General features: G+C 41.5%; 1 protein-coding gene across 2 annotated transcripts; it reads right to left on the minus strand.

Moving 5' to 3' along the window:
* Positions 1 to 25,649: 25,649 nt before the first annotated feature.
* Positions 25,650 to 54,378, minus strand: atp1a3a (ATPase Na+/K+ transporting subunit alpha 3a). 2 transcript variants are annotated; one of them, XM_040121383.1, is made up of 24 exons: positions 54,279 to 54,378; positions 54,001 to 54,109; positions 41,408 to 41,521; positions 40,653 to 40,712; positions 40,139 to 40,342; positions 38,455 to 38,568; positions 37,915 to 38,049; positions 36,954 to 37,071; positions 36,204 to 36,292; positions 35,611 to 35,790; positions 33,782 to 33,980; positions 32,955 to 33,199; positions 32,579 to 32,771; positions 32,230 to 32,405; positions 31,819 to 31,955; positions 31,478 to 31,628; positions 31,191 to 31,359; positions 30,358 to 30,512; positions 28,991 to 29,114; positions 28,321 to 28,466; positions 27,789 to 27,919; positions 26,741 to 26,842; positions 26,229 to 26,320; positions 25,650 to 25,796 (listed from the first exon to the last, which is right to left on the minus strand). In XM_040121383.1, the coding sequence occupies exons 2-24, from the start codon at positions 54,004 to 54,006 to the stop codon at positions 25,768 to 25,770; spliced, it is 3,069 nt and encodes a 1,022-aa protein (XP_039977317.1). In that variant the 5' UTR covers positions 54,007 to 54,109; positions 54,279 to 54,378; the 3' UTR covers positions 25,650 to 25,767. The 2 variants fall into 2 exon arrangements, with proteins under 2 accessions (XP_039977317.1, XP_039977318.1); XM_040121384.1 differs by having other exon boundaries at positions 54,001 to 54,325.
* Positions 54,379 to 72,089: the final 17,711 nt, after the last annotated feature.

The following is a 72,089-nucleotide window of genomic DNA, read 5'->3' on the forward strand; positions in this document are numbered from 1 at the left end:
ACCTATCTGCTGATCCAAGAGCTCTCTTGGATAACCACGCTCAAAAAGGAATCCTCTTCAGCTTGTCCGCTTCCTTTGCTCCTGCTGTCCAACAGCAGATTTTTGGGTTGCTGCCGTGATAGGCACTGACAGTCTTCTGGCCACAATTTCAAGCACACAGCTGGTCATCTTTAGTATTCCCACACTCACTAATCCGGTGTCTTTTCACCTGGGCAACTCTGAAAAAGGATAGTCCAGCTGCTACCCAGAACAGTAGGTGGGGAGTCCAACTATAAGTAGCTGTTAGTGCTACAAATTCTTCCTGAATGGTTACATTGCACATCCCAAAGCCAGTTTTCATCATTACGGATCAATCCCCAAAGCCCCTGCCTTTCATTGCCACCTAATGCAACACACTAGACTGCTGGACCTAGCCTTCTAGGTGGGGGTCCCATATGGTATGGGCACCATGTAGCCTCTCGGGGCTGAGTCTGATCAGACCCCTGGTGTAAAGGTTCTGCTATCAAGTGCTTGCCTGTGAGCTCCCCTGTGAGACTCTACCAGGAGCACAACTCTCACGCCCACAAGGGCACAGTGAGTCCGTCACACATATTTTACCTAAAATAAAGTGTACGGAGTTTATCTTTAAGTGATTCTATACAGCCAAATTCTATCTTTTGACTATTAAATCATAACCTCAGTACAGCTGAACGTTTGCTGAAAAAGGTGTGTGGTTTTCGTCTTCACAAACAACAGCTTGTATTCTAATAACATACATTAAAATCAAATAGCGACAAGATTTGATTTTCTCCTCTATGAAGCACGACACCGTCTGAATCCACTGTAACTAACGATTTAAAATAACCGCAGCTGCTTTCTATGTGAGGAATGAGTACACGTTTCGCAGCAGCCTTCAAGTCTACAGAGGGTGAAGTTTTTTGATGCTCAACAGTTTTTGGTGGACTATCACTTTAATGAACTGATAGAGATGAAAGGATATAAAAGTACTGGCACCGGGGCATAGACAGTGAAGAGGGACAGAGAGCGAGAGAAGCAGTCCTGTTAGATGCCTCCTGCAACTCAGGAGGCATCTCTCTAAAAAATGACTGATGGAGATGACACTACAACATGACACAAATATACCCAATGGCACACAGGGAAAGAGAGAAAGTGGATAGGTAGCAAGAGGAGAGCCATACAAACACAGAAAGAAACTATCTAAAGGTATGGTCAGGCTGCATGCCGTAGGGCTGGGTCTGGTGTGTGTGTGTCTGTGTGTGTGTGTGTGTGTGTGTTATGGGGAGGTGGTGGTGGGGTTGATCTGGGGCCAATCAATAGCAGCAGGCTCTCTTACGACCCCTGAGTTCCTCCTGGCTTGGCTGGCAGGATGGAAATCAATGGGCCGGGCCAATAACTCAAGATGGTGTGTGGATTAGTGAACTGTCAACTAATCAGAGAGTTACTGAATCTGACACCACAGCTATTAACCTATCGATATGACACTTGGCACTGACACACACTCACACACATGGATACGTATTGATGAACACACGTGCACACGGAAACACATATTTGAATGCCCGAAGGCGGTTCGCACCTCTCCACACATGTGGACTGACATACAGAATAGTTGTGGATAACACACTCATGTGGAGACCTGGACAGTATGTGTACTCACATAGACATACACGAGTGTATCATTGCATCGTATGAAGCATAAAAATGTCCAGTATGTTCTCACAGATTAATACTGCTTCATCGTACACATTAACACAGACAGACACACTGGTGGAAAAACAAGTGGAGCCTGGTGTATGAAGAGATAATGAATGATGTACTATATATCATTAAACAATGCCAAACATGGGGGCTTAAAGTGAAGTGTTATCACAAAAGATACTATGGCATGGCATAGAAACTGATGTTGCTTCAGTACACACATAAACACGGAAACACTCAGCTCCAATAAAAGATTTGGAATAAAGGAGTGTAGATTAGAACAAAATCCATCAATAAATACAAAAATTTAGCTGATTATTTCTGACTAGTAATTCATTAATTTGTACTACACATAGAAAAAATACACACAATAGGATCAAGATGTGAAATATGTAAATAACTGAGTTTTAAATAAATATTTATTTGGATTATTCTACCATTCTTAAATCTCTGTTACTTCTATATGATATTAACTGAGAAAAAAGTATTTTACCTAATTGAAAAAATACCTATCAGTAATTGAAAGAATAATCAATAGACACTATTTTAAAGAAGATAACATGAAGAATACAGTATGTTGACACATGGGAAAAAGCCCGAAACCAACAGCTAAGATCAATTATACAGTTTAACTTTTAGTTTTCGTAATTCTGGAAAAAAATAGAAAAAATAATCAAAATTTGTCCTGCTTCTAAAACACTATCATGTATTGATCCCTGTTCATTAGTCACAGTTCATTATAGGATAATTTGAAACAGCCATCAGTCAGTTTTATTACATGTCTTATGTTCTGCTTTGACCCTTGACCTCCACGCTGTTAATGGCTTTGAATGTTGGTGAACCAGGTATTTCCGTGTATTCCACTGCTGTAGGCACTGTATGTCTCCATATCTCAGTTGTGCTGTAAGGGTTAACGATGGGCAAGCCCTGTTTCCTGCATACTAAATTTATACTAGTACTTATATTAGTACTAAAATCAATTTGTTTAAGCTTTAAAGTGACCAACCACTGATACTACACAAAAGCTGTAATTTCATAAAATGTAACTGTACCTTGTGTGGTTACCTTTAAAAGACCTTTTCTATCTAACAATTCGATGCACCATAAATTTAAGTCCTGACCATTTCTGTCAGCTTAAAAAGGTGAGTAATCTCTGTATAAAAAGCAGGGTAAAATGAGTTTAGGTGGCTTTACCCTGCACTACATCCCTGCTTTTATCCACAGTTCATATCCAGATTCCTTGGTCCTTCTTTTTATATGTAGACTCTCTGATCTTTTCATATTCTCATGTTATTCTAGTGTGGAACTACAGGCTTATACTGTGTCAAGGGCACTGGTTCATTTTACATTATTCAGCTCTATTCTTCTGTCCTTTTTCTACTTTTTTTGGGAGCAAAAGGAGATTATTTTGGGGGGTAATTCCATTGAAACCGCTCTGAAATAACTTGACTTGGCATGTGCCTATACAAGGCTCCACAAAAGGCTCCAGGAATACTATTCAGTAATGGGGTAAAGCAAGGGAAGAAGCAGGACAAAAAGTCTGTGTGTGTGTGTGGGTGGGTGTGTGTGTGTGTGTGTGTGTGTGTGCGCGCGCATGCGTGCGTTACAAGAGCAACTGAAATGAGGGAGAAGAGAGAGAACAAAATCACCTGAGAGAAAATAAGACAGCTAGGGGCAGGAAAAAAAGGATGAATGAGCAGCAAAGAAACTAGAGGAAAATAATCAAGTGTTGAGAAGAGGAGGCACGCTAGTTTGATATCTTACAAAAATAAGACTTTTTAAATTGAAATCAGTGGGTGAAGAAGAAATGGCGTGTGTGTGTGTGTGTGTGGGGGGGGGGGCTGAGGGCGGGTCCACACTGCTGTCTAACGATAAGAGCTGCAGAAAGAAAGACAGAGAGAGTGTCTAGTGCTAAAAGAAAGAGGAATGGAGGAAGGTTACAGCATTATACTCATCAAGAGAAAGGCAATGGTGGGTGGAGTGGAGTGGGGGTCTTGGGGTGTGGTGGTGGCGGGGGGGGGGGGGGGGTTCATTGGCCTCCCACACACACTCTGGATTAGGAAACATATGCAGTGGAGCAGCGAGGGATTAGGGGGTGAATGAGAGCTGGAAGAAGGAAAAGAATGTTTTTTGGGGAGGAGATGAGGGGTGACGAGGAGGGATGGTAACACAAGTGCTTGGCCAGGCGTATTTCCACCCTGCTTTCATCCTCCATCCCCTCCTCTGCCTTCCTCCTCCTCCACCCACCTACTCACCTTCATCTTTGAACCTCTGTGGTTGACAAGATTGGTGTGCAAGGACTCAGAGAGACATGAGAGGAGGCCGATCTCTGGCACTAACCTTTGATTGTAGTTATTTGCTGCAAACACAAAACCCGGTTAGCAAAAATTTTTGAAATAAGTAAAAACCTTGAACCTAATTCCTTTTAGTTTCCATACAGCATGACCCGTGACTTTGTTTTGATCTGCGTGCAAAAAGTTTTCACTCAAGATTTAACAGCCAGACTGAATACTACTCCACTACTCAGCAGTTTGCTCTTCAGTGAGCAATAAGATGAAATTTCACACACTTGTGATTCATTGTCATTTTGCATAATAACTGACAGTTGTAGAGTCACAGGACTGTAATGTCTGCATCTATAAAATGCAAAGAATAACACTGTGGGATTGTTAGCAGAGGGTGGTACAGAGAACATGCCATGGACACGACCTTTTTCATTCCATTGTGGGCATTTGAGGGTATTAAACAGAATTCAGACACTCAAAATGGTGGACAGTAGCTGTAGTGTTCTATAGAACAGCCTCTCTTAGCTTAAAAAAGGTGGTTAAATGTGCAACAGCACCACCCATGGAAAGGATGATATCAAAATAGGTATAAATATGCCCAAAATAACGGTGCATATACACGTACTTTAAGAATTTAATTATATTCAGTTAGATTATATTCAAAGTAAAGCCGTTTTCTGATTACTGCAACTGTCTGGGAAACAACTTCACCAGGTTATCCGACTTAATATAAGATAAAATTCTACGTCAACATAATTTGATTAAGAGACCTGGATTAATTCTCAGTCTTTTAAATACTGTTTTGACACCTACACAAAATTACTCTGGACACACACACTCACCATGTGGTTATTCTTCATGTGCCCATCCGCCAATACAGCAAAGCAATTTCCCTACGGGGATAATAAAGTTAAAACTCGAACAACGTGCATTTAAGTGTAAATTCATCGAAGAGAAAAACAAATAAAAACCAAACCGTTCCCTTTTTCCTTATTTTTGTGGCGGTTTCCTGTAGGCTGCCGAACCACTTACCAGACTCAAATTTAAATATTGAAGAACGCTTGCAAACTTATTTGGGTTATTCAGCTTTAATCAAACTATTACTTTACTCTGATTATTCACAATAGTTGAGTTATGGCATGTACTTAAATATAGTGACTGAACTTTGACCATACCAATATCTGGAGAAATATATTGTTAAAAATTATAGTGGACATACAACTTCTTTAAGTGAGACAAATAATTTTGAAAATTAACTTCAAGTGATCCCACCATAAAATTGAATTTTAAAACTCTCTCTTTTCCTCAATCAGTATCAAAATCCACATAACTCCTATAAGAAGTCAATGTATTCTGAAAGTCGAAGAACTTTTTGGTTTAGCAACCGGCTAAACCAACATGTGTGTGAGGAAGTCCACTTGAATGTAGGCTGCCTCGCACAGTTACAGTCCGCAAGCCTGCATGTGTGTGAGCTGATGCTTTTGTATGTGTTTTAATGCCTGAATGTGTATTTCTATGTGCGCATGTGTGTGTTTGGGCTGTTACAGGGGGTCACGAGTCAAGGTCAGGTGATAATTCGCTTGAAAGCCGCAGAGAGATGAGGGGACGCCGGGACGGTGGAGCAGAAGGAGAGAGAAGAAAAAGTAAGAGAGGAATGAAATGATGGCAAAGTGATACCAAGAAAGAATAGGTCAATCACTGAGGAAGAGTAAGACCTGAAACTGCAACTATCCACCAATCCGTCATTGTTCTCCAGTTTCCATCAGCTTGTCTTTTGTTTGGTCTTTGCAATTTTTCTCGCTTTCTCATTTCACCCACTTTTGGCCTTTTTCAAGTGTCTCGCTTTCAGTGGTTTGGAGAAAAAAAAAAAAAAACACATGAAAGTTTTACTGGGACAGTGTTTGATAATAAGACCACATTTGGTATAAAAATGTGAATTCACACACTAAAGTAACAGTTTTTCTTCAATTAAAATCATCATTAACTTAAAATTCTCCCACCTACCATCCTTTATCTTTCGCTACTGCCACACACACCAATTTCTATATTAAACAACTGACATATTTCACTTGTGCTTTTCACCTCATCATCCACCATATTTCTCCCTCCCTCTCTTCCACCATAACCATACCTCCCTCTTTCTACCCTCAAACACACACACACACACACACACACACACACACAAACAGACACTCCTGGCCCAGAGAGGTCAACCTTTGGTGGATGAGGTCAGGCGTCTGGGATGAAGTTGACCTTTGACCTGCAGGGCACGCTTGCCCGCTTGCATCCTAACCAGCTGGACAATGAGCCAGCCATCCAACCATCACTCTGTCTGTTTGTGTGTGCGTGTGTCTGTGTGTGTCTATTTTTTGTATCTTACTTTTTAGTAGTTTGTGTGTGTTTTGTTGATTTGTGTGCTATAATGTCAGTAAATGCATGTTCTAATGTATGTGGTTGACCGTGTGTGTGTGTGTGTGTATCTACACTGAGAAATTGGATTTATTTCCTCAGTTTCAGAGGGACGGGGGTCACGGTGCTTGTTACCGCCGTCGAGTAACAAAACAATATTGATCAGGCCGAGGTCATTCATCGACGGTTCCTGTCTTTAGTCTTTACCGCAAAAGCTCATCACTTCCTGTCTTCTACCTTATTCGGGGTTAATATCTCATTACCTGCTATTATCGCCACACCAGTTACCACGGCAACAGCCATCGGGACATGAGCCGACAATTCCCCGTAGCCTGCATCCTGTGGATCAGACAGCCAATGACCAGATTATTGGAAATCAATCTGGGGGAGTTACTGTTTCCCTGACCTCGCAAACTTCATTTCCACTATTTATTGAGGAACGCTGGTCAAATGTCGACTATTGTGAGGTTTACACAGATGTCAATTCATGCAATGATGAGTGTCGATATACAATGGGAATTATGATTGTGCTTAATCATTTTGAGGTTCATAAATCAGACGTTAGCTGGAAGCCATTTGATGTCAGAAAAAAGGAGGTAGTCGCATGGATTGTAAGGGATTTTAGATTTACTATTAGATTTACTGCTGGGGTTATTGCTTTTTTTTTTTTTGGTGATTGCAACATTTTAAAAACATTTTCACGTCAAGCAGAAATTAAAAATATACTCACAGATGTTATCAGTTAATTTGGAATTAATTCATTTGAGACTTCTGAGAATCACAGAGATGACAGTAAAGCGTGGGGCTATGAGCAGGTCTATACTGTATATGAGGGGCTTTTCTTCCTTATCAGTCTCTAGACAGTCCTGATCCTTATTTTCCACGGAGCAATGGAGGAAATATTATTTAACAGCCTACAGTTTGAGCTTGGCTACACAACTAACTTCTCTTTTGCAGTATTTTGGATGACATGTAGCTCACATGCCATGTAAGCTACCTAATATGTATACCTAAAATATAGAAATGTAATCATCAAAGAAGCGGATCAGACAGACCTTAGAGCAGCGGGCGAAATCAGACAATAACATTTGTTTCAGTGCATTAAAAGCAGAGGTTAGCTACATATTTAGAATTCATTCATAATGACTGGGCTTGTTTTTGAATCAGCCTGCTTTCATATTTACATTTTGGTATAGAGTTGACCTGAAGAACCCTACTAGTTTAGCCTCCTGCGTGGCACATTAGGGGAACTAGCAGTTCAGTTAGCTTTGCAGTGACAGTGCAACGTTTTTACATAACTATACAAATTTTTTAAATGTATTTATTTTTTTTAAATCTGGGACTGAAGTAGTTTTATATAGCCTGAAGTTGATTTACTTCAGCCCAACAAAGTACTGGAAAGGATTTGACCGAGGAATTTAACGGCAACTGAGGACAGAGTCACTTATTTACAGTGCTAGCAGGCTAACTGTCACATACGGCTAGGCTAGCATACACAACTTGTTTTGGTTGATGTCATGGCGTCGACGCATCCCTTCCTGTTGCTTAGACCTTTGGGTTTTTGTTTTTTGATTTTTTTTTTTAACATATAGATAACAGAGAAACTAATAAGACAGTTTTGGTCTTGACTTATTTGTTTCTGGGTCGCTTTGCTGTTAAATGTCGCCAGCCGAACCTGGGCCAAACAGCTAGCGCTCCTAAGCTAATCTGAATAACCGTCGTACCTGTGTGCCGCCTAGCCACAGCAGTCACCGTTCTAGAACAGCGCCGCTACAGGCTGAGGGATCATGGCCGGTTACTGCGAACGGAAAGCTACAGCTCACGGTCGAGCTCAACGATTCGCGTTACAACGTCCTACTTCACAGCGTTTTAGATGGGGGGGGTGAGTTATTACTGGGCCTACAGGCTACTTACCCATGATTAAAAACGAGCCGGGGTCCGTGAGTTGCCGTGATGGCGGAGTGGCCGGCCGACCTCCGACCCAGGGGTCAGGGCGGCGGGGTCTGGCGGCTCGCGGGGTCACGGCGACAGACGCTCCCCGCAAAATTGATGAAATAGGCAGTGGAGTCTATAATAAAACCGAAAAGCCGCCGCCGTCGTCAAATTAACACATAGCCTAATGCCCCCGGTGACAATTCTGATGGTTCGTTACACAGGTTTCAAGCACGTAACTGTTTCCTCGAGAAAATAGATTCAGTTATTCCTGTAAATTAGACGATTTGAGGAGGCTGTGTTTATGATTCAAGTGCAGTGGTGTGTTGTTTTTGTTGTTTTTGTTTTGTTTTTGCAGCATGTTCTTCTCCCTCTGTTTTCTTCTTCTTCTCTGAATCTGTGGGCCTCAACTGGCTTTCTTGAATTTCCTCATTTCAGGAATCAGCCCAAGAACCAGGAAGTCAAGGTTTAGATCATAATCGGAATCGCCAGTCACACAACGTGACAGGAAGACGTGCATGGTTCTGGGGATGGGAAGATGCAGGGACTGCGGCGAACGTCCCGGGGGGACACCTGGCCCTCCAGGTATGAAGTCGCGGTTATGATGCATCAGTTCAGGTGAAAATCCAACCGTCGGGTTCTGGTTCGGATAATCGATCGATGACAAATGGACATTTGGCAGCCTTGGTCATTTTCAGGCACAATGAGGAAACACTCTTTTTTTTTCTCCTGAGATCAAGCTTGAACTTTATTTACAAAACAACATTAAAATCCGAACTGTGAGCCCAATGCGTATTATTTAAATACATTTTCATTTATGCAAAAAAAAAAAAAGAATAAACTAAATGTCGTTAAATGCCACCGAGACAGCTCCCCTGTGTCTCTTTTCTACCGCCATCTCGTTTGAATCACTCATTCATACATCTAATTTCGTTTACTTTAACTTTCCCGCTTTTAATGAAATATTTTCCTCGCTGATTTTGATTATTTTTCAGCGACAAATAATCAAACTTGTCCCTGTTCCTCCAACGCATCGGCGACAGGCCATTTACATTCAATGCATAAATCAAAACTTTACTAAAAATGAACGCAAATATGTGCAGACTGAATAGATACTGTAGACAGTATCGTTATTTGGCTTTTATTATAATTCATGATTGCAAGAATTATGTTTTTCCACCGGTTGGCTTATTTGCATATAAGCAAATATATTTAAATTCGTAAAATACACACGAAGCTTCTTGCAATTTTTAAAAATTTGACAAAAGTATGTTGCATTTTAATAACTAAAACGAAAAATAACAGCTCATTTAAATTAACATTTTTAACACACCGTAAAGAATTTAAAGCGAGAAAAACAGATTTGGAGAAAAAACAACCAGCACCAGTTGTTCTCTTTGATTTAGCTAAAGACTTCAGAAGGCAGATATATGTTCACTAAACCGCAATTTAAAAAAAAATGTCCCGTTTCCGATTTCCGATCGGAATTTTCTGAGTTTTCCGAGACATTAAAAATGAGAGAGTCAAGAAAACCTGCTGCTGTTTTTTTCTGCGTCGATTCCACTGGTTCCAACTCGATCAGGTCACGGTAAAAAAAAAAAAAAAAACGCAGTCATGTGCCGGTTCGACCGCTTTGCTCGTGCAGTCAAAGTATATTAGAGCAATTCAGGTTAGGTAAGTTTTCATTTTCACTTTCACTGGTGAAAAAAAGGCGATCACCGCGGCTTGTCCCCGAGAACAGCAGAAGGCCGGAAGTCAATTCTAACGTTAAAAAAAACCAAAAAAACCTGAATAACATCTCGGCGGTAATTTAATTCTCCTCCTGACCTTTTGAAATGATTTAAGCTAAATTAAAATTTGAGGCTGGATTCGAAGCGAATTAAGGGTCTGAGGCAAATACCTGCTGGCTGCGGGAAGCGTGTGCAGACGTGCGAACGTGCATGGCAATGAACTGATTACCGCCCGGGCAATTCATTTATCGGGAATTATGGACGTATTAGAGGGATCAATGGCTCATATAACGCCCGTGTCCCTCCCCGCGTGGGGTTCAGATGGGCAGCGGGTTTTGGACCGAGTGTGTTTACCCTGCGACTCAAGATCAGGCTGGAAATCCCATTGACCTGCATGTGCCTCGTGTGTGTGTGTGTGTGTGTGTGTGTGTGTGTGTGTGTGTGTGTGTGTGTGCTCACATCCCTGACCGATAGGATTTCCATTAATTTACCTGCAGCCTCTGAGTTTTCGGGGGGGGGGAGAAACCAAACATATGTCACGGATGGATCCTTGTCTGCGGGCTGTGCCTCAGAAAACAGTAAAGATGGAGAGAAAGGGCTTTTGTTTGATGTCAATTGCTGTCAAGTGTGTGTGTGTGTGTGTGTGTGTGTGTGTGTGTGCGTGTGCGAGCCCGCGTGCGTGCGCGTGCGTGCGCGTGAGTGGGTGTGTTTTAAAGAGATAGAGAAAGAAAAATCTGGATCGTAAAAGAAACCGATAGGGAGGCTCGTGCAGAAAAGGAACGAACCAACACAAACTGTTTCCTCTCGTTTTAGCGCCAGAAGCCGAGGAGACGGAGGGCACCACCTTCCCTGACCCTGCGGCCGGCAGGACCTTCCTCTCAGGGCACCCGCTCTTCCTCCTTTTAATTGATTTCTCATAATTAACTCAGTGTGCTCATCGATTTCCGACCGCCCGACGACGCCTCGAGATCGGCAACCTCATTATTTCCACCTTAACCCGCATAATCCCGGATAAATACGGAGCACATTCGATAACAATTAGACTCAGACGGCGCTAAATAGTTGCCGTTTCTTTGGGGCGACCCGGGCTCGAGGGCAGGGTTGCGCCGAAATCAAGGGGGATGGGGGGGGGCAACTGTTGGCGTCGAGCCCGAAGTTGGTAAAAGCACGAGAAGTGCTCCGGCCCTGAAATCTGATAAATGCAGCATCTTAAACACGGAGGGGAAAAAAGCGTTGAAAGAGCCGCCGTATGCAAATATGAGGGAAGCTATTTAAACATATTGTAGATTTAGATACAAAGAAATAATAGAAAATCAGTCTTGACTTCGTCTGGAACTTAGAAAGGCTGCTGTTGTGTTTTCCACCACCGACACCAACGGACCTAATTGAAGCCAGTTAACACACCAGCTCAGCCAATTAAAAGGCCTGCGGGGCACATCAGTGGCCCTGATTGCGGGCAGTGTGTGAAACGTCAAGCTGTAGCATCTCCCTGTCAGGTCCAGTAGCTTTTGTCAGAGAGGAGGAGGAGGAGGTCAAACAAGCCTGCAGGCGGCAGTTCGACCGGCCGCCCGCTCCCGCCTCCCTCCCTCCCTCCTCCGGGTTCTCCCGCTGAAAAATAATCAGCAAATTCTCATCCTTCTTTTTCTTTGGTCCCATGAACATGTTTGCAAACAGGTTTGTACCACTCTCTTCTTATGTAACTTTTTTTTTTTGATCACAGGGAATAGTTCATTATGTATGTAAAGTTTTTTTAAATTTTTTTTTTTTTTACAAAGACTCCTGGTGTGAATGTAAAAGTCAAGTGGCTGAACATGAACACGTCGCTCCAGATTTCTGCTCAGGTTTTTCCCTCTAAAGGTCCTGAAACAAGGGACCTGATAACAAATCTAAAAAAAAAAAATCATCTCTTCTTTTATATTTCTACCACCAAAATCATCAGTTTCATAAGTGTCTAGATTTCTACTTTTGTGTGTATGGATTTCAGAGGTTTTGCGTCAGATTAAAAATTGGGGTGTAAATTAATGTGTGTGGTCCCAGATAAGTAAATGATTAAAGTAGAGTAAAGCTCATTCTTGACCTTGGAAATAGTCGTTGACAAAAAACAGATAAAAATCTCAACATAAGGTCCATTTGTAGCCGTTGTGGAGCTTTCAACGTTATTACACAATCTCAGTGATAAAAATATTTATAATAAAAAATCAGTTTATGAAATAAAAACTCACTAAACTAGAATCACACCAGGGAAAATAAGTGGTGCATGGACAGTTGCTTGTAGTGGACATACAGGAGAGAACAAACAAGTTTTATATATATAAAGCAGTACAACATAATATAGCAGAGAACATAAGAACACAGAGAACTGGAAAGAACAGAGTAGGAAAATGACGAGAAGAAGAACAGAACAGATCAGAAAGATCAGGTAAAAAACCAGAGGCGGCTACATGAACCTGGACAAAAACGGAACAAAGCAGAGCAGAGAAGAGTGTAACTGAAGAGGAGATAATAGAGTAGAGTAGAATAGAGGGGGCCAGGAAGGACAGAAAACCAAAAGAGAGTGAGCGGGGAGGGAGGGAGGCGATGGTGTTGATCACGGGGGGTTAAAAGAAGGAGGCGTCTAAAGCTTGTGAATTAAACGCTGTGAGGCCCCCGTGTCCTCGGCACGTGCACCGGGCCTCAAGAATAAAAGGAGCTCAGGCCCATCTGGTTTTTTTTAGAAGAAAGGGGAGAGAGAGGGAGAGGCCGGGAGACATAGACAGAAAACAGGTGAGAGAGAAAAAGAAAGGGTGGGTGGGGTTGGGGGGGCTGTGTTGCTCAATGGAGAGACCGTGGCATTAACACAGCCAGGTGTTTAGGGGTCAGCTGTAGTAAAAATATAGGCCTCCATTGTAATGTGAGGTGGTTTTTGGTGAATGCGTGCCCTTCAAAGGGTTGAGGTTGGTGTCAGAGCGAGCAGGTGAGGCGAGGCAAGCGCGAAAAGGGAGGGAAGCGGACGTCAGAGAGGTTTAGAGCAAATGCAGGCAAGGCAGAGGGAAGTGAAAGCTTTCTCTTTGTGTGCAAAGAAAAGGAAGAAAAACATTCAGAAATATGTATAATGAAGCATACAGTGTCATAGTGTGTGTGACCAGAGTGTGTGTGTGTGTGTGTGTGAGGGTATTCAGTAAGAGCGTCAATAAAACACACTCACCTTTAGTCTACACATGTCCTTCAGAAGGTTTCTCTATACCTTCACAGCCTGTCTCTCTCTCTCTCTCTCACACACACACACACACACACACACACACACACACACACACCCCTTACCTCTCCTGCACTCGGCATCTAAGCTGTTTCCATGGTGACGGAGTTGCAACCAGAAAGGGGGTGGTGGTGGTGTTAGTGGGGGGGGGGCACATGTTCGTGTGTGTGTGTGTGGACGACAGCAGCAGCAGCAGCGGCGGCGGCGGCGGCAGCGGCAGGAGGTGATGAGGCTCAGCTCATGGCACAGTGCTTCAGCATCTGGGAAAGTGATTTCTCTCCCATCTAATAAAAGTTATATTAAGGTCATAGAAAAAGGAAAAAAAGGAAAAAAAAAAAAAAAAAGAGACAGACACTGTTACCATCATTAAAGGAGAAAACAGAGCTCAGCAAGGAAAAAAAAAGAAAGAAAAGGAACCGTACAAGTAGACGGAGTAAAGAAAAGACAGCATAAGTGAAACAGGACACTTTTCACATCAGAAATGCAGTCGTCACTGAATTCATAAAAAAAAGGCCTGAATCACAGAGTCCACATCGCTGCACTTCACCGCTACGTTTGCCCCATTCTTTTCTGTTTGCCTCAAAACTTTTAACAAACTACATTTGGGACTATTCATTCAAACCTTGCACTGCACCACGTCGGTTACTTGGGTCGTACAGAAGCAGCTCCCGCTCTCTGCGGGTCAAACCTGCCACTGTGACTTATATTTTTTTTATCATCCGTGGGGCATTAGTCGGCCGGCAGCAGAGAGACTGCCGGGAAATGTGCGCGCAGCTCATCACGACCCACAGTCGCGTTTTTCCGTCGGGCGACCCTCCAGCAGCTGTAGTAATCCTGACGGGAGCGGAAGGAGGAAGTCGGGTGACGTGGTCTAGAGAGCGGCAACGCCCGCGTCAGGAGGAGGTCAACAAAACGCGGGACTTTCGCACTGGAGACCGGCGTTTGTTTCCCACGTGGAACCCGGCGGTCAACGTTGTTTCGCTCACCCGTGACCGTTCCACGGCCTTGACCCTATGTTTATGGGACGCTCCTGTGGGTCGTATCTGAGGATGGGGACAAACGACCTGTACGGTTTCGATTGGACGACTTGTCGGCCGTGACGGTGAGTCAGCGTGCACAGTACCAGGACCCTGAGACTGGATCGGCTTAGTGGAAAAGGTGTGAAGGTTGCCCTCTGATTAAAAGTGTCCTGCTCTGTGGATAAACTGACACTTCATTTAAAAGAACAAAAGAGAGAACACAAACAAAATAAAACACTATAGACGAGTGAATAAAAATAATATCCTTGTGCATCGGTATTGTTCACTTAACACCCATGAGTGGTCATATTCATCACCTTCTATAACAACACCATTAACGCTGATAGAGCTGGACAATAGTTCAGTATGACTGTAAACTGACTTTGGATGGACTCATATGGAGACAGTATTACTATACGACGTTATTGTTTTACAAATTTCTGTTTTTTCCAGTTTAACAAATCAGGCACACCGAAACTAAAAATCCGACTCGACGAGGAATCGAGGCTCACGTTTTACACTTTTGAAGAGTTGAGTCTGATGTTAAGCGTAACAGTAGCGCCGCCGTCGTTTGGCGGCTGGTCTCAATCTTCCAGGGGTGTGAGCTCTACTTGTGGCCTCTCTAAAATCACACCTGCGGCCCTGAACACTTTATGTCATTTGACACCAATTTCGCTATTTTACCTGTAACTTTCCACGCATTTGCCATATCGTACTTATCAATATTCCTATTAATGTTGTGATTAAAAAACATTGCCCCAGCCCAGCGACACAGAGATAACAGTAAACATACTGTACCCTCAGATAATTTTGTTCCTGAACAACGTGGCATCAAATTGAAACCTCGCGACACCAGGCTGGGTGAGCGGGTGAGTCGATTAATCGACGCTTCCCCTTATCTCCTCCTGCCGTGCGCCATGTGTGGGCAGAAACATTTCTCCTCGTGCAACGCTCCTGATGTCAATGAGTAAAAATTATCACCAGGGGAAAAAAACCAAACAAAAAAAACCCCAAAACCTTGTGGTGCTTTACCTCGAGCGGAAAATGAACAGAAACGCTCCTTAAAAACAGGCGGAGAGGGAGATCGCTGTAAGGATCCTCAGGTACCTAAACACAACCGTGAGCCAAGCATCTCTAGGCCTGTAATATTCCCAAGATTTTCCTCTGGGGTCTCAGGATGTGTTTATAGCTACTTGGTGAACTTACCTGTATATTAGTGTATTTATCACTGGTTCTCATAAAACACAGGCCATTATAGCTTAATAATAATGAATCGTATCATTTCTTGTGCGATCCCTGAGAATTAAACAGGAGCCAGGGTAATAAAGACTTCGTAATGAGGCCGAGCTGTTTTATTTGACTGTGCTCAAAGCTCCCTGTTGTGTAAGCTGAACGCAGCCGACCGAGCCACACCTCCGCGCCGGGCCCTGCTCAGGCGGTCGCAGCCGAAGGGCTTAGAGCGCCACCGTGTGGCCAGATGGCTAAGCCGCAGCCCAACTTTGTCCCCACAGTGCCCAACCCTTTCCTGAAGGTCGTCTTCCTCATCACCCTCAGTGTCAGTCACTGCTCAGTAATACCAGCCTCACGAGCCGGTATGTAGGTGTGAAGACACACTTGAGAGAACTGCAGTAAATATCAACGCATATATTTTAATTTACATTGTAGAGGAGGCTAATTAATTCATTCAGTTTCAGAAGATTCACATCCATGAAATCGATTCTTCACCCTGAGACAACTCACTAAAGCTGCAACTAACAATTGTTTTCATTGTCAAATAATCTGACATTCATATCGATAAATTGATTGTTTAGTCTATAAAATGCTGGAAAAGAGTGGAAAATACCTGTTAGGATTTTCCAGGGCGCAAGCTGATGTATTCAAATCGATTATTTTCTACATTTCTATTTTATTCGAAAATGACTTTATTTCTAAATTCTCAAAATTGTTACCACTTTACCATTTTTTAGTAAATTGACAACTGTTTCAGATCAACTGCTTACTACGATCTATTGTATTCTGTTTTTACACCATAAATCAATCACTATCAATCCCATTTTATCACGGCCAAGACCAAGATTTTTTCCCCATGTAATAAACTGAGGAAAGTGGATTTACCCTGTGTTATATACCAGCTTATGTATATAAATTCAAGCATGTAATCTTTGTCCTCCTTCTTTTCTCAACAGCATTATATGACAGTACACAATTGACCAAACATGGCGGAATCGGGCAGAAAGGAACTACACCACCAGCAATCTTTGGTGAGGTTCTGTTTTATGCCGTTTAAACCTGGAGTCGTATTTATTTCCTGCCACAAAGTTTATTCTTAAACACACACAGAGCACTGACATGTATCTGGAATCAGTCACACGGATGTAGTCGTCCAAGCTGTACGGGGACTGTTTGATAACCCTGCAGTGGTAATGCAGGATATTGGAAGGGAAGGGGCTGGGGGTCTGCGGTGCTGAGAGATTGGCTTTGCACGGACGCCTTGTGACTTTAAGATCCTATTTGGCCCACTGGCTTAAAATCTAAAAAAAGGAAATCTTGGTACTAAGGTGCTTTTGACCAGATAAGTCAAGCTGGATGTGAATTTATATTCTGTACCACAGCCTGGCAACATTTTTCACTTCTCTAAGCGCTGGAGCTTCCTCTGTTAAATTTAACAGAACTGAGCACAGTCAGGTTGAAAACTGGAGAATACAAGGGGTGTATCAAAATATCATGAACGCCTGTATAATCTGATCCAATCCGATAGTTTTGCCTTTCTGAAGATTTTAGAGTGTATTTTTTGTTCCAACGTGAGAGGTTCTGGTTGACATTCAAATATTTTCTGATGCCATTGTTGGAAGGATTTTCTGGCTGCGATTACATTGTAAGGAGTTTTTGTTTTCTGTGCCACACAAATGGGGTGTGTGGACGAAAAGCACGAGGCAAACCTTACATTACACACCGAACTATGGCCTCAAAATGTCCTCGATCACTTTTGGAAATCAACTTTTGACATATAAGTTGCGGTGTATAAATAAGTTCAAACAGGTGGTGTTTATTGCAGAGCATTTGTGTTTGATTGCATTGGATTTGAATGACCGGATCTGAACTGTGCTGGTGTAAGCGATACGGGATCAGAGAATCTCCCCCGGATTTTTCTTCTTTGTGCGTCCTGTAGCTGCTGTCGTTTTTTGTCGCAGCATTCGTGGAGACGACGACGAACGACACCGGTTCAGCGCCGCCGAGGAAAGGGGAAGTGAAAACAATCTCTGCACGTTTAAACCAAACACGACGTCACTGTAAACGCGACAGGCTGGTTCTGCCGTGAAAACAGGACTGTGAGGTTTTATACGTGTTCTCACAGTAGCTCTACTGGGGTACGACAGATATCAGAGCTCGAAATGGGCTGTGGCTCGGGCCGAAAATTTTGTTAAGATTCGTGGATGGTTTTGCATCACAGTTCCGTCTGCATTGGTCCTACTCCTGTAGAATAGGTGCGTTGTTACCCTACAGAAGTCCCACGAATCATTTAACCCATGATTCATTTCAGATTTTGCGTCAGTAAAAGATTAGAGGGCCTTTTTGTGGCTTTTTAAATCTACTAATGAATGAAATAATACCAAACCATTCTCCTCCAGTGTTTCTGTTAATTTGCTAAAGTCATAAAAAATAAAAAATGGTGTTCATTTACTTCATTTAGAGCAAATACACTTCAATATACTGCAAGTCGCCAAATACAACACAACATTGTTTTGATTGATGCTGCCCATAAAATACTAAAAAGACAGCAGTGTTTTACAAATAGCCTGTTATTTTTTACTAAAAAAGATGTGATGTACAGTAAAAATAGATGTAAAGTGAAATTTAAAAAAAGTTAACATACTTTGTGGGTTTATATTTTGAGATATTTTTTAACAGTGCGGGTTACAGACAGGGAGCTTCAAGAATCACAGCCACATCATTCTCCAAACAGATGTCGTAAAGAAACACGGTGTGTATGAGAAAAAACTTTTCATTTCCTTAAATCTGAGTAATTTTATTTCATTATTAGCTGTTACAGTAGGCCTGTAAAAAAAAAATCAATACAAATTATTAATGTGTGTTTGGTATTTGTCAACAGGAAATATTAATGTGAAATGAAATAAAAGAAAGTTGCTCACATTGTTCTTGTTGTATGTTACAGTGCACTATTCAACATTTTGACTCTTTATCTGCTTTACAAATGTACATTTTCTAAGCTGATTTGTCTCTGAAACATCTCGCTTTAAAAATATCCTTGCGCTCATTTGTTTTCATGGTTTTAATCTAGATTTATATATATTTCAGTAAAGCACTGCTCTGTGACAAAGGTCTTTCCATTAAAGTTTATTTTTAAATAAAAACAAGACTAAACTGGACTTGAACTGAGCTGATAGTCTATTGCTTCATATATTATTGCAAAACACACACACACACACACACACACACACACACACACAGAGGACGAGAGAGACACAGATGGAGGGAGAGAGAAAGAGACGGCGACCACATACAACACCATTCATTATTAAAACACCCAATATAGCTGGACTGGACACTTCTCTCTCCTCCATCCGCTCCCTCCCTTCCTATTAACACACACACACACACACACACACACACACACACACAAACTCACTCACACGCACACAAACACACATACATATACAGGGCAGAGAATGAGAGCCCTCCAGGACCCTCCATCCTGCTGTTGCTGTGGTAACAACCCACACACACACACACACACACACACACACACACACACACACACACACACACACACACAGCCACCCCCCTCCTCCTGCTCCACACCGAGCCGAGGCAAACCGATCGATATTCTATCACACAGAACAGTGGAGCGAGAGAGAGGAGGCCACGGGCCAGCCAGATTACTGGGAGGAGGGGGGAGGGAGGGGGAGGATAGGGGAGAATGGATGGGGGGGGGGGGTTTAGTGGTTGACAAAAAGAGAGTCTGTGAGTGTGTGTGTGTGCCAGAGGAAACGAAAAGGGTTTTAGGGAAGGTAGGAGATGAATGTGTTGGGGTGGTGTGCAAAAGCGGGTTTTAGCGTGCGGGTGTAATCGGGTAGAAGATTGAGAGAAAGGTGTGTGTGTGTGTGTGTGTGATTTGGGAGAAAGAGGTAGCGGGAGGGGGCTGAGAGTGTAAGTGGGTAGAAGATTGAGAGAAGGTGTGTGTGTGTGTGTGTGTGTGTGTGTGTCAAAAGAAAGGTGTTTTAGTGTGGTTGTTATGGTGGATAAGAAAGGGATGTGTGTGTGTGTGTCTGTGTCATAATGAGTCGAGTGGAGATGCATCAGAATGAGGCATCTCCTCTCTTTTTGATTCGAACAGACGTTTGTTGGTGGACTCGTGGCTGTGTGTGCCTGTCTGTATGAACTTATTTTACCTATATAATGTTCATTTGTATCGGGACAAGTATATACTGTAGCTGCACTGAAACAATGCCACATACAACAGCGTTTATAGTCTAAGCTAGTTTGAAAAAGCTTATCCCTAGAAGAGCCTTTAAAATACATAAAACTCAACAATAAAATACATATGGAACAGTAGAAAACACAAAACTCAACAATATATACTGCACATACTGTACATTAAAGCTAAGAACAAGAAGATGCTTGCAAAACAGCCCGACACAATAAAAACGGTTTCAGATTGAGTCTAAAATGATCCCAGTCATGATCCATTTTGAGTTCAGTGGGTAATGAGTTCCCCAAACAGCAAAAGCCGTTTATCAAAATGACTATTCACGAAAGGGCACCCGTCAATTCCCAGGGGAGGAACGTCGTAAAATTGAATACTTCTGTCCGAGAGTCACGCACCCGAGGGTGCCCAGCCCACAAGGGTTTATAAGATCCTACTTGCATCACAAACAGAGGGGAGAGGGGAGAAGACAAAAAGCAAGCTCAATACAACAAATCCATACTGTATGTTGAAAAACATAATTTGTCAGATGTAAACTTAAACATACAGCACTTTGATTTGTTGATGGTGAGCATTTTACTAAAGCCGAGCTAAATCAACATGTGCAAAGATGCACTGCAGTCTACATTCATCTGTCATGTCCCTTTTTCCGAAAAGCTTTACATCTGGTGATTATTTCTGATTGATCCTATTAATTATTATTAATTTAGTAGTGTGTATCCAAAACCCTGATACATATCCTATATCTCTGTGCCGCAGAGCTCCATTGTCGTCCAAAAACGTAAAAACACATCAAAAACACAGCACCTTTGCACTGGCTGACATGCTCCTTCATTCCTACACATCTGGTATCGCCCACACTGTAGTTTATTTTGAGTCAGTCCCATATAGATTCATATTCCAACATAAATACTCAGTAGAGCACCAAATGTGTGTTAATTCTAAAAAATGCAATTGCATACTCCTTTTTGAGTAACGTTTGCTAAAAACTACAGTGTCCAGTTTTATTAAAAAAAGTGAAACGATACATCCGTAAACCGTTTTCAAAGATTATCGTCCTCGGTCGGAACCAACGGGCTTTGAGCTGGGAGCACCCCAGGCAGTGTAGGGAGGTCAGAAAGTGTTGGGTATCGGCTTTTTTATGGGACTTGTTGATCAAAAGAGGAATATACACAAGACCAGGAAAAGCTTAACTCAAAGATCACAATAGAAAGAACAGCAGAGTGTAATTAACATGCCTGCGCTCAGGCCAAGTGCAGGCATGTTAATTATCCTATCAACCTAACTTTACGAAGTTTTTCCATAAAGATGCTTGGATGCCTTCTTTTTGTGTGTATATGTGTTCATAGGTCTGTTTCTACGCGGTATATTCTTGGTATATTCTTTATTTCACAGTAAGGATGTTCGTGACAAGGAGCAGCCTGTAGACAACAGATTAACACTGTTGACCTGGCGGTAATTAAACAGAAAAAAATATTGTGTCTTTGTGTGGGAGACAAGTGCGATGAACAACAGGAAGATGTTGTAATATGTTGAGTGAAACTCCTGAGAGACAGAAACAGAAGGGAGGAAAACAATGAACTGACAAAAGAGGTGACCTATATCCCTGGGTTAGAAACGTTTGTGTGTGTGTGTGTGTGTGTATCAAGTGGGCAGCACTCATTTGCTCTGTGAGCCTTGTAATAGTATTCATGAAACACCCTTGCACTCAGTCACACACCCACACACCCATACACCCACACACACACACACACACACACACACAAAGACTCATCACAAGTAAAAGCATGAAACTATCAAAAAACCAAACTTAGTCACAGGCTGTTTTTACTCTGGGATTTTTGTGAAAGATTTCTATTGCAATTAATATACAATTTGAGCTTTATTTTTTTATTTTTAAAAGGCAAAAGGCGAGGTGCCTAATAAGCTACGTGATGACTCACATGGACAAGACAATTCATTAATAAATATGCAGTAATTTAAATATTAAAAAGAGTGAATCCTGCAGATCTGTCATGTGATCATCTTAAAACCACTGGTTTGAAAGATTTTTAAATTAAAATGATAAAATTCATTCTCTTTGTACATTAATTACAGTTGGGCTGCTGTACTGGGATCATAATCAACTATACATGTTGTGTCATTCATGTCAATTTAGGACTGTCACATTAGTAAAGCTAATCCCGACTATTCTCACAAAGCACTTAATTTAAAACTATGTGGTGTGAAAATGTGGTAGTAGGATAACTTAGCTAAGACGTGAAATCTTGAAATTATTATCAAATCAAGCAAGAAATACTGTATGAAACTATTTCAGTTTTGAGGTCATTTTAGACCCCAATTCCTGCTTTTTTAATATACAACATACAGTTAAGAAAAAAGTGAAGGTGTCAAGAAGAGAATTCATGCTAATGACGGCTTATTAATACTGGTGTGGGTTGACGCAGCAGTAGTAATGTTGACCTTCCTGTCTATAATGTACCATATCAAACGAGCTGTGGTGCTGATTTGTGGGACATCTATGCTTGAAACTGTGCTGATGAATTTTCATTAAGTCTTTTTGACTGCGTGTCAATTGTGGTACTAAAATAATATGACAGCATTTCCTAAAAAAAAAAAAAAGAAAAAAAAAAAAGAAAATCACCTACATTTCAAAATTTCACACATCTAGGAAAAAGTTCAAACTTCTCTTTATCACGGTTGGTAGTTATGTGATCCTTGCGACATGTGGCAGCATTTATAAGGGATCTGCTGTATAATGCAGGGTGGAGCAGCACAATTTCCACGGTGCTTTCCGATGGTTACGGTCTGTGTTACATGAAGATGTTCTCTGTGTGTCTTTATCAGTGTTGTGGTCGCCCAACCTTAAACCAAATGTTTTCCTGGTTCTTCTGTTTGTTAAAGTCAACACGGATCTTCTCGCAGAGGCTGTAGGGTTTACTTCCAACTGGGATGTCACACAAGCCTTGCCTGGACATGGCACAAGCGCGTGGGAGACGCAGCGCTCTCATACCAACAAAACACAGGAACACATTAGCCCTGACCTACTGTACTGTGTGGTAGATGCTTTTGGCAGTAAAGCAGTAAACATCCCATATTAAAATATTAACTGGGGAAAAATGTTGTAGTAACGAGCTTGATTAATATTCAAAAAGACTGAAATGTCTCTGAAACATCTCAGCTACCAGAATATAACCTAGATAGCCAACTAGTGCTTTAACATTCCTGACTTTGAAAACGGAAACTTACGAAACCATCTCACTTTGAAAACGGAAACTTACGAAACCATCTCACTGCAAAGGGTTTTTTGGTCATATTGCATGTTCCTCCTCAGTGGAAGGCGTTACCGAGTTGTCATTGACGTAACTCCCCTTTTTCTGAGCGGTTTCGGGACTTCTTGTCAATTTCAGCTTAAAGTTAATTCTTGAAATAGTAATCGACACCAGGTCAAGATTCCAGTAAAGAACCTTTTATGCCAACATGGATGGGAAGTCCTTAAAGCAGCTGTCATAGATATTTTTTATACTAACAATGTATCAAGAACAGTGTTTGACGGTGTGAAAGGTGTCGCTCGCAGAGATGAACCTACAGTGAATTATCACCTGAATCTGCAGCTCATCCTTGGCTTTACGGAGCTTTATAGTGAGTGCCAGCTCTTTGTTTAGCTGTCCGACACACAATTTTACTGCGCTGGTTCACTCTCACTGCTCTCATAGCGTTGTTTTTGGCCGCAGCAGGCAGCTGTTTTCAGAGAAAAAGCTCAAAAAACCCACTGTCCACTACCTGTTCAGCACCAAACAGCAGACAGACACAGTCAGAGAGCAGCTGGTGAACACAGTGGAGCATTTAGTGGCCAAAGAGCCAGATATTTTTCTCAGGAGTTGGTGGAGACCAAATACAGAGCTAGAAGAGTGAATATTGGGCTTACATTCATCAGGCCAGAAACACAGCTCCAAACGACTGATCATGTTGCTCTGTAAATATTATGTGTTCATAAGCAACTGATTACTAAAGTCACCACACCAACTTAAAAGGTTCTGTTCACAGCTTGCTTGCACTGCCCCCAGGGGCAAAACAAAAAGGTTTAAAGTGCTAGCTACATTGAGGAAGATCAAATGATACAGTCACTAAATGAACCTTGTGGTGAAACAGATTTTTTCTGCTATGCTAAAATGCAAATTTTCCTGAAAACTGTAATTTGATTCCTGTTAGGACAGTGGAAGACCTCAGTGGACTGTGAAATCAAGGAGCCTGTTTTCAGTCATGGGACAAAATATTATATTTAGAACCAGGTTTCTTCAATCCTGCTTTCTTCATCTTCGTCCACTCATTTTACATAAACTTGAGCCACAAAATGTCTACTAGATTATGTTGACTATATGGTATATATAGACATGTGATGTGTTAGTATTTTCACTGACTTGGTGAAACTCTTAAGGTAGAAAACAGATGACTTGACACTAGTGCCGTAAATAAGAGTTGGTCACAGCATTTATTTCCATTTTCTGACAAATCTCCACACAAAAACAAACTCGAGACCAAGCTGAAAAAGAGAGATCCTTCTATTTTATTTCATTTTCTTTTTTTTTGTGCTGCTGTTTCGCAAGTTAAGGTACAGTGCCTTAATCCATATTTCTACTGATTTAAATAATGAAATTGGAGAGAAATCTCTTTTTCCGAGGACACAGAAAGATTGTAATTTTTAACGGGTGAGGTTGGTTGGGGTTGAGGGGGGAAGGTTGCGGGCAGGGCAAGGGAGGGAGAATAAGAAGAGGCGGGCAGTGAAAGTTGGTGGAAGTTTACAAGGACAGAGGGTTTGCACGGTGCTCACAAACAGACATACAAACAGGGACAGAGAGGCAGGGTGAAGGGGGGAAGCAGTTGGAGGCTGTTAAAGGAGGAGTGTGAGAGAGAAAGAAGAGAGGAAGAGAGTGGGGTGGGCTTTGTCATGTCCGAATGAAAACAAGCAGCTCTCAGACCCACTCCTAACTTAGAAAAAAACAGAAAAACATTTAACTTTTACGAACAATTTTGTTTTTTAAAAAACACCCAGTCATCTATTAGAAAACAACAACAACACAAGCAGAAAAAAAAAACACAGCGGGAGGAGGAGGATGGAAGGAGGGAGGGAGAAAGGGAGGGAAGTGACCTTTTTTTTCCACTCCGTTGAAGACGTGAGTGAGTGAGTGCTTCGGTTTTAAGGTGAGATTGAATCTTTATTGATAGGAGAGGAGGAGGAAGAGGAGGCGGAGAGAGAACGGCAGTAGAAGATTGGCAGTGAGTCAATAGAAATAGAGGGAGAGAAAAGGAGGGAAAGAAAGGGAGAGAAGTAAAATAGGCGAATGGCAGGAAATGGCAGTGATTACAGAGCTGGATCTGGGGGGCTTTTCTCTGGCGGGAAAAAAATAAAACCAAAAAAAAAAGAAGACGCCACCCACCCGGTCAAATCACCAGTTGGGAGTCTAGACGGGAGCTGCCGCGTTGTCGTCCTGCCTGGCAAGATCGCAAGTGATCGTCGCAGTGGAACAGTCAGGTTGTTGTCGTTATTCTTTTAGTTATAATCTTTATTCAGTTCCACATAGCGGTGTAGTTTGAGTACACATATGAAGAGTTGCTGCAGCTAACAGTGTAGTAATAAGCATCGGCACAAACAGTGTTACTGGCAGACTAATGCTGTTATAGACTTTGGATAGAAAAAAGGGGACAGAGGGACAGAGAGGACAGGGAAGATTTACAAACCCACCCACTCCCCCATCCTCTCCTCCTCTGTCGTTGGTCCTCTCGTCGTCTTGGCGTTTGTTTTTTTCTTTTTTTAGGAGATGAGGATGGACAGGATGGAGAGGAGGAGAGGGTTGGAGGAGGAGTAAACAGTTTTCTTTTACAGTTTGAGTATGTTGAGAGGAAAGGAGGGATGGATGGATGGAGGGAAGGAGAAAAGAGACAGAGAGGGAGATAGAGAAGGAGAGATGAGTTCAGGGGGGATGGGGTGAAAAGTAAATGATGCTTTGATAATTTAATAGTATGTCTCTTTTTCCACCCAGCCTGCAGAGACAAAGAGGAGAGAAAAAGAGGGAAACAAGAAAAAAGAGAAAGAAAGAACAGTTACCTATCAACGGATTTTGTTTGATTAACACTGGTGCAAAAACAATTATTTATATCTATCAAGTCCCAGATGATATTATCCTGCACAAAATAGCCTAAGTATTCTACACAATTGTGCAGTGGTACAGTCAATATCTTTGATCATTTCTTCTTCTGTTCATCCTTTAAAAATCCATTCTGTCAATGAGTGTAATATTACTCACAATGATATACTACACATGTTTCTATACTGAAGTTTTATGCCGGCTAAATGAGGGGACTAAAACTTGATTTTGTGAGTATTTAAACATGAACCTAAAAAAAATGAAAAAAGCTTCACTCATAAGTTGCTCAGTGCAGTACATGCACGTATACATTTGTGAGTGATCATACCTCCCGGGTTTCGGCGAAGGATGAGTTTTCGGATCTCATCGTAAACAAAGATGAGGAAACTGTACGGGAACGCACAGAACCACCAACTGGGCCTGAGAGAGAACGGAAGGGATGATGGACAGAGTGAGAGCAGTGCTGGGATCAAAACTCGATAGAGGTATTGAAACACAAAGCAGTTCCTACAGTACTGATTAAAGACAAAAAAAAAAAATCTGTATTTTGTTTCGGACTAATTAATAAAGACTGTGATCTTTGCTGTTTTGCATAGGCTTAGCCCCCTGACACATCTTATGTGACAATGGGTTACACTAGTAAACGTGACATGACTTCAACCCCGGTAAAGTATAAAGGGGACTGTAATCTAGTAACTTCGTTGTGGTTTTAGGAGAAAACATGTTCATTACGCCTGAAAATAAATATGAAATATGAATATGACTGAATATCATGGTATCGTGTTGAGGTGCTGATTTGCTCTTTGCTCACTCTTTTGACGAATGTGTGACGTTACTTACTTGAGTGGGTACATCCGTAGTGCCACGTCCATGCCAGGGCAGTAGGACAGGAAGGCAGCCAGAGCTGTTTCCTCAAACAGGCCAAAGATCAAAATCTTATTCCTGCAAGAAAATAAATGCAGAAAGAAGAAAGTTAGATAGTGATGGGAGGAATCCACGGCAAAGGGATCAATATCCACTGTGACTGAAAAGACCTGGAGGGTTATCTAGGATTTCAGGTTTTGTAGTACTCCTATATAAATAGAGGGCTGCATCAGTTACTATTTACATCTACTTCTGAATTGGAAAATGGCTTCAAAGTTGACTCCATTCAGGCAAAATATGAGGACAGCTGTAGCAAGGCCAGCATCTGGGTTTGTGTGTCTGGACTGTAGATGCTGCCTGTAGAGCAGAGCAGCAAAGGGAGAGAACAGACCAGGAAAAAACAGACAAGATGGAGGGAAGGAGAGGAGCAAACAGACATACACCAAAAATCGGGGCCATACATTAAGGGTGTGTCACTAAACCAGACTTTCAAGTGACATCTAGTGGCGCCTGTAGGAAACTGCACCAGCCACAGCAATGCATTGTGGCCACCAACATCCCCATTCTTACTTCTGCACTGAGATTTCACCTAAAGAAATTCAAGCATACAGCTGTTTTTGTAGTTGACACTGTACTTTAGATAAAAAACCTACGTAAAATATCTGCATATTGTAGCAATGTTTACTGTATTGACGCAATGTTACTAAGTACAAACTGACCCTGGCTGTGAGTGGTACCAGACTGCTTGCTCTTTTAGCAAAAGGTGAAGTTAACATGCCTCATTAAAGTTTAAAGACAAGGCACAGGGAGAATACTACTGGCTGTTTATAATGTTATAGAATAAGACAATGTGTTTACTGACGTTTCCTATGCCGGATCGATAGCAGACATTAGCTTTGGGCATCGATAGCAACAAGCTTTCCAGAATTTGAGGCTCCCTCCAGCCTTCAAATGCTGCATTGCTGTTAATTTGGTTCAGCATCAGTCGGATTCAGAAAATCATTTTAGATCAACGTGTACTTACTTCATGCCCTGCTGGAACACAGAGTTACGTCTGGTCTTGCAGATGATGACATCTGCCCACTGCACCACCACAATACTGACAAAGAAGGCTGTGTGGCAAGTGAACTCCACAATCTTACGCTGCTCATAGGTCTTTATGGAGAAAGAGAAAAGAAAGAAAAAGAGAATATATATTTCAGATGATCTGTCTCGTCTGCGAGGGACATCAATTTGTATGTTTGAGGAACGCCGGGATCAAAAGTTTAGTCGACTTTGTCTGGAGTTACTGTGAATTTACATTTGTTATCATTAATTTACATTGATGTTTTTCATCATTCAGAGACTACTGCTATTAAACTCATTGTGTTGTAAATATTTTACGTGTCTTTGTGACTGTCCTGAAACAGTATCACTACACACAATAGGAAAATGCAGCAATAGAGAAAGTGATGTCCTCCTATTGTGTACGTACTGCATCAGGCCACATAGCTGCTCAATGCAAGTGAAAATAACTGAAACAGAAGAACACCAGTGTTTTCTCAGATCCCTCATACCCATTGCTGTCCGTAGCTGTCCTCCAGGTCGTTGGTGGAGCGATCGTCCCAGTTGAGCCGGATGCCGACAAGCACAGATGGCAGAAAACCATTTTCAGCCATGATGACAAAATAGGCAAAGAAACCACCAAGAGCCTGGATCATACCTGCGGAACACACACAGTTTGATCGTTAACTGATCAGGTTAATCTGACAAAGTAAAATCCTTTAGACCCCAAAGAGGCAAAGAAAAATTATGATGTGATGATACACTGTAGGAAAACTACAAGACTTTGTGGAAAGAGAGAGAATAAGGGAGTAGGGATCTTCAAATTGACTGGGCCAGTGGGTACTGGCCAACATTTACTGTATTAAATGTTTATTAAGTTTACTGCATTGAAATGTACTTATCAGAAGAAAAGACCATACAATTTTGCCACACAGACTCCAGGTGGTACTATTGACTGCTGTCGAACAATGTCAGCGTGATGATGCAGTCCGACAAGCAATAACTGCCAGTGTCTGGGGGAGTGTGTTAGAAACTGGGAAAGATTTGGGGTCTAACATGTTCACAGTTCCATCATCTAAAAATTAAAGGAGTAATAATTTATTGCAGAGAAAATGCTACACACAGCAGCTTTTACGCCACTGAAAGACTTATTGTATGTTGAATAGCAAACATGACACCTACCAATCTGTCCATAGGCGATGCTGATGAGTCTCTCATTGACCAGTTTGTCCCTCAGTGGGTTCCTGGGCTGGCGCTTCATAATGTCGCTCTCTGCTGCTTCATAGGCAAGAGAGATGGCTGGTACCTGGGACAGGGACATTGTTGCTATACTGCGGATATTCATTTGTGATTTCATGTTTACACTGCGTCTGCAGCTGGCTTTGGATACAATGTAACCATTTATTAATGGAAATATTTGCTTTTGTTTGTTTTATCATGCTAGACTTTCCAAGCATGACAAACTGCTGGCTATGGGATGTAAAAATCCCTTCTTGTCAAAGAGCTCTCAGACAGATTTCCCATATCAGGGAACATTTGAATTTCTATTTCCCACTGAACTCTGTCAGACAGTTCACATTCAACTTAACTACTGAACTAAAAGGGAAAATAATTTTTTCTTCCCAGATCTCATCTCCACGACAAAGACTTTCTTTTCTTTGTCCTTTATTTCTCATGGAGTCACTGTATTCTCTGTCCCTCTCTAATGTTTTGCATGTTTCCTTTGTTGCTTTTAAATAAGTCAAACTGTGCCCTTTGCACATTTCATAGTCTATTTACTGAATCCATTTACTCTGACAAAGGGGGACGACTTGACTGCACCTCTTCTCAGTGGTGGTCCCACACTGCCACCCAGTGTCCTTTTTGCATATGTACTCTTTAGGTATAACCTTGAACTCAACCTCAGTGCTGTGTTTAATTCAAAAAAGTCGACTTTTCCATCACCACACCTGGCTCATCATAAAACAATTTTTTTGAATTTATGGTCAATAAGTTACTCCTTCCTTGTTTGTAACCATATTCTGTCCCATTAACTCTTGTGTTAAATATCAGTGATGCTATTTCTTTATTTCATCTAACACAACACGGGTTGGTGTGCTATGGTGCTTACTGTATATGTGGCAGTAACGACCGTTCTTGCTCCACTGTCCTGAAAACCCGTATGTGTTGCCCTGGTGATAATTACCAAGCATTACCGTATATGTTTTACCACCTGGGTACCTGTCTGACATAGATGCATTCAGTTCACATGTTTGTATATAGCTGATGTTTACTGGTTTAATGTGCATGCATGAGTGGTCAAAGATCAAGCGCATACAAAGAATGAAAAAAGCTTTGTGTGTGTGTGTGTGTGTGTGTGTGTGTGTGTGTGTGTGTGTGTGTGTGTGTGCGTGTACCAGTGACCCTGATGGTGATTTCAGACATGTTGGCTTTTGCTTCTTAATGTGTGATTGGACGTAAACCCATGAGAGCTGTATGCTACCACATGTGAGTGTGTCTGGTGTCTCGCTGCGTTGCTGCCTGGGTACGTGTTTGTTTGCTCGCCTTACCATGTCAGTTCCCAGGTCGATGCAGAGGATGGTGATTGTGCCCAGAGGCAGTGGGATGTTGACCAAGATGAAGAACAGGAAGGGGGTGATCTCTGGGATGTTGCTGGTCAGGGTGTAGGCGATGGACTTCTTCAGGTTGTCGAAGATGAGACGGCCTGTAGGGACAGAGGCAGTGTGTAAAAAAATACAGACTTCCTGAACAGCTGAAACCACAATAAGCAGGGATGTTTAGTACACTACTCAGTGTGAGGGAGAACCCGGACCTACGTCAACACAGATAGCTTTTTAAATACAGAAAAAAAATGTTCTTAAAACAGCCTTCATAAATGAGATAAGCAGGCAGGACAGTGCTTTGCAATAGAATACTGTATAATACTGTGTGGTTAACTCTTCAAATCCGTGTCTTTTCTTTATTTCCTCTATTTCATTTTTACTTCTTATTTTTCACTGTACTACCTATTGTTTTTGTTAAAAACAACACTAAAAGAAACCAAGAAACAAGGGTAAGGTAATTCAAAAGATATTGAATTTCTGTTGTTGACTGTATTTAAAAATATACTCCTCCTCTGAACCATAACCTGCTTACAGTATGTACCGTCTGACCGCATGGTGTGAACTGTTCATTGCACGCATACAGTACGTGCCGTCAAACTGATTTTCGTCTGAAAACCTTTGGCATGTTCTTTTTAGGCATGATGATAAAACACATTGTAACTCAACTGACGCTTTCTTCACATCCTCCTTCCACCCCATCATTCCCTCAATCTTTTCCTCTTCACAGCCTTTGTTCCCCCTCCTCTCTCCCACCTTCCCTCATTCTGTTTATCCTTCACCTTCTTCTACTCCTGTGACGATGGAGGCAAAGTTGTCGTCCAGCAGGATCATGTCGGCAGCTTGTTTGGAGACATCTGAACCAGAGATTCCCATGGCAACACCAATGTCAGCCTTCTTCAGGGCTGGAGAGTCATTCACACCATCACCTGTCACAGCCACAATGGCACCCTGACAGAGAAGGAGGCTTAAGGGTTTTGATTCCCATTTAGGCCACAAATGTGTTTGCATATGCATATGTACATTTACCTTTGTCGACCTGTTTATGAGTGTCTGCACAGTAAAGTACCTGTCTCTGGCAGCCTTCTACAATGATGAGTTTCTGCTGTGGGGAGGTCCTGGCAAAGACGATCTCTGTGTGGTTCCTCAAGATATCGTCCATCTGCTCCTGAGAGAGATCTTTCAGATCTGTGCCGTGGATCACACAGGCCTTGGCATCCCTACACAGACAAAGCAGATCAATCAGTTTTGTCTAACAATTGAAAGTAACTACTGTCATATAAACACTTTTTACATGCTTGTTGTTCTTCAGTCCTAACTTTTATGGCTGAATTAAAATATCCTCCAGCACTGTAGCATTTCAGGGGAGCCGACATGAATACATGTTCTAATTTTTGTTTTCTGTTTTACCTGGGGTTGACCTGGCTGACGGGGATGTTGAGGCGTGCAGCAATATCTTCCACTGTCTCGTTGCCCTCGGAGATGATGCCAACACCCTTAGCAATGGCCTTGGCTGTGATTGGGTGGTCGCCAGTCACCATGATGACCTGAAAAATAAGAGAAGGAACAAGATGAAGAGGGAAGAAAATGAAAGGGCAGGTTAATCAGACAAAAACAGGAACAGTTAAGAAGAGAGAAAGACAATAATAGGAGAAGAATAAGAACACAAATGGGTAGAAGGAAAGAAAGAAGAAAAATCACGGAAATACTCTGAAATTCTTCTAGAAACGTGCATGAGCGTCATCCACGGCCTTCACATTGAGGTGGGTGCAATGTTCTGCTTTTCAAGTCTTTTAAATGTCAGATTTGAAAGGTGCCCACCTTGATGCCAGCGGAGCGGCATTTGCCTACAGCGTCAGGCACGGCAGCACGGGGAGGGTCAATCATGGACATCAGGCCAACGAAGCAAAGGTTGTCTGTCTGGAAGTTGACATCATCTGTGTCAAAGGCGAAGCCTTTGGGGTACTTGTCCTCTGGCATGAACAGGTGGCAGAAGCCTGGAGGAATTAGGAAAGAGGAAAGAAGTACGAATGGATTGCAAATACAGGACGATACTATACAATAAGATACAGGATATATCAAAGTTGTATTTGTAAACACTTCCAAAAAAATTCCAAACTATGACCTTTTTTTAAATCCTTGCTGTTCTCCTATCCGCTATCATCCTTACCCAGTACTCTCTCTCCCAGCCCTCCCAGTTCCAGATAGGCGTTCTGGAAAGCCTCCTTCATCTCATCGTCCATGGGCTGCTCCTTGCCCTGCACCATGATGGTGGAGCAGCGGTCAAGGATCCTTTCTGGGGCCCCTTTCATCACCAGCAGGTAGTGGTTGTCGTTTTCTTCCTCAGCTTCGTGAATTGAGAGCTGAGGGGAACAGATTATATCATCGGTATAATAACCATTTAAGACGTATGCAGTGTTTTGCATGTTAAAGCCTGTTTACTATAATTTTTCTGATTTCCGTTCATGTCATTTTGAGCTGGTATGGTCTGTTTGTGATTGTATGCACTCTTTTTACAATTGCACAAGTAAACACAGGGGACAGACCTGATACTTGTTAGTGGAGTTGAAGGGGATCTCGGCCACCTTCTTGTTCTTGTCCCTCATGGTCTTGACGGAGCCGCATGACAGCTCAATACATTTCAGCAGGGCTGACTCTGAAGCATCTCCAGCCACCTCACGCTTTAGGATGGGCAAAGATTCCTGGCCGGCCTTGAAAACGGCACGGTTGCACAGGGCAGCGATGCGGGCCAAAGAGACCCATGTTGTGGAGCTCTTGTCGAAGGAAGAGCCTAGAGAATGATCGCGAAAAAAGGAAAATTGAAAAAAGTGTCTTAGCCTACTGCATTCACCCAAGTAGGGCAGCTGGTGTCCCAAAATTGTATTTTCTGTTCCAGAAACTGTCAAGATGCAGCCAAGGAGTCAACTTATATCCCAGCTGGAAAACATTTCTTCTTTTCTAGTCTGTCGTTTTAAATCAACGCAACTAAACAGGTATGGCAAAAGAATGCAGTTCCATTCACTAACCAAGCAGGACGCCCAAATCTTTTGATGGTCTGTTTGATACACATTTTTTTTTGCATGATTTAACTGGTGGTCAGAGAGACTGTGCAATATTTAGAAAAGGCAAGGCTTAACAACAGGTTAAGACCAATGATTTGATGAAAAAAACAACAACATATTGATCAGCGTTCGAGATCTCCACCAAACTTATATTTTACAAGCATTTGGTACTTGGCAGATATTCATGTTGGATCCAGGCAAATAATTTATGCTGCCCTAGTCAACCAAGGTCATAATATTCTTAATATTTTGCGGGAAGACACTGTTCTAATGCACGCTGCATGAAAGCAGGACAGAGAGGAAAATCTCACCAGACTGGTCCTCGGTGGTGTCGGCCTCGTGAATCTGGTTGTCGAACCACATGTGGGCTACCGTCATCCTGTTCTGGGTCAGGGTGCCCGTCTTGTCAGAGCAGATGGTGGAGGTGGAGCCTAGAGTTTCCACAGCCTCTAAGTTCTTTACCAGGCAGTTCTTGCGCGCCATTCGTTTAGCAGTCAGTGTCAGACACACCTGAGAGAGGAGAGACACGAGAGACAAAAGCGAAGAAGGAAACAGGAATGGCAGAGGGAAGAAGGACAGACAAGAGGAAAGAAGTTGTTGACAATACAATAAGACAAAAGGAGAGAATGGAAACAAAAAAACCAAAGGACAAAGAGAAAAAATATTAAGCATCTATGTGGTAAACTAACAGCACAGATGAACATCTCCAGGCAAATAACAAACTTCTGCCAGTGAGCAGACACATCAGTGCCGTAAAATTAAAAAAACAATTAACCACACCTAACAACTAAACCACCCAGTTCCCTGGAGATGTTAATCCTGCTCATCAAAATGTCCCTCTATAGCAAAATGCACTAAAAGCCTCCTTCCCAAAATAAAAACACAGCCCAACAAGCAATGCAGAGAGAACATGAGGCATGAACGAGTGAAGCGGTGAAGCAGAGCAGCGGTGTATTATGTCATCATGCCAAGTATGGCAAGAACCATGGGCCAAACAGAACTAGCCAAGGCCAAGCAAAGGAGGCCAAATTCAGGTCATGGAGCTGACTAGTCATTAGCCTAATGTCATTACATTAGCTAGCCGTTGTCATTGCAGACAGCACCGCGACTGGCCTGGAAAAGAGAGAGAGACATACAACGAGGAAGATGGAGAGAGAGAAACGGATACACAAACACATATGGGGCTGCCTTGGGAGAGAGAGAAGAGAGATGGAAAGAAAAGACACACAAACAGAGACAATACACCACCTTCACCACAGAAACTGATACTGACACAGAGAGAATGTTAAAGCACAAAAATACAAAGATACACACACAAATGCACACAGACATACAGCAACATCACAAATGATAGAAAACACAAAAGCACAGAGAAAGAGGAAGCAGGGAAAAAAACAAACGCTGAGACAACATCAGCCAAAACACTGTACACGACATAAAATAAGACACATACGTACAGAAAGCACACAGTCAGACATGGGCGAAGTTGCAAACCTCTTGGGGGATATGACTGGTGACATTTAACATTATGAATAACTGTAGTATATTTAGTAGTGCGAGATCATTTTCTTAATCACAAGATCTACAAAAAGAGAGTAGCTTATTTTAACTATAACTAATGTGTAGTTTTAATTTCAATGGATGTGAGTTGTTGCTACCTGTGGTGGGAGTGTTTTATGGCACAAAATTTAAAAGCTGTTTTAGTAAGACATCATTGTGTCAAAAAGAATTTGAATATTTTCTAATATGTTAAGTATATGAAAAGACTTTTTGACCCATGTCTGCACAAAACAGCGGAAACTGCAGGGACAGAGACCATAAAAAAATCTCTCACACACACACACACACACACACACACACACACACACACACACACACACACACACACACACACAGACCAAAAAAACACAAGAGAAAACAACAGCTTGAAAGAATCACACAAATGAACAACAACCTTGTAAAGACAGACACACACTAGAAATACTAACATTCCTGTCCCTCTCACAGATTAAAATCACAAAATAAATGATACAATTATTATTCAATTCATTATCACCTACCTTGCCCCCAACTAATCATCCCCCACACACAAGCACACACTCACACCATGCACTAGTTTCCTATTTCTCTGCCAACTCACAGTGACTGTGGCCAGCAGACCCTCGGGCACATTAGCCACAATGATACCGATGAGGAAGATGACGGCCTCCAGCCAGCTGTAACCCAGGATGAGTGACAGGACGAAGAAGGTCACGCCGAGGAAGACGGCCACGCCTGTGATGATGTGGATGAAGTGCTCGATCTCCTTGGCAATGGGTGTCTGAGGAGTAGAAGATGACGTTTAGATTGACTGAAGAAGATGAATGCAAGCAGTTATTCTGTCTAAATAACTTGTTTTAACACCTAATGAAACTAAGAAACTAAAACTTCCTAAAAAACCCAGGCACTGAAGCTCAGGCACATGACATTACTTCAGGGTTTGGCAACTCTTATAGGTCAGTCGACCCAGAACTCTTATTCAAGTTAGAAAACCTCTTAGATAAGCTGTTTTCTTAACATTGAGAATTAATATATGAATGTGCAACTGAAAAACTGAATGACTATATAAAAGGTGTCAAAAACAAACAAACAAACAAACAAGAAAGCCTCATTTAAGTAAGCAAACTCCATTACTTGGCTTGTAAATGACACAAAATACCATTGTCAGACAATGTATATTAATGGATATGTTACCTTGCCAGTCTCCAGGCCTGAGGTGAGGGTGGCGATGCGGCCCATCACTGTACGATCGCCGGTACAGACAACGATACCACGAGCTGTTCCTGGAGAAAGAGAAGAGAGGGGGCAGGGTTAATAAAAATGATATACTTCCTTATCAATTTCAGAAAAGAGGTGGAAAGAAGAAAACAGTGGAAGGGTACAGATGAATGGATGCACAGGCGTGACTGAGCAATGATGGTTGGTAGGAGAGCACAGAACTTGAGGGCCTTAATGTAATGTTACAAGTGGTCCACAAGGGAGCACCATTTATTGTTATCTTCCAATCTACCACGGTGAGCAGCATAGTGTAATTTATATGGCATTCCATTATCTGTGATATGGTGAACTGCACTGGCTGGACCGGAAAGGAACAGGTACAAGACTTATTGAGGTCACATTTTGGGGTACTGGGCTCTTTTGATGACCGGTGATGTCACCGTCCACTTCGTCAGACCAAACTCTTTGACCGTGGCCGACAGCAAAAAGCTAACGAGTAGCGTCTTTGTTTGCCGTACTATCTGAGCGCTGAGCCAGAACAATACAAACATCAGTGGCAGCCGTATGAGTGAACGCACACAGACACGCACATATGAAATGTTTCTAGAGGAAGAGGAAGAGTGGCTAACCCTAAGAGTGGATGATATGCACAGTAGATATGATGAATACGATGGTAATAATGAAGATTTAGGTTTTGGATAGAGACAATGGTGACGGTTACCTTACCCTCGACACAGTTGGTGGAGAAGAAGGCAATGTTGCGGGTTTCCAGGGGGTTGTCATGAGTACAGTCAGGTGACCTGGTCTGGGGCTCTGATTCACCAGTCAGGGATGAGTTGTCCACCTGGACAGAGCAGGAGAAAACCATTTGATTAGTGTGGGTGAAAGGGCCAGAGAGAGACAAAGAGGAAGTTAAAGCAGTGAGTGACTGGTTGAGTGAATTCATGGTGAGACTACGTACAAAGTCAGATACAGGTTGTAGCTTGTGTGTATTTTCTGTTTTTTGATTTTCATTCATGCTTGCTGTGCTAATGAATGACAAATGATTTTTTTGGGGGTGCTCTGCAGAGATTGTTTTGTGCTTTAATACAGACATTACATTCCATAAAAATGTAACTTCCCGGCAAACATTCTGAGACTGCATTGAGGTTCGGATGAGAACCTGCAGAAACACTGAAAATCTGTGTGAATTTAGCATGAAGATAAACAAGTTATGTGTTTATCCATAGCTCGTACCGGCACCATTCGGGGAAATCACGGCTTGAAAAGGATTCAGGTTAACAGTTTACAAAGCTGTTGTAGTTTAAATTTTGAATAATGCATCATCATGATGTTGTGAAGATGCTGCGCTTGTTTTGATTAATAATTAATCAACCAACACATTGGGTGGATTCCAAAAAGAGTGGACAGAAACTGATGTCACACTCGTATTATCCTCTATTACTTACACCTTTACTGACTTCTATGGTGCAACCACATTTTTACTGTTGGCCACTAAAAGTGAATGTGCTAAAACCTAATGTGCTTATTTGCAAACAATATAAAAATATATCACTATAACTCTGATTACTATGTGTTGAGACTGGAAACCTGATACTCAGGAGATACTTTACTCAGCTTTAAAGCAGGTGTTGTTATCTCCTTGGGTCTGTATAACTACAGGAGTGAATCTGTGCCTGTAGCTCACCTTGCAGCCGTGTGAGGAGATGATGCGGAGGTCAGCGGGGATCCTGTCTCCTCCTTTCACCTCCACCAGGTCTCCTGCCACCACCTGCTCGGCATTGATCTGCATCTTCTCTCCCTCACGGATAACCAGGGCTTGCTGGGAACAGATAAAGAGAGAAGAAAGGAAGAAGAGAAAGAAAGAGAAAGAGAGGGAGAGAAATTACTTTTCGGGGCATTACATTTATATAGTTATCTTCTTGTTTTGTTGTAATAGTCTAAGACTCAACATATTACAATAAAGTGATTTATTTCAATTTAAGTAATAGCTATGAGAATCTAAAAACAATGTTTTCCTTTTCTCTGACATAAGATCTTGTTTTCTTCTTCTGCTTAGATTTTTTTCACGTAGACGTTCTCCCAGCATTATCACTAAAGATTATCACAAATGTGTGTCTGCAGGGTTTACCAAGTTAAATTTAAGACTTTTTAAGACACTTTTGGCAGAAATTATCAGAAAAAACCTCCTCAGTATCCTGATGTTGGACTGTTAGGTGTCCTGTACCTGAGGGACCATGTTCTTAAAGGACTCCATGATCTTGGAGCTCTTAGCTTCTTGGAAGTAGGAGAAGCAGCCGGTGATGATGACAACAGCTGACAGCACGATGCCCAAATACAACTACAGAGGCAAAGAAGGAGAGAGGCGGAAGAAAGAAAGATGAGACTTTCATATTTAATGCAGAATTAATTAAGTGACTTCACCTTTATCTAAAAATGTATCACATGAGAGAAAGGAAAGTGAAAAATAGACCACTGTAGAGACACAGACAACAAATCATCAGTCAGAGATTTTGTCATGAAACACTGAACTTTAGAGGAGATTGAGAGGTAAAGAAGCTATTTCAGGAAGTTGATGCTTCTGTAAAGTTTAAACTCTACAAATAACACAAATCATCTTTAAGCCCTTCATTTCAGTCTCACATCCTGTAGCTGAAAACCACAACAGCATGTAGTTTGATGTGGACTCAGTGACCTGGAGGCTGTCCATCTGTTTGCTGTCTACTCTGTCAGTGGTTTTATGACTATGCTAGTATGTCTAACTTGTCATGTTTTAATGGATCACCATTAGAAGGTCTAAATCCTATCTTCTAAATAATCTTCCCGTACAGCACTCCCATTTATGTCCTACACCAACTGACATTACTGTAGCCGGTTATCAGAGTGTGAATTTATATTTTGGGTGTGTGATACAGTACTCATCCCTGTTGTTATTTCACCCCGAGTCCTACCCTGTGGTCCGAGCCAAGTATTTTGTCCTTTCATGCTGTGTGTCAAAGCCGTTTAGCCTCAGTCCCTGGCTCCACTTTGCGCTCTGACCCAGCATGAAACAGTGCTGACCCATGAACGCCCTTCTCTTACCCTGCCATTACCAACGGTAGGAGTCACACGCTCCCTGTGGCGGGCCCAACATGGATATTAACAGTACGGTGTCTGTCACTCTAAAGATGGGTCAGCTGGCATGATTTGGACAAACAGCTGACACAACCTTTATCACTGACACAGCCTCATCCCTAAGGAGTATTGACTCAGCAAATTGCTTTCTAAAGTGATGTGCTGACAGACAGGGAGCACACACACTAGCAGCAACTCACCCTTCCATAACCTCCTCCTGAGGTTTTTGATATCTAGCTTCTCAGAGGTAGTGATGTTTATATTTTAAGTTTTGATTTGCACTGTTTCATGACTCTATATTTTAGGCACAAAATATATTCTTCTAATATATTATCTGGTCATGGATCTCAAACCCCTATATATGAATTTTACAAAAATGGTTATTCAAAGCTCTATACTAGAACTTTATATCCAGTACTTACACATTATTAGTTGACTCTGCATTTAGTCGGACCATAGTTTTACAAGACTTGTAAATGTGTGTTTCTAACACTTAAAACTGACTATTTTTTTTAAAGTTTGGAGATATAGCTTTATCAGCCTGTCATCTTAGCTTGCTAGCTGTGTTCCACGCAAAAGATTTATTTTACCTGCTGGCTAGCTAACCTATCAGCATGTTATGAGCTCTGATTGTTACAAATTACATCTAAAAGTAAAAAAACATAAAATTTTGTTATATTTGGTAACTTTAACAGCTCTGTTTCATTTCAAATAATCAAGCCTTGTCTGTACATATGGTGATAGACTGAGAATTTATTCTATTATCATCCATCCATCCACTACAACCTTGCACTTACATTATCCCCAGCAGGCTCGTCCTCTGTAGCTGCCTGGATGGCATAGGCCAGAAAGCAGAGGATGGCACCGATCCACAGCAGGATGGAGAAGCCACCGAACAGCTGGCGACAGAACTTGACCCACTCTGGGGTTGTAGGGGGTGGAGTCAGGGCGTTGAGGCCGTCCCTGGCCAGGTACTCTGCTGCCTTGGCATTGGTCAGACCCTGAGAGGAGTGGAGGGAATGGAGAGGAAAAGATGAGAGAGGGAAGATGGATTAAAGGAGAGATGGGTGAGCAGAGGCATGAGAGCAGTAGAAACGGAGGAAGAGCGTTGAAAAGAGGGAGAAAGTAAAATTTTGCTGTGAATGGGTCATACATATGTAAAAAAAAAATGCTACAAAATAGATTTAAAAAAAAAAAAAGGTGTAATGGCAGTGTAAACTGAATAACAATTGACTTGTTAGCAGTGTGTTAAATCAGGACAGAAACAACCCAATGAACTTGAACTGATGAGGGAAAAGTTGAAAAACGTACCTGGACAATATCAGTGTTGTATTTCCGGCAAACTTCCTCAACAGACATTTTGTGTTCCGTCTACAAAGAATGAAAAAAGAAAGTAAACTTAAAACACCTGTCAATAATCAAATCACTTCAAAATTATATTCAAGATGAATTTCAATTTTACCACAACCCACAGAAGAGGTGTCGTGAGGAAGTTTTAAATTCTAAAAATATGTATTTATCATTTGCGAAACCGACTACTACTAAAAGAAGTTCGGGATTTCATGTCACTTTGTTTATCTGAACCAGCTCATGCTGTCTTATATCAAAGGGATCTGCTGTGGGTTTGCTTCCTGCTCCATTCAAGAGCAAATCTTTCCACCACAGGATTAAATTGCTCAAACCACACTGTACAACTATGCAATATGCTGCAATTAAATACCAGGTCTGTTATCTCCTTTTCAAACAGGGAGATTACAGCTGGATCCTGGGAGTTTGAATGCTGGAGTGAGGCCAGGATGCACTATCTATGATCTCCTCACAACTCATCTGGGTCTTAAAGGCTTTTGTTTATTCTGTCTGTGTAGACAACCCGTTATGCTTTGATTTTAAATGAGATTTTCCAGTACTCGTTGCCACCAATCTGGTAGATGAAAAGCAGCAACCAAGATACATGAAACCACTACAGTATTTGAGACAGATGTGGTGGCACCATCAGCATCCAGGAAAAGTTGTTAAGTTGCAGGAAATGTCAGTGAGGTCACAATAGTAGGAAGCAGTGTACGCACAATGGGAACTTCTTTCTTGAGGTCATCCAGATCCTTGCCTCCCTTCTTCTTGGGCGACTCCTTCTCATCCTTGTCCTGCGTGGTGGCCACGCGGTAGCTGTCCGACCGTCCATACTGTTAAGCAGAATTATAAGATTAAATACATTTCTAGAAACTTGATGGGTGAAAACAACTTCCTGGTCTTAATGTCAGTAATTGAGTATATACAGTATGAGGATGAAGCAAAGTAGCTTAATCAGCCTAAAAATATGACTATGCTAAGCCATCAAATACTCAAATTGGTGTGTTTACGGGTGTCTAGTACTTGCTATGCTTGTTATAAGCTCGCCAGGGGTTTGTACCCTTTCTCAAATCACACTGTTACCCAGCACACATGACCCAGGATAAACATCCTGAGGGTTTTGAGCAAACACCAAAAACATCAGCTAGCTCCTTGGCTCAGCACATCTCCCACAGAAACGGGAAAATGTTAGAATGAAAGGCAGGATGTGAACAGTTCAATGTGAAACCCACTCTCTTTTAAATCTCTACTGAATGTACATGTTGTTTTCATTTCAATATTAAATTTCGTCACACAGGACTACACCCAACACCCTTTTTCTTGTTGAGGTTTCCACAAAGGACCTGATGTAAAATTTTATTACTTCTACAGTGTTTGTGTGATCGCCTATTCTTATTATTTTACCTCCCAAAGGGAATTTTTCAAATTTCCTGTCTGGAGGACTAGAAATTCATGATTTTCCTTACTTTTGTTGAACCAGTGGAAACCCTATGCATTGCAGATGGTTCTATCCTGTGCTGAGAAAGTTACATTACTATATTAAGGCTTGTTAAGTGTGTGTTAGTAGTAGCAACATCGACTCCTCTAAAATCCACTATTTTGCCACTATTGCATGGAGATTAAAATGGGGAAAAAAAAAAAAAAAATTCTCATCACACCCAAAAAACTCCTTGGTTCAAACAAAACTAATGTGATGATACAGCAATTTATTATGGCAATTTGCAATTTCTTTTTCAGCACCTAAGGGTTATTTTTATTATTAACAGGAAAAGAGTTAACAGATGGATATTAAAATGGCAACACACCTGATTTAGCTGGTTTAGAAGCAGGGTGAATAAAGTGAAATCCACTGCTGGAGGAAATCTCTTTCACTAATTTCGAGAATTTAAATAGCCTGTTTAACCTTATGAAGTTCATTTAAATTTTACTTTGAGCCTAAACTCAGCTGACATTTCTGGGAAGCATTTTCCCAGCCAAATGCATAGAGTGCAGCCAAATGTGTCACTTACTTTCTACTGAGTTGACATTTGTTCATCAGGCAGATATTCACCACCATGCAACCCTAATACAAATGTACTATGGAAATACACACATTGACATTCAGATTCTGTTTAACACTGCATAATGAGAGGGGAGATCAGACTTATTTTGGGAAAGCTCTTACGTGGATTAGTCTAGACCGAAAGGGTTTCATACTGATGTGATGGCCGGTTTATGCTGCTTGGTTGGTTTTTTTTTCTCACTGGACAAAAGTTGGCTGGGTGATGGCTTATTGACAGGCAACCGAACAGTCCAGGTTTGTTTGACATCCTCTTACCTCTAAAAATCTGTCTGTGTGTGTTTTTTAATCAGTGTATATAGGTAATCAAAGTTTATATAAGTGAAGGCATGAACTTTGTCTTACACGTCTGTGAAAAAATGTTGCACGTACATCTGTTTTGTGTGTGCATGTTTAATATACATGTATGTATGATAATAGAAGTAGACATTTATTAATATCAAATATTGGGGCTCTAATAAGAGATATATTAGCCCATTTATTGTCTTTGTACAATTAATTAATTTAATTGTGCAGATATCAATTTTTAAGTTTAATTAATTGTAATTGTCATTAATAACTCCAACTAATGGTTATTTACATTATTGTTTAATTGGCTGAAAAATAATCAGCCAATTACTGATTGATTATCTGTAAAATGTCAGAAAATAGCGAATAATGCCCCATATAATTTCTAACATCCTGAAATGATGTCAAATATCATGTTTGATTAAGAAAAGCTTTAAATTTCACATTTTAGAAACTGGAACCACCAAGTGTTCGGCCTATTTTGCTTAAAAATGACTATAACAAACATTTGATTAACAAAGTACTTCCTGATTAATTTTCAGTCGATCGACTAATCAACTAATCATTGCAGCTCTATTTGACTGCAGATTGTTATATCATCAAAAACAAAAACATTTTAAATGACAGTATGGAGACAACAGTTGCTGGCTTGTCATCATATGCCAAAAAAAGAACAGAAAAATAACATTGGCACAATAACTTTGGCACAGCCAGCTTTGACAAAATACGTATTTTTGTTGCACCCGTACATTTGTTGCATAGTGTTTGAATGTGTGCATTGTGCACAGTGTGTAGTATGTGTATAGAATCTCCCCATACATAAATCTGCTTTTTAGTGTTCTTCTGTGAGGTATACTTTTATTCCATCTGTGGCGTTGTGCACGTGTTTATTTCCTGCTTTTTTTCCATGCTTGTGTTTTTTTGTTTGTATGTGTGCATCTGCATGCACTGTTTGTTTATGTGTGTCTGTGCGTGTGAGTGTGCTGCCATCTGTTAGGAGATGCAGTGTTTCCTGGGCTGTCGCGTCCAGCAGGCCATCAGATTACTGCTGTTTACTACAATGACAGATTAACCCAGTGAACAATAATAATCCCTTCTCAATCACTCTCTCTCTCTTTACCTCGCCCATTTTTTTTCAATCTCAGTCTCGCATTCATCATTCTTACTCATTCACTTAATTACAGTGTTGATTTCTGTATTTCTCTGGCATAAATGCACCAAATTTAACTGAATACATTTAAAAATAACACAAGGGTAATGACCAAGTGAAGGAGAATGATCAGATTTCTTTCTGTTTACAATGGGTCAAACAATTCCCTTGCCTCACAGTGATTCCTAACAACACCTAACCACTGCCACTATGTTAACCAATCAAAATAAGGCAAAAACAAAACTAAGGGCACTATGAAACTACAAATTAAAACTATATACGACCATCTCAACTTGCAGTCTGTCAAAGCAGAACCAGAGCAGCTACTTCAGTTCCTCCTCTTCTCTGCCCTTGAGCTCATCTGTACGCACGTCCATTCAGGATGATGACTGCCAAGGCGACATGGCCATTGACTCAAGCAAGTAAACAGACCCTTCACTGCTTCAGCATCTTAAGATGTATGAAGTCAGATGCACTAAAGCTAGTACATCTGAACTGCACACTGACAAATACAGTGAACCCCCAATTTGTCCTACTACACTTAGATTTATCTAGACTTAATTTTACTGCTGCAAAGTGGCATCAAGCTTTACATAAGGTAGCTGTCCTGTTTTACCCTCTGTGTCCATTTTCCACTTTGGCTGTGTAGGGGCTGCCCTGCAATTAATCAACCTCACAAGTAATCTCCACCCACCTTCTCACCTTTCACCGTAACAGTATTGAATACAGTAGTACTGTAAGAGGTGAAGCAATTTTGCCCAACTTTTACTCCAAACCGGCTTATTATACTGCAGCCCACACAGTTTCACAGAAAGCAAAAACGACCGGATCCCTTTTCATTCCTTCATCATCGGACCACCGAGGATCCTCAGCTGACAAGCTGTGGAGGAAAGGAAGTGTTTTCCCTGGACCTGCGCCCTACGCGGTTTACAAGACAACAAAAGGAAGAGCAATCCCAAGTAAGGCTGGGATTTGGGCAGAGTTAGTTTTAGTAGTGTATTTAGTCAATGTGAAGAAAGTTGTTTATTTATTTTGTTATTTGAATTCATCTTTGATTGAGGTGTGCACAGTATTTCTCACGCATAGACTTTTCATTGGGTGGGCCGCACGGGTATATTTACGGTTGCCAAAGTATATTTGGGTTGCCAAAGTATATTTGGCAACCCATTTTAGCATTTCTTATTTTTTTTAATCCGTCTGAGAGAATGGCGCCATCCGCGATTCTTGAACTAGAGGACAATCTCCCCTCACTCTTCCCCTCCCATTCTGTCCCATTTCTGTTCGTTCTGCTATTGTGAGATGGGCCTACTGACATCCACACATACTCTGCAGAGAAATAAAGAGAGCGAGAGAGAGAGAGATGTTCTCTGATATGAGAAGATACGTACATGGTAGAAATTTTACAAGCACAGGAATTCGGCTCGAGACTGCTTGTTATTTTCTTTGTTTCCTATTACTGTAAACAGACCGTGCAGTCTCTTTTTCTCTCTCTCTCTTTCCCCTCTCTAACTCCCTTTGTCCTAATTTAATCCCACTCCTCAACATGGGGATTTCAGTGTAAAAATGGGGGTTGGATAGGATTTGGTGGGTACAGGTCTAGTTGGGACTTACTTAGGTTGGAGATCCTTTGTCTATCTCACCCACATGCGCGCTCCCTGTGTGCACCCACACTTTACTTGGCGCCTAGCCAGACGCTAACGTATTTCGTCTGCGCCTAGCCAGACACTTGTGCATTAAACTTACATACACACCTCTCACCTGTGCGCTCCCCTCTTCTCCTCTTCTCTCCAGTGTGCAGCCTCACACACACCCACACATGCCCCCTTTTCTTTCATCCTAGCATTCGCTCCATTCTTACAATCATTCAATCCTACACCGGACTACCTCACTACCTCATATCACCTTTTGTGCCTTAGTAATTGCATTGCTGTTCATTATTGATTGTATTTGACTAGTATTAGTTTGATAACTAGTGTTAATTATTTGAATGAATTGGGTTTTTTTTGTAGAGTCTATTGCCTTCATAATATTATTATCGTTATATCATTATATATACCATATTTAGTTGGTGTTATGAACCTAGTTTTAATATAACTATAACTATATTTAAGCACTAATTATTTAACTGGACTTTCCATTTATTTTGATTAGTTTAATTATTAATTAAAATGACAAAATATATGGTTAATCATTTGTGAGAGTAATAATTTTTGAGACTGATATGATAGCGCTGTTGCACCTACAGCTGGTTTCTACAATGTTGTTTTTTTTCCTGCAACGCTATAGTTTGTGTTGTTTCTCGTTTCTTTTTTTTTGTTTGTGCCAACATTTTCTTCTGCTCGGACTACGTACTTGGTTATTTCAGCAGCTTAATTTTTTCTTGTGTAAAATACACTGAAAAAAATCTAAGGGCTCCACTGAATCACATACAGTCCCACAGGGGACACATGTAAGATTCACATATAAATATTTGGATGAAAGAAATTGGATGAAAGAAATATAAGCAGGGTGAGATGAAGAAAATTAACTCCTACTTATCAGGGGGAGCATATTCCCCCACCAATTTTGATTTTACAGAAATAATATGACTTTCAAGGACATTTCTGAACCAAACCAGGTCAAGTATACAACTGCCTACACCAACCTTTTGAGAAAGGCTGACACATTATGTACTGACATATTTTTTCCTTGGAACTGGTTTATTCTACTTTTCCATGTACTGAATTCCATAAAGTATAAACAATGTAAAATACACTGACGTATATAGATTCAAATGTCACTCATGATTAAACTGAATTAATTTAGAGGATATTTTTCCTGTGTATAATTTCCTTTGCTCAAGCACATAATGCCTGCTCTCTGTTTTGTTACAGGCTGAAAAACCTGAGGAGGTTTCAGCAGCATCCAGATGTTCCAGACTGAGTTACAGGACAGATTGTACATGCTGAACATATGTAGTCTGCTCTATCTGCTGGTGTTCTGTATCCAGCCTGGCCTGCGGCGCAGGGCACCACAGGTCCGAGGAAGGCTGGATAAGCCATTTTTTAATCTGCTGAAATCACTGGTCAAATCTCAGACATCAAACAGGGACATTTTATCAGTGCATCCAGTTCAAGTATGAGTAACTACGGAGTGGGTTGAAGAATAACAAAAATGAATAAACCCTACATTAATTAAAAGGTATAGATCAAGACACAGATACATATCAAAGTAGGGTTCATATCAAAGTGAGCAATCTGGTGATCATACTGTGGGAAGCATCTTCAGATGAGCTGTAATGAGAAAAGGCAGCTGTAATTATTAAAATCAGCATCTCTAAGATAAAGAATTCCTAATTACTTTCCATAATTTGATTTTAGTTTATCATGTTATTGGTCATTTTACATGACACTGGCAGATTGCTCTGTTGTTACCTGTTTACACTGCTGTGTCGTCCCATTTTATGATTATTCACAACCAGTTATAACTTGATCAAGGCTGACTGCTAATGTAAACTCTAACAGCAGCCTCCATACTGGAGGACCTTGGTGAAATATCCACCAGCTGGAACTGAACCATTTGGTATTTAGCCATGCTCAGCATGAGGCATTTAGCCTATTTTTCAACTAAATCTGATGATGTGCCAATGACCATAATGTCACGTTTTTAGCTCAGACTTTTTGAATGGAGGATCTCGATGGGCAAATTATCTCCAGTGGAGTTTAGTTACTCTGGTGGTGCCACAGTGGATCATAGTAACCACACACACACACAAAGAAATGGATTATCACACAGATCAGTGGGCCAACCGACCTAGAAAATACTGATGGTCTGACTGGCACACACACACAAAGAGTAAGAGAGGTCCTCCATCATCTATCCCTCCCTTCACCCTCCCACTTTGTTTACATTCTCCTCCCTCCAGGCTGCCCATCTGTTTCTCTGCTCTCTTTTACTCTGATCTACTCATCTGCACCAAGGTTTAATCACGAGGACACAGTCTGTGCTACACTTATGATGCAGACTGCGTGATGATGATGTTGTGTTTTAACTTACTGTACAGTACATGTTTTTCCAGTGATAAATGCAGATAAAAGCCATAGACAGATAAGAGATCAGTTTGTGTTTGATTTGATTTTGTGAAATATTTGCGCAGTTGAAACCTGGATGGCTGTCAAAGTACATTTCCAATTAACCCGACCACAGATTTTGTGCTGTCCCCCTCCATTTAGCAGTGTGTCACCTCCTGCAGTGCAACATGTCTGAGAGTGCGATAGAAAATGGCAGTTGTTGACACAATCAGATTGATGGTGTCTACTCCAAATGGTTTGATACATGGGAGATGTAGAGCTTCCTAGCAACATCCAATCTACTGGATCCATCTAAATAATTGAAGTCATTTGCGGGGCTGGGTGAGGTGGAGGGTGTTGGGGGTATTAGAATTTTTTAATGGTGTATTTAATGTGAAGGTGTGTTATGTAATACTGCTGTAATGTTGAGTGTGCGGTGTATTCTCACTCTCTAGTCCTCCCTGTCATTTCTGTACGGTAGTGTTGAAGAAGGCGTGGAAAACGACCAGTTATCCTTGACACCTAAGTCACCCCTTGTTAACCCGAGAAACAGGAAGTGATGTCAAAGTGACCTCACAGTGCATTTTCGAAGCAAACAGAATCACTGGCATTGGTGGCTAGCAGTAGTATGGATTCATGTTATTTCACACACATTCACACATACATGGAAACTAGAGAGGGGGCAGGAGGGTACGAGTCTGAACTGATGGGATATTGACAGACTGGAACAATTATGCAACAGAGTCCATGATGAAGAGAATATATATAGTGTAACTACGATTACAATACATACGTAATGATGAATTGTGCATTGCACTACGTTTAAACTGCAGAGACTGCTGCTGAGTGATATCAAATGTCAAATCCGAGTGTGAGTAAATGGACTACACTCTGTAAAACCACAAGAGTAGTATGTCATTATTCCAGTCTCCAAAAGTCAGCTTCAACCCGTGAATATGAGTCCCGTGACTACAATCACATAGCAATAAGATTACTGTATATATACACATGCTTTGTGTCTGCATGTGTGCATTTATCTTCCTACATTCTTATGTGATGAACTGTGAATTCGATAAGAGAGCAAAACAGCCTGTGAATAAGGCCCCTAGTGATCCAGTTTTTTTTTGTTCTTGAGTTAAAATGATGTGCGTACACCACAGGCTGTTTTGCTCTCTTATCGAATTTTGGATACTGTGGCAAACAGATGAACCTACATGTTTCCAGAGGTTCACTGTTTGGTAGCAAAACAAATGGCTGGTCAGATCACGATTTATAGACTTGCCTGCAGGATAACACAATATAGGTCTGGACATCACCAATCATCTGGCTGTTTTAATCAGCACTAAGAGTCATTTTATATGATTTAATATTTCTTATCATGGTTGAACCCATGATAATCTGCTTCAAGATTCAATCTGGGATTTTATTTAAAATTTAACATCCTTATCTGCAGTCATTTTTTTTTTAACAAGCAACGTATGTTAAAAAGCTAAAAAAGAAGACTATCATCATCAGATGAACTGCATGTTCAATTTAAATTTTACACTGAATAAAGTGAAAGCTGATTTATCCCATCTCATCCCAGCTCATCAATTTACCACAGGAAAATAGCAAAGCCTTAACCAAAAACTGTTTTTACTAATGGAACATTTTCACAGCAAAATACCGTAAATCTGAATATGTCCTTTTTCACAAACAGAAATTATCCCTTAAAACTCTAACATTAATTAGAAAGTTGTAATTAGAAATACATCTAGAAATATGTGCTTTTTCTCCTTTTCACTACATTATACCATGATTCTTTAAGAGATAAGATAAGACTTTATTGATCCACATATTATAGCAGGACATAGACAGGCTATGGGCTCAACATTGTGATGATTGTCAGCCATCAACGATGCCATTTCCCGCACAGTATATCAACATATAAGTGAAAAAAAACAATAGTGTGGACTAGCGATGTTTCCCCCTTGTAACAGGAGAACTTGTGAGCGAATGAGGCCGGGTTTGTGCGCAGACACAGTCAGAAAGTGTTGGTAGGTTTGCGCGGAGAGTGTGACAGAGGAGAGATGCAAACACTGGCATAGCTTTATAGAAGAAACGGGATATGTTACACAACATCAAACTTCATTGATATAAACGGTACTGTCCTATCCTACATCTTGTTCGAAAATATATTGAAATACATTAAAAAGTTGATATACTGCCCAGCCTTACAATATATACATTATAATACATTAAACTAAATAAGTGGATTGTGCAATATTTGTACAAATGTAGCCCAGTAGTTCAACTTCGGCAGCCATGATGCGTGAACTTACTGCCATTAGGTTAATGAACAGTTAATACTTTAAACCAATAACTTTTAACTGTGGACGGCCACAGTAGTTTGACATACTGTATTTTCCATAGGTCAATGAACTTGCTGTTAAGCTACCACTCCATTGATGACTTCCTTTATTTTTCAAAACGGGAACTGCACAAACATTCATGATGGATTTTAAATGTATTCATAATTATAATTTACAGAATTAAGTGTCTCATACTGAGATGCCTTCATAAAATAAAAAGCCCATTCTCACATACTGGTGTATGACACTGGTTTTAGTGAGCTATAGTACAGATAAAATTATTATCAGGACTGAAATGGAGCCACTACAATGAAGAGATCTCATAATGTCGAGAGCTACTGTATGAACCATCAGCTTCATGTATGGATTAGACACTGAGAATGAGAGTAGGGCTAGTCATAAGAGAGCTGCCTGCCTTAGACACACACACTACACACGGAGCCACGTCACGCACCATCCATCCGCCACAGTGACTGGCTCTACTTCCTGAAGCTTCTGCACCCAGTGCATTATGGGATATCAGCAGATACATTCATCCTAGTATATTTCTTTTTCTCCTTCTCTATCTCAGTGTTCATCTCTCCATTTTTTCCTTAAACTACACCACTGCTCCCTCCTGTGTGTAATCACTGCACATGAGCAGCATCCCAGCATCTCTTCTTGCATTCCTCCACTCCTCCATCTTTCCCAGTGTTCACCCTTCTCAAGGTGACTCACCACAAAGGCATCTGTCTGCGTCTCTCTCTCCCTCTGTCTCTCTACAACCATCATTCGTTGTATCTTGGTCAGTTTTCCTCGAAAAGTGGCCTAACTCCCTGTGAGAGCTTAATTGGTTGACCTTCGTTTCATCTCTGCCTTCCATCCTTTCACCCACCAACCCGATCGTTGCCTCCTGCAGCAACATCCCCTATCAATTGATTGGCCCGGATCGAATGGCCCCAGTTGCCTTGTCAACTGAGCCTCCCTCCAGTCTCCCCCACCCCTGCCAATTTCACCCAAATCTGCTCTTACTCCACCTATCCAGATGGCAAATCACAGCTGGAACACGGGAATTTCCACCCCCCCCTCACGCTCACACACACACACACACACACACACACACACACACACACACACCACCCTCCTCCTCCACTCTTCGACACAGTAGTCGGAGTTGTGTGCGGTTTTCTCCTCCGGCGTTTTAGTGGACAGCATCACAAACCGTGACAGAGCCGCACTGTTTCCACGACTCGGCCTGAATGCTCTCTGAACCCAACCTCCCCAAACCGGAATGTGGAGCAGAGGAGAAAGCCCATCATAGTTCATTAGAAAGGCTGGACCATCACACTACTAAAGAAATGGAGCTACAGTTACCCCGCAGTACATGTTAGCCGGATTTTATAGGATCCACATACCACAACAAAGCTTGATACTATAATGCAAACACTAAGTGAAAATAAGACATGCCGCAGGAGATTATTCAATTCCATGAAGCAATATAGAGTTGTAATACCGCACTACTGAGTATGGACAGTGGATAATGCATTATAATAATACTGAAGGAATGTAACAGTGATTTTTCAGTGGGAATGACATCATGGTGTTTAAATTTAGTGGCTGGAACAGAATGTCCTTCATGACCGGAGTGATCACTGAGGTTTTGGGAGACTGCTGGTGTAAGACGAGACAGTGGAGGTGTTGGTTGTGCCTCCCCTTATGGAGAGCACCTTCCTTTGGGGAAACCATCCATCGACATTTTTGACAGTGGGGGGGGGGGGTCGACCATCGCTGAGGAACCATTTTGACGCACTTGTCTGTACCCATTTGGTACCCAGACCTGAGCCGCCTCTACATCCTCACCAAGCCCAGCACCGCCAATGACAGCAGCACGACGCACCGTCGCATTATGTAATGTTTGAATGAAAATGCACCAGACGGACGGTGGAGTAAATGAAGAGAATTCCCAGTTTTTCCCAGCCCCCACCCTCTGTGGATCTTTTCCACTTCGCACTCCGAATAACATAATTTATTCCCGACTTTCTAGCGCTTTCTTTTATTAGAAATAAATGACAAGACAGACACCAGGTATTTGATTACGAGTTACCGCAGTCCGGGCTGCGGTTTTCACCGCCAGTAGATTATATATTCCCGTGCGTGATTGCGCCTTTCACTTGCATTTTATCCACAGCCGATTTTCATTTCTGACTAGACTCGTCCATGTCATTATGCAGTCTGGCTAATCGTATATCTAGGAGCTGTGAATTTCCTCAATCCTCTGCAGCGGGTTCAGCGCCTGGCGCCAGATGTTCGTCGGTGTAATCTCGTTTTTTTTGTTTTTTTTTGTTTGTTTGTTTGTTTTTTGGAACCGGTGGATGAGGCAGCACATTTTTCCGCCACTTTTAAGACAAATGGTCGATGAAAGCCTTGTAATTATTTCTAGTTGAAAGACCTGACGTTGGTCGGCACACCGGCCCCTTTTTCTGATTTGGTACAGTTGCTCGTTACATTACTTTTGCGTTACAGCGCCAAAATTTCCCAGGAAACTCATCAAACGTCCTAAAAATGAAACTAAAATAAGTGTGTGTTTTTTTTGTGAATGATCAGGAGAGCCAACGGTGTGGATGTCAAACGTCCATTTTTTTAAGGCTGTTGAGGTATTAAAACTGAAGCTGTAAAAGTATCTCCACCCCATGAAAGCAACCTCCACTGCTTCTCAGCCACCGAGGAAAATGAATCTGATTTTGCAGGTGGGAAATGCCTATTGGATTGATCACCTTCGTTCACTAGGGAAGACAGAATCGGCGAAAAATATGTTTTATTTGGTTGAAAGCTGCAAAAAAAAAAAAAAGACCACAGAGGACGAAATACTAACTGATCACCGTTACTGTAACGCGTTACCACCCAGCACCGGCTCTGTCGCACCGGCTGGAGTCTGGACGCGGCGGGTTGACTCACGAATCCGGCGCACGTTCCTCAGAAAAGCGAAGGCGTCCGGGCAACAGTCGCGGGAGTCGCTAGCATAATTTGCGCCGCATTGATTTGGAGTGATAAATGGCGCGATTAATGACAGCTACCTAACGGGATGGCTCTCCGGGAGCAACTCGATCCGTTTGACAGACAATGGAAGAAAAAGAAAAAGAAAAAAAAACATGCGCCGTGCGGTTTAAACGGCTTGCGGTGTAAACAGTTTGCCAGATAACGTGAACGGTTGCGGCTAGCTTAGACGAGACATACATGTCCCACCGTGCTCAATGTCATTCTAACATCGTGCCTGTGCCTCCGTGCACTTTAACCCTTTCCTCAGCGGACACACTTGGCCACCGGTGAACGTTACTTGATCCAGACCGTGCAGCTAACTTTGAGCTCGAAAGCCGACATTTTTTTTTTTTTTTAACAAAGCAAAAGCTAGGTAAATCACAAAACATTTAGCGCTTACCCCCATTTCGGCGCAGTCAGTCGGGTCTCCTCAGAAGATGAATCGCTTTTAGGCTCGATTCGACCAGAATAGCTGGCTTTAAGGCGGGGAGACGGGCAGAAAACGGTGTCTGATAATGACAGGGGGGACAGAAATGGATTCCTTCAGTTGACAGCTATTGCTCTACTGACAAAACACAATTAATTAGCTAACAAACTATCATAAAATATCCCCCCCTTTTTTTTTTTTAAGATGAACGGGCATAAGGTAACTTGACAAGGCAACGTTTCATCGAACACCTCGGCACAGCTGCACCCCGTTCAGACGAAAATCAAAAGGGCTTCTTTTTCCGGCATTAAATGTGAATATTACACGCAGCCGTCGGTGACACTTCACCAGCCTTCTCCCGGTAAGACGCAAATGATGCCGTTGGAAAGTAGACCCGGTCGGCAGGCTTCTTCCTCGGATGCTGTCTCCCTCCGCGGCCGTGCGCAGGCTGCCCGCGGCACGCAGGGTTCCCTGGGTCTTGCTCCGCGGACGAGAGAGGGAGCGCATAAGTCCTCCATAGACTGTCGCCGCGTTCATATAACAGCAGAAAGACTGAACAAACGACGAGAGGTCCCCAACTCAGCCATCAGACTATAAGTACTGCTCAGAAACAAGGACTCCACATCACATGTTTATACCGTGGGCGCAAAGCAACACAGGTTGCCCTGTTTTCATCAGAACTGTTGATACAAGACAGAAAAAAGTAGGGAGATTTACTGGTCAATGTGAAATGTCTCGAAAAATCCCTGATCTAGAGGGTAAATAATAAAAATACGATTTCAATTTGACCATTCTGTGTTCAATATGTGTCTATCCTGTAAACTCCAAGCTCCCATTGAATCCAGTGCAGTGCAACCAGTACCCCAAAACTGGAATAATACTGAATATGTGTTAAAACTGAATATATAATAATACCGAATATATGTTTGATTAAACCTTGTTTTTTTTAATTTAGGAAATGTCACTACTTGAACACAGTATCAACTAAATTAATAAATTCCTTAAAGCTAAGTTTAATCACAGGGCAACTCTGAAGGACACAGCCTAAGAACTATCTAATGATGCAGGACCTGCCTTAGTTGATGTTGTTCTTTAGTTGCGGAAAAGCCCTGTCAAATTTGCATTGAATTAATTTACCTAAACCCCCGACACAGTGAAACTCTGGCTTTTTGGTGCCAATTGGAGTTTGGGGCCCTGGGGAAGTTGCTTGCTTTACTGGGTGGGTAAACCCGCCATGCTTGTGACCAAAGTCGGCAGCAAAATGTGCCAAAAAAAAAAAGATATATGCATGGGAGATAGAACTGACATATGCTTGGAAGTTCCCATTATTCCAATTCTTCGGTTGTAAAAGTTACTTGTCTTAGCCTACAGATGTGTCATATATCCCCGTAAAATGTTTATAACACAAGAGTTTTGGAGATCATAACCCTTCAGTCAGGTAAAATTATGCATCGTCTTCTTGGATTTTTGTTTAGTTGGCAGCAGCTGTTCTGACTGCAGCTTTTCTGTTGCTGTGAAAAAGCCTAAAGCATGAAGAAAGTGCTCATCTGCATCATCGATGGCATCACAGGAAAAGACTGTCACGCACAGCCTGGTCTCCAAATGCAGAACAAAGCCTGCATTAATAAGGCAGCATTCTGCGAAACAGATACGAGCAGCAGCGCAGTAAATGCAGAAAACATGGGGATTTTTTTTTTATTTTTTTTTTAGAAATCACGCTGACAAGAGTACAAAAGAGAGAAGCAGGGCTGAAGAGATGATTAGAGATCAGAGAACTAATCACAGTGAAAACAGGGAAAAGAGGCGAGGAATAGAAAGAGTGAGGCACAAATTACAGGAGAACTCACAGACAAGAAATCAGGCCTAAGCCACACTTTCACCGGCATCACACTGGAATAAAGGCGGCTTACACAGTGCTAATATGGGGGATGAAAACCCCGGCCAGTGTACACAGTACAAGCAGCATAAACCGAAAACAGAAATCCCATGGAAACTGTGATGTTCATGGTCGGTCGGGGCAAAGCCTCGGCTTCACACACTTTATTTCTGTATGCACCACCTGCTGCGAAAGATAAGACAATTATCCTGCTGTTTTTAGAGCCTTCAAATGGAGCAGGAGGCTATGAATAGTGTGCAGCTGCCATATAGACACACACACACGCATGCACCCATCCTGGCTGAGGTGATTCAACCACAAACGCCGACCGAATGAATGGAGGGAGAGAGCATACTGTACTGCATTACACATGAGCAAAGGGGACGGTGATCAAGTGTGTGTGTGTGTTTACATGTCTGGTTGTCACCACAAAGGCATGTGCGCGTGTTGCTATGCAAACGTTTGTCTGCGAATGCCTGTGGGACTGTGTGCAGGCTCGCTTGTATGACGGCATGCCCGCGTGTGTGTAATCGCCCATGCGTTGAGGTAGCCGCTGTGTCCAGATGGGATCAATAGTCCCCCTCTGTCATAATTGAAGTGTGGCCTGGTTTCTGCACTGCTTTGTCATCCCTCCAGCGTGCACCATCAATCATGTTTTTTTTTTTTTTTAGCAAATTCTAAAACTCAGCTGGGAAAATCTGTGTCATTAGTCAGACAAAGTAAAAGGAATGAAAAAGTAGCAGGAAAAGGTAAAGATTATGTCTGGACTATCCACTATAGCAGCCACTGCTACTACTGTGTTTTTTTAGTAATGAAAATGTAAAGTAGTTGTGCAGCAATGCATAAATTTGCAAATTTGATAGATTTACCAGTGTGATATCCTTGTGTAATATGTTATGATTATGTAGTAGCATTTAGACATACACGTGAATGAGACTATCTGGTGTGTCATAACATGCATGAATTCTTTTGCCACCTTAGCTTAATGTGCAGTTACACATATTTTTTATATTATGTGTTACTTTAGTAGCCCTGTTACTTGTCTGTATACTTCACAATGTCACTTTAGTTGTAATTGTCCTTATTACACGAATTGTCCCGCACATCCCACTGCACTTGAAGCTTTATATATATGACGTGATTTGCTTTAGTCTTGAAGCTCTGAAGAAGGGGTGTTTTTGCCAAAACGTCAGCTTCTGGAATACAGTCTACACTGCATAACCTTCAAATGTGCCTCTGCCTCTTTGCAAGTTTTCATGCCTGTTCACTGCCTTGGCAAACACCTATGGTAGTTTTACCATCTTGCAACTATAACATACTTAACTTTATGCTGCCAACTGGTAAAATAGCATATTTGTTTGTGACATTTTGGTGAATAGATTAGAATTCAAGCGAGCCAGTCAGACTGACATTAAAGATTTGTTTCATGTTTCCTGCACAGCAGCTCTCGGGAGGTTGATGCGACGGGATGCCTTCAGGTCCTCCTGGGAAACTCAAAAGGTTGTGTGCAAACTGGAAGACATTTTGGACATTAGCTACTTAACTCATGTTTTATGAATTTTTCAGGCCTAGCAGAAATCCTAAATGAGGCACTGGTAACAGGTGCATAGTGTATAATCACTTTTTTTTTTAGAAAACAGTTGTACTGCCACAACTTCTAAGAATCCCACTTGACTTTTTATTGACATGCCCCTGACTTGCAAATTCAGGGGTACTCGTTACCCTTTTTTTTTTTTTTTAACCAGTGTTTTGACTCTGTAAGGTCATTCTGTTTTGTTGTTTTCTATTTCTGACATCACCTCAAAACAGGTATGTGCTGTATCATTTATCCTGTAGCTGGATGGTTATGGAAGCCAGCATTTCTAAAATGTCAGAGTACATCACAACTCTTTAACTTGGAGATTGTTTTTTTTGTGTGTGGAGGCAGGGGTGGAGGGTGATGGTGTCTTTCGACTTCAACAAGGACAGTGCGACCTGTCTCCTTAAAACAGTAAAGGTTGGTTTTCTTCAATCATGATGCTGATCCCTCCTCGAACATTTAGTTTTAGTTGCGTAAACCTAACCATACACCTTCTGTAGGGGCAACAGATTAGACAGCATTATTACAATATGTCGTTTTTGAATGCGTACTTGCAATGCATTCAAAGTAACTACAACTTGACAACCTCTGAGTATGAAGTCTTGAGCTTCCTTCTTCCATTGTACCATTCAAAAACGCTGTATTTTCCCTCTTAACCACCACCCACCTTTCCCCCTCTTTATATTATTCCCTCTTCTCCATCAGTCAGTTATTCTGGGTGGCTCCCAGGTGTCTGCAGCTTAAGCAGGATGCTGCTGAAAAAAAAAAAAAAAAAAAGAGCAGCTAAAATGCTCAGTGCATCTTTTTATGAAGGTTAAAAAGCAAAGACTGTATTTTAAGGTCAGAGAGAGGAGCCGAGAGACAGGGTAGGAAGGAAAGAACAGAACAAAACATTTCAGAAGCCCGGTCACCATAGCAACCACTTGGGTATACCTGGCTCCCTTATCATTTAGCTGACACAAAACAAAATTGAGGAAATTGGAAGCAGGTTGAATGGAAGGAGGGAGATGAAACCAGACCCAAAGGGAAAAAATGTATAAATTAAAGTAAAGGTGGTCATCCTATGTGGTTTTTGTTGAACCTTGCTGATGCTGGTGCGGATTATGATTTAATTACCTTCAACAGACTTATTCAGACTAATGGATGTGAAAAGATCTTGTGAAGGAAAAAAAATGCTTTGTCACTGTTCTTACCGGAGACAAATGGGAGCAGCATTTCACTTGTAATCACTAGAGGATCTGGGGATTGATTTCTTAGCAGAGCTGAGTCCAGTCTGTCACACAGCAGACACACCCACAACCACCCACACACACACACACACACACACTCAACTGATCAAACTTTTGCAGACCCCAGGGCTGTCAAAAATAGGGGTGACGAGAACAGATCTCATCACCTAAAGCCTGTAATTCACATTGTTTGTGAAAGGAATTAGCAGTTTTCCAAGAATAATTCTGTTTTTGTTTCTTCTGTTGTTTTCTGGGAATTAATAGTTTACACAAGTCAGGGTCACATTTTATCCATAACCCACTTTCCACATGAAAGCAACACAAAAATCATACTGGGGGAAACTACATAGCAGGGAAGGTTTAGAGGGAAAAACTTTACATTAACATTTAGCAACACAGTTTAGTGGTATATAGGTTATATATTTTTCCTTCATAGCTCTCTCAGGATTGTGTATTGTTGCAATATGTATGAATTTATATTCTAAACCCTTAAAAATATTAAGAGCCTACTGCCACTCCAGTGGCTCTGTGAGACTGTACTTGGGTACAGCGTTGCATTGAGCTAAATGTTAACGTCAGCATGCTAACATGCTCACCATCACAAGGCTAACACTGTTGTTTAGGAGGTACAATGTTGACCATGTTCACCATCTGAGTTTATCATGTTAGCATAACTAAAGACTAACTACAGCTTAATGCTGTTGGGGATTTCATTGCTTTTTTTTCCCCGAGTATTTGGTCATAAATCAAAGTACTGGACAAATTAAAATTTTGATCTGCGAGATGAAAAGTTTATTAATCAGAGTTCATGCTTGAAATTATTGAAAGTCTGTACCAAATTTCATGGCAATACATTCCGTAGTTTTCGAGATAGTTTACTCAAAACCCAATGTCAACCGCGGAAAAGTCAGGGGATCACTCAAGTCATTAGGATTCATCATCTAGGAAGCGTTAATGTCTTTACAAAATTTTATGGAAATCCATCCAATCACTTTGGAGACATTTACGTCTGGACCGAAACAGTGAAGCGACCAACATTGCCTTCAGTAGAGCCACACTGCTAGTGTGACTAACAAGAGCTGATGAATGCTTTCTCATTACACGCTACGGTACTTTACTTTCTCCTAAGTTAACCTTTATTTGCTATTAATATGATTTAAGTCATGGAGTGCTCAGACTCTTTCCCAGCACTACGTAGATGTTTCACATTCAGATGCGAGCATTCAGATCTGGGGACTTTCCAAAACAACCAGAGTCCTCTGAGCAACTCCGCCGACGCAGATGTGGCATTATTTGCCTTGCTCAGGGGATCGCTGTGGTATTCAATGATGCAGCGGAGGGTGTTACTTGCTCGTGGCCCTTGCCAAGACTTTCCCAGTACGACTGTGGATTCAGGTCACAAGCCGTAAACCTTTAGCTCACAAACTCTGTAAATGCCACTGTGTGAATATCCCACTTAAAGGTCTAACAGCACCAGTGTTGGACCACCAGTGGGTAATTTTAGTTTAATTAAACTGCAGTTACCAAGAATAAAACAAAACCCTTTAACAAGCTCTTCAGCCCACCTAACTTGAAAATGTACACAGCAACGCTCCGGAGATCGAAAACTGATGCCAGAAAGAATTTTAAAGACTGAAATGCTTGTCTTTTCATTCAACATGAAAAATTTAAATTTGAAATCTTGACTCAGAATGGGGCTTAAAAAGAACAATATATGTAGACAACATGAAAACACCCTTCGTAAGAATGTAAATATATATTCACAAATTAAGTCACAAACTTTTTTTTTTTAAAAGTACACCCTTTTAACTTGTATACTTTAAAATAATACAATGATAATACAAATCATACAAATCAGGCAATAGCAAGTACCAGGAATACTGTGTGTGTGTGTGTGTGTGTGTGTGTGTGTGTGTGTGTGTGTGTGTGTGTGTGTGTGTGTGTGTGTGTGTGTGTGTGAGAGAAAGTACCTGGAAATGGGCAGGATGCCATGCATGCTCTGATGAACATCATCACTGCATCACCAAACGCAGACACGTCCTGCAGATACAAATGCACAAACACGCAGAAAACCCACATAGCCATACTAATACGACAGGTGTTTGCATGGTACAGGTGTAATGATTGCACAGCCTGAGACATACAGACACACACACACACACACACACGTTGGCCTATGTCACGTTTGGAGACCTGCCCTGACCCTAACCATAGCCGCTGACCCAAAAATCAGCTTTTTTCCAACTGAAGACATGGCTTTTGTCCCTAGTTGGACAAGCCGTTGCCAATTAAGTGGTCTTCAGCCTGAAATTTGTCCCCTAAGACAGAGACACACACGCACTCTTTCCTGCTCACTAATCCTTCGCTGTTTGTTGCGTAAATCTCTTGCCATGTGAGAATAAAGGGCCCTTCTGGTCCCCTTAAGCTTGAAGTGGCTGGTGAGACTTATAGCACAGGCACAAACACACACACACACACACACACACACACTCAAACGCACACTCAAATATCAGAGACAGATAAGACAACACAGCTAGTGATAGCCTGACATACCAGTTAGCTCTCACTCTGTTGTTCCAGTCATTGATGTAACTCTAAACAGAAAATGGGGTACTGGGCTGATGATGCTAGAGGAAGAGTCAAGGGATCACCAAAACCGGAAAGATTCATCCTCTAGGGACCAACAAATAGTTGTTGAAACTATATCACTCTTGACCAAAATGGTGGACCGACCGACATTCATTACTATTCCTAGAGCCCCACTGCTAACGTGACTAAAAAGCAATAAATGTATTAAAAAATATACAAATATTAGAGATATTAAAAATATGGGTAAATAAAGCACATTGTAGATTAAAAGAAACTAACTGAAAGTGTTCAGTCATACCAGGCAGCTACTAAATTTGTTTCAAACTCAGTTTTTTCGGTGAGGATGTCACCATGACTCAGCATAGTTCCCGGCAAACATGTTACCAAAAGCTACGTAGCTAATGGCCTGAGCGCTTCCAGTGCACGATGGCAGGTATCCCCAACGGCTCCAGGTTCAGCACTCTGGACAGCGCCTGGGACTCGCCTGACCTCAGGAGAGTTCAGCTGTTCTGCAAATTCAATTTCACAAAATTGACATCTCAATTAAAAAGAACAAAAAAAAAAACACACATGAGCGTTGTTTGCACATGAAAGCTGAAGAAATACAGGATGTATGAAACTTTATGAGCAAACATCCCAGAGACATTTGACTATGACTGTGTGCTCTTGTTCAGTGACCCCTTTCTTCCCACTTTTCCTTCCTGCCTTATTTCTTCTCCTCTGTGGTACCTTATCTGCCCCCCAGCTCTTTCTCCTACCTCCTCCTCTTCGAGCTCTGGTCCTGGTGCTCTTTGCAGTGATGTGGCATTGTTTCATTTGCCTTTCGCAGAGGTCACGCAATCAATGGAGTCACCAGCCTTTCTCCCGTCCAATGGGAATGCGACATACTGGATGGAGCAGCGCATCTTACAGCAAACAGGAGGACAAGATACTGGATAGAGCTGGAGTCATTTGTAGAAAAAGACACTCGGTCAAATTTATTTTAAAAATGCCCAAATGTTTTCAGAAGAAGTAGTTTGTACACATAATACATATTTATTAGGTGTCCTACACCTGCAACAATTCAACATTACACCTTACTCAGAAGTAATTTGTTGTTTTATCTCACTTTAACTTTCTTCTCTCGAACCTCTTTCACCATATTCTTCACCTCTCTTCAGGTTGGTTCATTTTGTAAGTCCCTCTCTCTCTCTCTCTTCTCCCCTGCCTCTCCACCGAGCAACAGACACACAATCCCGATGGAGTATTGGGTGCAACACTTTCTGGAAGTGCTGCACTGCCGAATAAATAATTCACAGGCGCATATGGAAGTTTCTATTTGTGCATGTGTCCTTGTGTGTGCGCCATTAAGTGAGTGTCTCTGTCTCCCGCCTTTTGCTCAGCGCACTCGCTGCTTCAGTCAGATCTCTGATCCTATAATGGAAACACTGGCCTAACTGTAGCTGCAGCAATTAGAGCTGCAGCTGTATTTACACCAGGAATGTGTTTTTCCAGTCAGGAGGGAACATAAATATGTATATACATCACTAACTGTTTGTTATGGCTTAGACGACCAAAAAAAAAAAAAATTCCAGGTGTTTATCCTGAAATTGCACAGCATTCTTGCACTCAAACTTTTTTCTGTCCATGTAAAAATAAAGCACAAGAAAATTATGTTGTGGGACAACCTGCAGACCTAAAGGTTAAAGCAGGCACCAGGAACCAGAACATGGCTGGTTCGAATCCCGCTGGGGACCTTTGTTGCATGTCTTTCCCCATCCTCCCTTATTGTAATTTCCCGTCACCTCTACTGTAATCTCTTCAAAAAAAGCTATAAAATGCCTAAAAAAAAATACTTAGAAAAATATTATATTGTGGTGACCAACAGAAGAACAACAGTAAAATAATGAGGCAGCACCAGAGATTTGCAAATAACACACACGCACGTACATCAGAAAAAAATAGACCCAAAAAATACAAGCTAAAGCAGACACCTGACCATTATATAGTTGATTAATGAGCTATTACACAGAATAATAACCTTTTAAGTTCATGGTAACTCTCTGAAGAAGAACTCCACATCTGCTGCTCACTTTAGTCCATTTTTGTTGTGTTTTCATCACTCACCCTTTCTAAGACTCTTTTTCAACAACAGTAACGATATTATTGTATTTTTTTTTTTGCAATTAATGCTTTACAAATATTATATTTATGACTCAATTGTTCCTAAGTTTCCTCTTTTTCGATCTATGAATGTTTGAAGGGGATTCAGAATTTCCTTTACTGAGTGTTCATCCTTCCAACATCTAATTCCAAAAAAAAAAAAGAAAGAGAGATTATGTGTGTGTCTCCATTGGATTTTCTAATGTTTTCTTGTTATTTGGTCTGCAGAATAAAATTAGTCTCCACACAAGCTGACAGGTATCATTTCTGCCTCGCTATTTCAGAAGCTCTGTGTTAAAAACAAAGTGTGCAGCCAACTAGAGCTGCGGCATGCTTTTCCCTCCTTTGGTGTCCCTTCCTTAACACACTGACACAGTTTGTAAAAGCAGAAACAAATCTCCGTAAAGACTGTTGTGCACAATTTAAAATTCCCTATTCCAGCTGCTCTGCGCTTAAATACTGAATTTAAAAACACAAGTCCTTCCAGCCTACACACGTCAGACAGCGTCGGGCTATGGAGTGTTGTATCTATAAATACACTGTGGTTCAAAACAAGTGATCAATAACTACTGAAGGGCAGGAAGTCCCCCTGTCCTTGCTTTTCCGTTAAGAGGCTAAAAGAGATCAAAAAACAGCACCCACTGCCCATTCCCAATGCTATTGTAATGGCTCATGATAAATGGGGGGGGGGGCATTTTTGGGAAAATCTGTGAGTGCGAGGAAGGAGTTGTGGTGAGTTGCTGGTGCTCGGCTGTGGCAAAGATGGCTGCTGTCCGGGCAAAAAAAAAAAGTAAACGCTGCACTGCTGTCTCTTTAAAACCCCGCTCCGCTGCGACAGCCAATCACAGTCCAGAAAATGTGGCTAGACCGTCCTTGTCGGTGACCTTGATGGAAGAGTAGCGAAGGAACTGAGGATGTGTGAGAGGGGATGAGTGAAGGTGGAAGACAGAGGATAACTCTCCCCCTGCCTTTCCCTGTTTTGCCCCCACATGCACTCCAGTGCCTCCCTCTCTCCTTCCCCCGTCCATCCCGCCCCTCGTCACCCACACGGCCCTCCCTTCGCCGCCCTCCGCTGACAGCCCCGCAGAGTGTTGCGTAATTCCCAGCGTGAGGGAGGTGGGGTGAGGAAGGGCGAGAGAGGCAGCAGGGAGAGTGACTCATGATGCAACATGCACCACAACACCACACTCAGCTGAACCGCTGAAATCATCTAGTACCACATAGATTATCACCAGCGGGTATACATTTTACACTTAGGAAAAGACCAGTAACTCTGACTGATGATATTGTTGTTTTTCCTACTGTCTATCCTTTTCTATCGTTTATTCTTTTGTATTTGGTCTTTTGGATGAATTACTGTATTTTGCATTTTTTTTTTTCCAACGCAGAAACACACGAGCTCGACTAACGGAGCTGTGTTCTCAGTCCTGCGAGCGACGCTGGAATTATCTGAGAGGTGCCACAAGCCAAGGCTGCTTGGTTAGTGGCAGAAAGCTAATGAGGAGTGAAAGAGAATTTCTCAGTAGTGACAGGACTAACAAAGATCATGAATAACACATGAGACGCCTGCAGTCGCCGTGGAATGAAACCACATTATCCTGACATTAGAGACATCAAACCGAAGGTGACTCACTGACTAAGTGCCTCTAAACATTTCAAAGAAAAGGTACATACAGTATGTAGTTACAATCATGGATTAACATTATATAGCTTGAATCTGTGATTTATGAGTTATCAGTCATGCTTTGGAAAGTGAAGTGAATTTTGGAAGTGGCGTTATTGCCTGCAGATCCGATTGGAAAGATGCGGTAAGGCGGGAATTTGCCCGTGGTGGCACGGTTTTAAGCGAAGACATGTCCTCGCGAGGTGACAGTGTTTCAACTTCAGCGAAATATTTGCACATGTCCCGGGGCTGGGTTCACAAACACACAGAGACGCGGGGTGAAAGGAGAGGGACTTTAGAGGGAAAAAAGGACCAGAGTCTCTGGACATTTCTGAGTTCAGTTAGAGGCTGAGCCGAACACAAACACACAAACACACTCCCACAGACATGGTTGGTGCGTCCGTTACGAGCTAGCTTACAGCTAACGTACGTAGGGTTGATACTTTTGCCGTTTGGAGTGAATCAACAAAAACAGTCCGGTGTAAATGTCGCGAGGCGAAAATTTGCTTCGCTCTTTGTCTGAATGCACCATAAGAGATGCTTTTTGTAAAAACTTGATTATGGCAGTATTTACATTTTATTTTTCCCCAAATCTACGTTAGTACAGCGATAACAGTATGCAGGCAATAGATGTTTTTTTTCTCTACAGCCCCTCAGATCCGTCCACCTACTCTCCAGGGTAATGAAGCCATCTCAGACATGCATCGCTTTGTCTTTCTCCTTATCTTCCATAATGTTGATGTTTCATTTGGCCTGCAAACAAAATGCCATCCCTGTTTCCCTGTTTCCCTGGGAACCACAAACACACACACACACACACACACACACACACACACACACACACACACACACACGCTGCAAACGGATGTTTAGAGGTGTCAGCATGACCTTGTAGAGGAAATCACTGGCTGTTCATCATGTTACGGCTCCAGCGGTGCGAGGAGCAGGAGTTTTGACGAGACCTTGAGATAAAATCGGTTGGTTTTCCACTGCAGGGCCACACGAGGCTTAGCAGGGCCTGGAGAAAGCTGTAGACATTAAGCTGGTTATAGCACAGGATCTATTACATGTCTAGGGGGTTTTTGTGCATTTTGCCATCAATTTGATGCTGCACAACATTAGCTCATGTATGATTTTACATTTGATGTCCTGAACAGTCAGTGTCTGGCAGGATTTTTTTCATGTGGAGTCAAAACATGAATGGACACAAAGACGTGAACATTAGTCTCTACAGATGATAAGGAGGAAATAAATGGCATCCGTGCAACAATATTATTGTTGCACACGTGGAACGTTTTATAGTAAAGCACCACTCATACCGTGGTAATGGTGTGAGTGGTGCTTTACAGTGGGCGCATTAAGAATTTATCTTAACAGTTCTGCAGTCAGTGATGTGTGTTTATCAGCATTTTATAATGGTTTTTACATCAGACCGAGCCAATCAGAGCTGAGGTCTGCATGCTATTTATTATTAAATATCCCTGAGTGTATTGAGCGCTATGCTTTCACATATCAACTACAAGCATTTTGGATGTAACTTTGTTTTTACTTGTACCTAGTAAGAAAAATGGGCAGCATTTTATTCTTATTTTTAAAATGCATATGTTATCTTCTTCTAAATGTCATACAGATACTATATAGGCCTGTACATAGCTGCAGCTCCGATGTATTGGTGTATTTACGTAAATTCAAACACAAATGTGGGTTTTTACGAACACATGGGCTAATGCAGGGACCAAACTTGTGGTGTTCTAGTTACAGGATAGTCTCTCCGACCACCTCATCAACCTGCCATGGCTTAAGTCCTCAGCAGTAGCGGTTCTTGCAGCCGTGCAGCCTGGTAAACACAGAGACGAGAGGAATAAGTTAGCCTTGGTTTAGCCCTGTTTGACCCTGTTGTCGAACTGACAACTGCGCACCCTGATCGGGTTACTGGACCTTTCCTCCGGTGTAGTGGAGGGAAGCAGACAATTTCCGTAATGTCTGCACATTTGTCTTGTGTGGCCTAAATATACGGAGGGTAATACTTTACAATTAAATGTAATAGAGTGGAACAGCATCACAAACTATTGTGAGCTGCAGGGTAGGGTAGCTGCCGAAACAACTGTACAGTTGATGCTGTTTTTACCAGTGGTCGAATGGGCCTGACTTTATCTTATTGTGAAGATGACAGACTTGGAAAGCGTAAAGAAAAGGGGAAAGAGAGAAAGACTAAGACACGAGAGACACATGAGAGGAAGCAAACAATGCACCGTGGCTCCTGAAACTCACTGTCATTTTGACTTGAAGTAATTTTCCAAATGAGAACGAGTGCTCTGACCCGATGAAAAGCTTATCTAATCAGCCTGGAATGAACTCGGCTGTGAATCAATACAAACAGCCAGGACAAATATTTCTCACCAAAAACCTGCGAAGAAAAGCTTCGGCGACGTAACAAAGGACCACGACAGACCTCCCTCACACTTCTGTTCATTCACTTCAAAACGTAAAAGCTGTCGCTCTTTTAAACATAATGGTGTCATTTAAAGTTTCTACTTACAGATTCTGTCTATACTGTAAGTTTTTTTTTTTTATCCGTCTTTCATCGGCATAAATATTTGTCTCTCTGAAAACCTCAGCTCTGTTTTTCTTGGAAGAACAGCACCATCATCCATCTTTGCACCATAAAACGATAAAGCTGAGTTAGTGTGAAATTAGATTGGGTGATAAACAAGGGAAACCAATGCCTAAAGGCTGGCTGAGGCTGCCAGACTTCTCCAAGGTCTTGTTTGTTTCCGTTTTACAAATATTTTAAAGTTAATACCATAATGATTTATTGATAATAAATTCCTCCTTGTTCAGCTTTAAAGGAACAGTTGCACAGTTTTGCTTTCTTGCTGAACGTTAGAGAAGATCAATGCCACTCTCACACCTGGATATTGAACATGAAGCTACAACAACAACAACAACAACAGCAACAACAGCAAACCCTACAAGCAAACCCTGGAGCTTCCTAAAAAGTTCGTATCTCATCTAAAGTTTTAAGAGGTGGTTTTATAGCTAAGAGCAGCAACTTTCTTTTTTGTATAGGTTAATCGAGCAAGATATGACATTTTGGTGAGCTTTGATAGGTCGGCAGGCAGATTTTTTTTTTTACCCCTGGACAGAGCCAGGCTACTGTAGCTGTTCGCCCCTCTTTCCAGTCTTCGTGCTAAGCTAGCTTAACTGGCTGCAGCTCCATATTTACTGTACAAACATGAGAGCGGTATTGATCTTCTCATCTAACCCTCGGCAAGAAAGCAAAGTAGTGTATTTTGCAGACGGTCGAAATATTCCTTTCTGATTACATGGACTTCCTCAAGGTCCCTTTGCTTTCATTTTTGCTTTCAGCTCCTTTTAGGGTGTTGTGCACTTACTGTTCATTATGTTCATGGATGGCTTAATGAAGGACATACATATGTACGGTATAGTACGTGCCCTTGTCTTCGGCTTTGCCTGTGTCCTTCAATCAGTATATACAGTGTCTCTCTTTATATCTTTCTCCATCCTATTAGTCAATATCCCCCTCCGTCTCCACACATCTTTCACTCCACCCAACGCCCCGTCATCCTGTCATCCTGCAGATCCCATTCATCCATTACAAGGACAGCTGTGGTTACAGTTCGATGGGCTCTCCATTTTAACACCAGCTCCTGCACGGCACTGTCTAAAATGGTTCCCCCTCAGAGGACTCACGGGATGTAGAAGCTGCGGGGTGATTTAAGTTTTGGGCGAAGGCGGCCATGACAGGAACGTTAATGGGGAAAGGCTATGATTTAGTGCTTTAAGGTTTGTGTTTCAGACACTTTGTCGACAGGCAGCAAACCTCTGCTGCTGCATGATGTATGAATAGGAAGACGAGATGATGAATAATGTGAATGTAAACTGCATTTAAATGCAAACATTTACATATTTATATTAATGTGTAGCTATGCAGCTGCATCTGGATGATCCATGATGGGTTATGGACTGGACTGGATAATATCTCACAACTGGATCTTCATCTCATCTCTCCCCTCTCCCCGCTGCATCTATGAATGAATCTGTCGGAGAAAGCGAGTGAGCAAGGAAAAAAAAACAGAGAGAGAGAGAGAGATGGATATATAAAGAGAGAGAGAGAGAGAGAGAGAGAGGGAGAAGGGGGAGATCGCAAGTTTAATTTTAGACTCCACACGTAATTCCCCCTCTTTTGCCAAAGCTTCTATAAATAAACTTGACTCTCTCTCAACCCCCCTCCACCCACGCAATCACTGTTTGATGGACTAAAAGAGAGAGAGATGGAGGGAGGGAGGATGAGAGGGCGTTGCTTAGCAACCGTATCCTGACTTGGCAGGTCATGTGATCGGGAGAAGACTGGGACTGAATGTGGTAGTAACACACTTGTGCCTGGGAGCAGGGCACACTCATAGTATCACTCACTCACTCACTCACTCACTCACTCACTCACTCACTCACTCACTCACTCACTCACTCACTCACTCACTCACTCACTCACTCACTCACACACACACACTCACTCACACACACACACACACTCAGATGGATGCAATCACACCAGTGGTGGAATGTAAGTAAGAACATTTACTCAAATAGCATATACAAGTAGAGCTGAAATAATAATAAAATAATAAAACAGTTGACGGAAAATTAATTGGCAGCTATTTTGATAATTGTTGAAATAATTTTTCATGTAAAATATCAAACTTTTAATGTTCCCAGATTCTCAGATGTGAGGATTTGTAGCCTCTCTTTTTAATTACTTTAATAATTGTAATTTACTTTTAATAATTGTGAGTTTTGGACTATTTGTTGTAAAAAACAAGCAGTGTGAAGGCGTCACTTTGGGATATGGATAATTGTGTGATGGCCCTTCCTCACATTTTTCTGGATTTTTAAAAGCCAAACAATAAATCGACAAATCAAGAAAATAATCAGCCGGTTAATCCAAAAAGAACAAAATCATTAATTACAGTTCTATACAAAATGGTAAAAATAACTCCACCTCAACCAGCTGCAACAGTAAAATCCTGCTTTATATGAAAGTATCAGTGTTAATAATCTAATGATATAGTACATCAAAGACCCACAGGGGACATTTTATTGCATTTAGTACTTTTTATTTTGATACTTGGAGTAAATTTTCTTGATTATGCTCACATACTTTTATTTAATAACATTTTTAAAGCAGGACTTTTATGTGTGATGGAGATATTTACTATGTGGTATTTGTACCTTTACTTAAGTGAAAGATCGGAATAATTCCTCCACTGCTGATGCACACTCAAACCCACAGACTAACCGGCTCTTATACATGGGGAAACATACATGTAAAGGATTTCACACTCGTGCCCTTCCTTTTCCATCCATACGGGATATAAGCAGCATACCATATGGTTCGCAGCCTGTATTCGTACAGTCATTAATACCTCGACAACCATAATATTTTAAAGTCACTAATAATTCGGTGAAATGCCACAGTAGAGGACACATAGCTGATGGAGAATATAATCCTCTGTCTGGGACTGCCTGATCCTTTCAGAGTCTGCTTTAACTGCAGTGTTGTGTAAAAGTTTGGACTTGAGGCTTTTGGGAGGAGGGATAATGGGTGTGCTGCTCCTTTAACGGACAACTACAAGAACTGCCTGTACAGCACCCGAGTCTCTTAACACATCGGTTTGCTTTGTAAGATAACATTAAGGGGAATTCTGTCCGACGGCGTACTATCCACCCACTTAAAAATGTGACATGAAATCTAAAAGCAAAGAGAGAAAGAAAATGTGACACCAACTGTTCCACACGAGGTGGTGTCAGTAAAACCAGAATATTGTGGAGGTAATTTGTCAAATGTACCACTGAAGACAGGACTTCTACTTGTGAAACAGGGATTTCAGATCACTGTGGTGTTCAGTGCTTCATGCCAATGAGAAAATACTGTAATTTGTGTGACTTTTCAAAAGTTAAATTGATATGAAAGACAGTCAATTGCCTATTAACTGATGATTTAATTTAATGACAATAAAAAAATTGCTAAATAAAACAGAAAAAAAAAAATGTGGCAGTGAACGTGCAACGATCAGTAAAGTTGTGGCTAAATGCTTATATAATTACATATATACACACACACACACACACACACATACACACATATATATATATATATATGCAGCTACACACACACACACACACACATATATATATATATATATATATATATATATATGTCTGTGTGTGTGTGTATGTATGTATCAAGAGCTGCAGTAGTTTCAAATCATGGAGAGATCTTAGAGCTGGGGCAGTATCTTTGTCTCTATTAGTCTTTGCACATTGCAAATTAAAAACATACTGTGTGTCAGTTTTTTATGCAGCACAGAGACAAATCCCGTCATTATTACTATAATTAGAGGTGAGAATTGGAGACTATGTTATTGTTATAATTAAAATTTTAATCTTAATCCAAAATTAAACAAAAATGCATGGTGACTCTCAGCTTCTGTTCTTTAGAACCAAACACCTTCACCTTGATTGAATTTATCCGGCAATTGTCTATTTGGTTGTAGGCAGATATTAGTTACTTATTTGTCCAATTTGGTGGTGTAAAACTCTGAGAGATCATAGTAAGTGGTGAGTTAAGTGAATGTGAGAGTTTGTTGTGCAAAGGTTGAACAAAGGATGCCCCAGAACTGAGCCTCGAGTAACTCTTTAGAATATTTTAGCTTGGTTGGGTTCACCGTTGCCAGTGAACACAGCATCGTTTTGCAAGTTTGATTTGAACCGGTTTTGGGCGGTACTCGATGATCCAGCACAGTTCCATCTGTCTGGCAGTATTAAATGTTCGGTTGTCTTAAATGCAGCTTCAACAGTGCAATACGCCACTCCTCGCCTCCTAATTGGTTATTCCAACTGACAGTGAGATGTTGAATGAATTTTTCTTGCCACAGCTGCAGTGGCGTAACTGACAGCTAATTG

The sequence above is a fragment of the Xiphias gladius genome, chromosome 24 (genome assembly GCF_016859285.1).
Source record: "Xiphias gladius isolate SHS-SW01 ecotype Sanya breed wild chromosome 24, ASM1685928v1, whole genome shotgun sequence".
In the NCBI taxonomy this organism is placed as follows: Eukaryota; Metazoa; Chordata; class Actinopteri; order Istiophoriformes; family Xiphiidae; genus Xiphias; species Xiphias gladius.

Bases quoted from the DNA above. Each gene is read 5' to 3' on its own strand.
- atp1a3a (XM_040121383.1), bottom strand. The intron at 36,293-36,953 runs GTAAGGTAACCG...CTCTTTCTCCAG, and splicing joins CTCCACCAACTGTGTCGAGG to GAACAGCTCGTGGTATCGTT. The intron at 35,791-36,203 runs GTAACATATCCA...TCTACTCCTCAG, and splicing joins CAGGCCTGGAGACTGGCAAG to ACACCCATTGCCAAGGAGAT.